This window comes from Pseudochaenichthys georgianus, chromosome 17, assembly GCF_902827115.2.
Source record: "Pseudochaenichthys georgianus chromosome 17, fPseGeo1.2, whole genome shotgun sequence".
In the NCBI taxonomy this organism is placed as follows: domain Eukaryota; kingdom Metazoa; phylum Chordata; class Actinopteri; order Perciformes; family Channichthyidae; genus Pseudochaenichthys; species Pseudochaenichthys georgianus.
In genome coordinates, this window is record NC_047519.1 from 12192379 (window position 1) to 12253638 (window position 61260).

General features: G+C 42.0%; 1 protein-coding gene across 2 annotated transcripts; it reads right to left on the reverse strand.

The window, feature by feature from the left end:
* Nucleotides 1-44039: 44039 nt before the first annotated feature.
* LOC117462296 (WW domain-containing adapter protein with coiled-coil-like) lies at nt 44040-58840 on the reverse strand. Of its 2 annotated transcripts, none has more exons than XM_034104459.2 (13): nt 58514-58840; nt 58032-58065; nt 57296-57485; nt 56672-56763; nt 54786-54901; nt 52934-53031; nt 52026-52310; nt 50997-51113; nt 48209-48357; nt 47980-48071; nt 47295-47481; nt 46020-46147; nt 44040-45934 (listed from the first exon to the last, which is right to left on the reverse strand). In XM_034104459.2, exons 1-13 carry the CDS (start codon nt 58552-58554, stop codon nt 45865-45867), a joined length of 1599 nt encoding a protein of 532 aa, XP_033960350.1. In that variant the 5' UTR covers nt 58555-58840; the 3' UTR covers nt 44040-45864. The 2 variants fall into 2 exon arrangements, with proteins under 2 accessions (XP_033960350.1, XP_033960349.1); XM_034104458.2 differs by having other exon boundaries at nt 47295-47484.
* Between the last annotated feature and the right edge of the window lie 2420 nt (nt 58841-61260).

The following is a 61260-nucleotide window of genomic DNA, read 5'->3' on the forward strand; positions in this document are numbered from 1 at the left end:
AAGAAGAAGAAGAAGAAGAAGAAGAAGAAGAAGAAGAAGAAGAAGAAGAAGAAGAAGAAGAAGAAGAAGAAGAAGAAGAAGAAGAAGAAGAAGAAGAAGAAGAAGAAGAAGAAGAAGAAGAAGAAGAAGAAGAAGAAGAACGGGTGGCTGCCCGTTGTGTTTGCATATCCATGATCCCTCTTTGGTTTCCACCACATCACCTCCATGATGCAAGCTGAGCTCATGCGGCACCAGCTGCCTAGGAAACAGATTAATAGGAATCTTCTTTCTGATTGAATTCCCCCATATGATCCATTTCCAAGAGCAAAACATCAATGTCCGTGTCACGGTGTAAATTACCCCGTAAATCTGGCCCTGAGCCGCCATTGACCGTCTATTTTTAAATCAGACGTGACACGAAAAATGTAATCAGTTGCTCAAAGTAAACCACTGAATGAATGTCCTCCTTAATCTCCTCTCTGGCTTTAGAGTGCAAACACGATACAAAACAAATGTTGTTACGTCGCGGCACTTACTCAAGACCCCATCATCTCCAGCATGTGGATGTTGAGTCTCCTTTGTGTGTTTATTTAATGGAAGTAACACTTGCAACAACAATTCAGGGGGCAACATAGATGCCTTACGTGTGCAAATACTATCCTTAATTATATACTCACGACCTTTTCCCTACAGTATTGTGTAATATAGTGGCAAACACACATGGTGAACACATAGGATTTATACAAAAGCGGGAACAAATACCTTTGTTTAAACAGCATATTTATGTCCAATCCTCAATACACTTTATTGTTTTTATCAGAGACCGCATAAAGAATATGGTTGCAGTACGATGTAGCACTGAATAAATAAAAAGGGCATTACGGTAAGGATTGATTTCCTCCGTCCACAACTCTTATCGTGTCCTCATTAAAACTAATCCTGCCAGAGGATGTAGACAATACTTGCTGCGCTCGGCTTAATTGCACTGAGGCCACTTCTGTGTCTTTTTGTCGTACATCAATATATTAAATGAATGCGGGTCCACATGGGAAACTTGCTTGTTGGGAGCGAAATGACTGAAAAGGGAATTAGAGCACTTGAATGCATACAATGATTCGATTTCTGAGGAAGGATTTAAAATGTCAGACCTAAATTACAACAACATAATTATTGAGCACCCAATAATAACTGTGGTGAACACTGATTAGGAAAAAACAAGATACCTGAGAATAATGAGGTTGAAACTCTGCAATTACGAGGCACTTATAAATAAATTATAGATTACAGCAGGGGTGTCAAACTCAAATACACAGTGGGCCAAAATAAAAAAATTGGTACTAGTCGAGGGCCGGACTGGTTCAATGTTTATTGCAAAAACGTATTGAAATTAACTTATTGCACATATTAAACCTGGAACTAACAAAGCTTAAATTATGGCCTATAAAAACAACATTAAACATTAAATAATGAGTTGCATTAATTTCTTATGGCTCTATCTGCAGATTTTCCGGAGTCATTTCTTATGATTACATTTTTCCACAGGCCAACAACAGCTTCAAAAAAACTATCCCTCAAAAACTATCCCTCAAAGAAAAAAACAAACATGCCCTGTTGTCTCAAGAAAGAAAGTGCAGAAGGAAACATCCATTGAAACTCAGTTTGCTGCTCTATGATGCTAGTTCAAGCCAGATACTTGGCATCTCATCTTGGGTGTAAGTTCATCAATGTTTGGGGTCAGGCTCTGAGCTGAGGAAATCCTCAGGATTGAGTGAAGGTGTGCGTGCAATATACCGGCGGGCCAGATCTAATAATAATTAGAAATTATCCTGTGGGCCGAAATTAAATCCACCACGGGCCAGATTTGGCCCCCGGGCGTTGAGTTTGACACATGTGGTTTACAGGACTGTAATACTAGCCTCAGTGACGCCTCATTACAGGCGTTTGCTCTGATATCTAGAGAGCTTGGGCGCCTGATGTCCACTCTCGTCCAGACTCGTCGCCTGGTTTGGCTGGCACAGTCACCCTTATCAGAGGGATGTAGGAGGACTCTCCGTGCTGTCCCAGTGGAGCCGGGGGAACTGTTCGGTTCAGCTGCCGTACAGGTGCTCGAACGGACTGTCCAAGCTAGTCAGACCAGGCAACAGTTCTCAGCTCTTCGCAGAGACATGCCCCCCCCCGGTAGGCCTAGAGGCTCCGCATCTGCCTCCCGAGGCCGCTCCTGTCCACCGGCTCACCCCAGTGCCCGCCAGGGGCCTCGGTATCCCACGAGGGGGCCGGCCCGCTACGGTCCTGTTAACTCGCCCCCCCCAGAGCCTCCAGAGGCCGGGGGGCAAGGTACTGAGGGTCTGGGGCCGGCTGTCGGTTATTTCTCCCAGCAGCAGCTCAACTACTGGGTAGCTCAAGCTGCAGACCCCTGGGTGGTTTCCACCTTAACCCATTACCTTAACAGGTACAAGCTTCAGTACCGACGCCGGCTCCCAGCCTTCAGCCGGGTCAAAATGACCACCATAAGCGATCCGGCAAAAGAAATCGCCCTAAACCAGGAGCTGTCAGTCCTCCTTGCCAAGTGTGCAGCCTGTGGACCCCATCTCAAAGCCCGGGGGCTTCTACTTGACCTACTTCCTGGTAAGGAAGAAAAGCGGTGGACTTCGCCCAATCCTCGATCTGAGGGGACTCAACAAGTTCCTAAAGATCTTACCTTTCCATATGCTGAGCACAGCGGACGTTCTTCGTACCGTTGCCAGGGGGGAATGGTTCACGTCAGTCGATTTAAAGGACGCTTATTTTCATGTGCCTATTGTGCCTCATCACAGGCAGTTTCTTCGCTTTGCCTTCAGAGGCCGTCATTTCCAGTTCAGGGTGCTCCCATTCGGACTCTTCCTCTCCCCAAGGGTGTTCACCAGGTGTGTTGCGGCAGCCATCTCACCCCTGCAGTCTCAGGGTATGAAGAATCTGCCATACTTAGACGACTGGCTAATCTGTGCACCATCCCGGTTGCAGTCGACCCAGGACACGGCTCTCCTTCTCTCTCATGTCGCCCGGCTAGGCCTCAAGGTGAACATGGAGAAAAGTTGTCTGAACAGGAAGGACCTCTTGTCTCAGCTGGAGGGTCGGATATGGCACCCAGACCCCTGCCGCCTCCAGCTGTGGGTCTGGCCACTGGAGGGCCCGACCCACTGCTGAGCGACTGCATAGAGCCTGTCAGGAGGACTATTCTCAATGCTAGGGCACCATCTACTCGTAAACAGTACGAAAACAGGTGGAAACTGTTCTCTGACTGGTGCCAAGGGCGAAATGAGGACCCAGTACATTGCTCGGTGCCTACTACCCAGGTGGAAGTCAGATGGCTCAGGTGTCACCTTATGGCCGAACACAGCGTTCCTCCCTAAGGTGCTGGCACGCTCTCATTTTAATCGGCCTATCCAGCTGGCACGGTTTGACCCCCCATCAGGAGAGGGGGAAGAGAGGTCAAGACTCCTATGCCCGGTGCCAACACACTCTCACTCCCTAAGCGTCCAATAGCGACGTTTGGTCAGTGTCCGTGGCGTCCAATTTTGACGCTCCTAGTCTCCTTCAGCGTCATAAAGGGACGCAAATAGCTTTCAACTGATTGCAATGTATTCCCATCTGCGTCGGGATTTGACGCTCATGGAAGCACGCCATTCGTTTATGCCGGCTGCCCTTAAAGGCAATGTGAGCATCCATTCCCATTGGATAACGGAGAATTTTACACCCGGAAGTAAGTACTCCTCTTACTGTCGATTGATTTTACAGTGATATCTGCACTACTCATCGACTAAAAAACACCAGATTATCCTTGTTAATTACACAACATTGATTGGTTTAAATTGTGTGCAATGCTTTTGTATTTTTCCCCTTCGATTCGGAGAAACAAATATGTTTTCTGAGTAAAGGATGGCAGAAGACACTACACTACCCAGAATCCCCAGCTATCGTTTGGCCTACACCATGTGCTCTGTTTGACAAACCCCGTTTTTTTCACCATTCATTCCGATGGCTGGCGTCTATGTCACGTGATCTTCAAATTTCTCCCTGCAGAAAAAGAAAACATGGCCGAAATTCGTTTTATTCTCGTGGAAAATGCCTAGTTTAAAATTAGTTTGGCCATTAAAATGCGTTTTGATGTCATTTGATGCGAGAAATATGAGTTGTTATTTCAGATTATGTGTGCAGTGGATGTACATGATCTTTAGTTTGCTAGTTATTACGAAGATTACTTCAGGAAATCGCGACGTTTTCATTGTTACCAAGGTGGTTGCTAGGGACGCTGCTATCGATATTATTTCTGTTATGTTGTGTAACTGTTTAATGGTGTTATCTTTATTGCTACCCCCTTCCCCGTCAATGTATAGTGTTGGTCCACAGCCTAAACATATTAGTTTAACAAAATCCGCATCTAAAGATAGCCTACGTTATTTCCCCCCTGTGCAATTCCAGTCTCACATCTCAGAGCACATCGTCATTAATAAATACCGGAAACAGACCAAAATAATAATAATACCTTATTCCGAGTGTGCTTGCTTTTCTCTTTGAAAGTCATCACATAACGGCATTGTAATACACGGTTCGGCTGCATTACATATTACATATCTGCCGTAGTTCTGTATTTATAGAGCCCTGATGAGAAGACAAACATGAGGAACTGAAAACGTGACGTGGATCATAAATATATCAGCCATTAAACAACATCTTACATTTCTTTTCACACAATACGTCTCCTTGCAGTCTCAACACTAATTCGGCTCACTTTTATATTTGATCCAATTGGTAGATAGGCTGTATTTACACCATAAATGTGCACAGCTGATATCAAGGGACACCTGGTGGTTAAAGCATGTTATTGAATTTCAATATTTTTATTATTAGATATTAATACGATCCCTATAAAGTATATTCATTACTCGTTATTCTCTACTAATTGTTAATTAAAGACTGTATGTAATGACTAGTTTGCACATCCCGTTCAAGATTTCATGATTTTCTAAGGTTTATTGACATATCATATAGGCCAACACAACTGTGGTGTAGTTCTGCACTGAATGAAAAACTTGGGTTGCAGGTTCCTCAACAGTGCATTACAAGACATCTATCAATATGTGTGCATACCTCCAGCAATGTTAACTATGTTGAAGCACTTATTTTAACTGATATTATACATAATGTATTACTCTTATAAGATGTATGTAGATATTTCATCTCCGGCCTTGTCAGGTATTGAACAATCAATAAATAAAGAACACAGAATTGTTGAATATAAAACACAGAATTTATGTGATTATACTAAATGATTTTCAAATAAACACAACTGCATATTTAACTGTTACACATGCTGATGTAACGCAAATGTTCCAACTTGGGATCAATAAAGTATATCTTATCTTAAGCTGATCGATGGCTACTGCCATATTTGCAAAATGTGCCTCTGAACCTTGACAAGTGCATGTTTCAGGCTTATCAATTAATGTAATGTAATGTTATCACAGGGGTCACACACATAAGACCAGCTGTTAAATAAAGCTCTTCTGACCTTAGCTGACATGTGGGTATATTAATACTGCCCATATTGGGCACAAGCAATTTTCACCCATTTATTAATTATATGTTTTAAATGTGAGTGTTTCCTGTCCCCTAAACCTCCAGGGATGTACACAGTTTAATACTGGCAACTTCTTATTATGGGAAATACGAAAACGTCTTTTAAAACTACAACTCCCAGTAGAGACGTGCCAGAGAGAACATGTTGCGAAACAGAATAGCCAGCATGTGTAGTTCTGGGGACGGGGTGGGGGAGGGGGGACGCGGTGGACCCGTTCAAATCCAGTTTTGGACAGTCTGCCGTGGTTCCATTCCATTTCAAGTGCTGTTCGAGAATCGGATTAACCCTCGGAGCACACTCTCCAATCACAGAGCTTGAGGACTATCACGGGGTTTGTCAAGAGCACATGGTGTAGTCCAAACGATAGCTGGGGATTCTGGGTAGTGTAGTGTCTTCTGCCATCCTTTACTCCTGGGAATGGACGCTCACATTACCTTTAAGGGCAGCCGACATAAACGAATGCCGTGCTTCCATGAGCGTCAAATCCCGCCGCAGATGGGAATACATTGCAATCAGTTGAAAGCTATTTGCGTCCCTTTATGACGCTGAAGGAGCCTAGGATCGTCACAATTGGACGCCACGGACACTGACCAAACGTCGCTATTGGACGCTTAGGGAGTGAGAGTGTGTTGTGATGATTGGTTGATTCATCAAAATGGTACTAAGTTTAAAATGGATGTGTATGGTAGGCTATATTACCTTAGCACAGTAGAGGATGAAAATACTGATGATGTTTGTAATGGTTGTCATGACATCCAGACATGGCATAGAATACTTGGTCATTGTAATTTTGAGGATGTGTCTAAACTTGAGAAAGTGGTTAAAGGTATGTCGATCAAAGGGAAACGTGACATTTCTAACCATAACTGTGAAACATGTACGCAGGGAAAATGTACTCAAAGCAGAAACAGGCAGGCAGATGCAAAAGCTAAGACGGCACTAGAGCTAGTACATACAGACCTATGCGGTCCAATAGAACCAGCAGATAAAGACGGGTACAGATATGCAATAGCATTTACTGATGATTATAGTGGGATGATTTTTCCCTACTTTATCAAAGCAAAGAGTGATACAGCAAAAGCTACTGAAAAATTCCTAGCGGATACTGCTCCATATGGACACATTAAGTGCATAAGATCTGACAACGGTACTGAATTCACTGGGCATGAGTTTCAAACTTTACTTAGGACGAAAGGGATAAGGCACGAGACAAGTGCCCCATACTCACCTCACCAGAACGGTACTGCTGAGAGAGGTTGGAGGACCTTATTTGAGATGTCACGATGCATGCTATTGGAGAGCAAACTCCCAAAGCAGTTATGGACATATGCTGTACAGACAGCAGCACAGATACGTAACAGGTGTTACTGTAAGCGTCTAGAGCAGACACCATACCGTGTTTTTACTGGCAAAACACCCAACTTGTCCAACATGAAAATATTTGGCTCAGAATGCTACGGGTATAAACAGGATAAGAAGAAGCTAGATTCTAGATGTGCAAAGGGTATTTTTGTAGGATACGACAAATATAGCCCAGCATTCCAAGTATTTTATCCTGAGACAGGGAAAGTCCTGAAACATAGGCTGGTAAAATGTATCACAAAGAGTAGTGCAGATAGTCAGACTCAGACAAATCATAATATGGATTTTGACCCTTATGGAGAAACTATTCCCACAACACCAGCCGGGACAAAAATGGTGAACCAGAATCAGAGAGAGCCTAATGTGGGTGTACAGTCCTATAGTGAGGAGAATATTGAGGCTAGTCAGATCCAGACAGATGGTACTCAAAGAGAACAGGGAGAGAGTGCACGACGCTATCCCACTAGACAAAGAAACGCTCCAGAATATTTAATGGAGTATCAGTGTAAGGCTGATTGTAAAGATGAAGGTGAAAATGTAGATTATTTCTACAGGGTTGCTTGTGACGTACCCAAAACATACATGCAGGCTGTAGGCTCTAGGAAATCAAAAATGTGGGCTGATGCAATGAAAGAGGAGATAAACTCTTTAACAGAGAATGAGACCTTCAGTCTGACCACACTGCCAAAGGGAAAGCAAGCAGTGGGAGGTCGTTGGGTATATGCAGTAAAGGAAAGCCCAGATGGATCTGAGATTTTTAAAGCCAGATATGTAGCTAAAGGCTATAGTCAAGTAGAGGGAATTGATTACAAGGAAACTTTTTCACCGACAGCAAATATGACTTCTGTACGTACATTGATGCAGGTGGCTATACAGGAGGATCTTATCCTACACCAAATGGATGTGAAGACAGCTTATCTCCATGCACCAATAGACTGCGAGTTATATATGGAACAGCCCGAAGGTTTTGAGGCAGAGTCCAAAACAGGGGAACACTTAGTGTGCAAACTTAACAAGTCATTGTATGGTTTAAAGCAGGGGTCTCCAACACGTCGATCGCGAGCTACCGGTAGCTCGCGGGCAGCTTTTCAGTAGCTCGTCGCTCGATTATCGATTATAGCGTAGTAACGTTGCTTCTTGATTTTTCGGCCACAGCCGGACAATAAAGTTTTTTTATTTTAGAATTCTTTCTGTCACACGAATATAAAATTGGTCGGTGACGCAGAGATCAAGGAACAGACGTGACAGCGGCTGGGCGACACCACACACGGAGCAGTATGCTTTCTCCAGCAGCACCAGTCAGAACCAACAGCAGAATGACCCGCTCTGAATCAGGCCGCGTCGCTGCGGCTCAGAGACATACAGGGAGGGATTTGTGTTTTTGAAAAACACTCGTTATCGTAATGTCAGGTTTTTGGTGGATTTAATCAAGTCTTGGATTGCAGAGTATGAATGTCCTCTTGCTATTTTCAGTTGATAAATACGCGTGGACAGTTTGTGAAGGCAGGAGGAAAGCTTCCGCGATCACCGTCTCCTCTCCGTTCCTCCAAGCCCCGCCCCCTCCTGAAAATAATGAGCGACAGGCTGACAGTGACCCGAAAGAAACTTTATTATTCACTTAATCACTGAAATATAATGAAGCTAACTTAATCTCATACATTCATGGGATTCATGTAACAGTAAGACAGAGAATGTAAGTGTGCACCCACATGCACTATTTTTGTTTTTATAATGCTGTTGTAAATACTCCTGTTGTGTTCAGACTCAAGTCATGTGTGTGATGCCACATTCAGGACATTCAGTGTCCTTTTTTTAACAGAAGACCGTTGCTAGAAGCTGCAGCTAGACTGCAGCTGTATTAGTTTTTTGTTTTTGAGGATGGAAAAATGTCACACACAGATATAGGGAGGCTAGACCTATACACTTGATTAATTATGGTTTATGGTCATGTCAACACGAAGAAGAAGAAAATATGGCTGCACTGTTCGGTGTCAATCCTGTGGAGATGGAGGTTATAAATCTCCAAAATCATGTTCAGCTTAAGTCTCAGCAAAACTCACAACATTTCTGGAGCCTTGTATACGCCCATAAAACTATAAGAACATTCACCAAGCAGCACTGAACATGTCTGCTTTATTTGGTTCTGTATACATCCCTTTGTGAAGCAGCTTTTTCTGGCATGAATGAAATCTAAATACAGAACAAGACCGACTGATGAACATGTAAATGACTCTATTTAGTGAACCTAAGTGGGTCCAGCATACACCTGTATGGTAGACTGACTCCATGCAGCGCCATTCATCTCACTGACTGTAAAAAAGGAGTGAATGCACTTATTTTACACACGTGCCATTGATGCTTGCAAGGTGGTGATTAAGGCGATGTATTTACTATGTGGGCCATAAGAAGAAGTGAAAACATTGTAATTTGCTCTTGGACATGTATGTGAATCTTCAGTGATGTACTTACTTTGTTGTCCATATTAATATGTTAGAAATTGTCGTTTTCTTGGACCTTGATGTGAAGTTAAGATTTTAGATAAGCTTTAGGTATTGCAATTTCACACAATAGTAGCTTAATTCAACTGATGAGTGCTATGTGAATAAATGTAAGCGATGCGATGCAAGTAGCTCTTGGGCACTTTCATTTTTTCAAAGTAGCTCTCAGGTGGAGAAAGTTGGAGACCCCTGGTTTAAAGCAATCCGGGCGAAACTGGAACAAGTTACTGCATGATCATCTTACAGAGAATGGGTTTGTGCAAAATGATGCTGATCATTGTGTCTACAGAAAAGAGTCTGAGAAAGAAAGAGTTATTCTGCTGATATGGGTAGATGACCTACTTATAGCGGCCAATAACAACGGCTCACTCAGTGATGTCAAAGAGATGTTGAAGAGGAAGTTTAAAATGAAAGATTTGGGTGAACTTAAACACTTCCTAGGTATCGACTTTACACAGAGTGAGGGGGAGATCAAAATGAGCCAAAAGAGACACATAGAAAAGATGCTAGAGAGGTTTGGCATGTCAGAGTGCAAACCAAGGTCAACTCCATGCGAGCAAAAGTTACATTTTGACACTGAGGGTGAAGTTATCGATTCAACAGGATACAGAGAGATAGTAGGTAGCTTAATATACATTATGACATGTACTAGACCTGATCTGAGCTGGATTGTGAGTAAACTATCACAACACCTAGCAGAACCAAAACAACAACATTGGGCTGCAGCAAAACAACTGTTGAGGTATCTAAAGGGTACAATAGACCAAGAGCTACATTACAAGAAAAGTGAGGAAAGCCTAAAGCTTGAGGGATACAGTGATGCTGATTGGGCAGCCGATCAAAATGATAGGAGAAGCACAACTGGATATTGTTTCAGCTTAACTGAAAATGGTCCAGTTATATCCTGGAAAAGCAGGAAGCAGCCAACAGTGGCGCTATCGACCTGTGAGGCCGAGTACATGGCATTAGCGGCTACTACTCAAAAGAGCATGTACCTTGTACAGCTATTAAAAGGGGTAGACCGTAATAGCCCACATGTACCAGTAAAGATATATGAGGACAACCAGGGAGCAATAGCTCTATCCAAAAACCCTGTATCCAGACAGAGAAGCAAGCATGTAGACATCAAATACCATTTTGTACGATCTGCACATGCTGAGGGGAAGATATCCATTACATATTGTCCTACTGCAGATATGGTAGCTGATGTCCTAACCAAGCCGTTGACAAAGGCACAATTTGACAAGTTCAAAGGGTATTTGTTTGGAGAGTAATGTAAATTGCAGGTATAAAAATTGAACACTGCTAGAGAAGCTTTTGTTTTGTTTATTTGGATTCTGTGTACCACTGTAGAGAGTTATCAACATGTCTTTGAGTGGGAGTGTTGAGCATATTTGTATAACAAAGTCATGTTTGAGTTCATGTGTATGACATCATCAGAATGTGCCTGAAACGTGGTGATGCTAATGAGCATGCGCAGTTACAATAAACGGCAGTACTCCAGGCCAAACTCTGAGCGATGTGGTCGTGTGTTTCCTCTGTCCGTTAGCATACTTACAAGCTACTTTGGTTGACTGCAAACGTGGAGACTTCTGCTGAATACAATGTCTCACGCAACAGCACGGAGGAATGTCAGTGGAAGATATTTGCACTGCTGCATCTTGGTCTTCCCCCTGTTGATGTATTCATTTTTATTTGTTCCTCTCTGACACACCCTGTACTGGGTGTCCTGTCGGAGTGAGTGACGTCAGGGAACCAGCTGTGCGCCTCTCTCCTGCCTCTCGGCACGAGATGGGTCTGGCCAGAGCCATAGAGAGATAAGTATCTCTAGGGCTCTGGGTCTGGCTCAAGCGGCAAACTGTGGGGTAGAGCCGTGAAGCCAATACGGAAGTGCCACACACTGCAGTTCATATATTGGCCGATAGGCGATGGCTGCAGAAAGGAGCAATTTCCATAGACCCCCATGTTAAAATGCCCAACTTTACAGCAGAAAAAAACATGTTTCTCTCCCTGGCTCCATACATTTTATTATCGATATAGTTAGATTCCACCTTCATGATTATGGATCTGAGAGTGAATTGTTTTCTAACGCGACCCTTTTATTTATATTAGGTCTTAAAGTGTGTGCATAAATTAGGGCGTGGTCACATTGAGTGACGGCTCTGTCAAGTGCCTGCCGCTGTTAGCTTCTCGTCTCTCTGCTAGCTGCTCCGTGAAGCTAGCTACAGGGACTCTGCCTGCTAAAGCTCATCCAGGAAACACAACTTGTAGCCGGCCGTGGTTGTTTGTTCTTCATGCTTATATATCGGACTATTGTGACTCGCTCTGCGGTTAAAACGGACGGTGCATGAATGCGGTAAGTGAAATTCGAGTGCTTTATTTATGTGTTAATGATTTTAATCAGCTACGTAATGAATGGTAAGGCTTGGGTTAGCATGTAAGCTAGTGGTAGCTACATCGGTGCTAACGATTGTAATCGTACCCTCCAAGTTAAAATCATAGACTGTATATATAAAGGTTAAACGAAATAGACAAGTGTTAAGTGGGATAATACTGTTGAACAAACGGCTTCTGTTTGAGGTTGATAAAATAAGGTTACATCCTTGTAACTTAGAGATATTTTATTATACATAGGAACTGTATGCATCGTTAATGTCGAAGTAGTTATGTGAAATCAACCTCACAATAAGATGTGTGTATATTACAATTATTAATGTCATATTTCAAGATGATTACTTAGATATTACAATATGGTTGATTGAGCTGGAGTTCATTATTGAGCTTACACGTTAACGTCACAGTCATCTGAAGAACAAACCCAAACCTTGTTGTTTTTATTAATTGCATTACCAAATGGGTATCACATAAACAGTAAGCATTGGTAACACAACTTCCAAAGTTACAGTAAAATAAAAAGGACCCTGACTCGGACAATACACAATCCAACATGTCCAACGGAAGAGAATCAGTTATATTGTTTGTACACATGGTACTTTACATATATATCTGTTTGTTTAAGGTGTCCAGGTGATGCAGACAGGCTGGACCAGAGAGTGAGAGACAGAACTGGACTCCTCACAGCAGTGAACTTCAGCACAGGTACAAATACTCTTTTTTTCTTACTGTACAAAGAATCAAGAAAGATATTGGTTTAAATGAATGAAGTATTGACTTGAATACACTGATATACATTCCAATAAACAATACTAAATACTAGATCACCTACACATCAGTTAAGTTGAGGGGTTTTTCCATGCAAAAAGTTACATTTAGATATTTAGCAATATGACTTTGTCAGCTTTCTAATGTAATGTATTGAAGGCAAAGATTTATCTCTCAATATTGTCTGTAAAAAACGTGGTAAAAGTGATTCTTTCAGTGAGACAACAGAGCAAGCTTCTACAGTTGCACTACGTTTTGATAACAGTTAAATATTATTTTGATAATAACATATATTTCAATGTTGATGAACTTCATACTGTTCATTCATAATCTGATTGTCTTTGTAGCTCACTGTTTAAATAAAAAAAACATTACAATTACAAAATAATGATATCTACAGCCCCTAAACACACAAACACACAAACACACCGCTTTCATAAATAACACACTTGTTCTGCAATAATATGTTTTATGTTTCCTGTCATTTTTGTTAGGAAAGGACATGCCTGAAAGACACGACATGTTCTCCTTCTCTGAGGGTCAAGAAGAACATCCAAGAGGATCATTAAAAGCTGGTGCTATGAGATGTTAAGACCAGTACAGGACATTCACTAAGAAACTACTTTTATTGTAAAAACAGTCAGCTGATCGAATGCAGCTATTTCCACATCTCCACTCCATCAGCTGATTATTTATATTTGCCTCACTTTATGAGCTTCACATCACTTGTGCCTTGTACCGCAGAGTTTGCAACGTCACAAATAAATGGGGCCAATCTTCAGTCAGATGTGAATGTGTAATCTAACATGTTCAGTAAGAATAATGGACGAAAGGAATGCAAATACAAATACAGTTTATTGAAATGTGAACCAAAAGTTAATCAAATGTTTTAAATAAAAAGCACATATGGACAGAAGGTGTAAACCTATTAAATGTATAAGTAAACACATTTAGTCAAATAAAGTGACAGACTAGGCCTGTGCAGTTGGTATCAGCTTTGCCCAGCATGGGCTCCTCCATCAGCCCTGGTCCTCCTCGCTGAGGAAAGACCCTCAGTCCTCTCCAAACCAACAGACAGGACGTCCATCACACGGAGGTTTCTCCCTGAAGTCTCTGCAGCCCTCTGGACACCATGCTGTCTCAATCCGTCCACACTGAATATGAGAGGGGGGAAATGAAAATAATAAATGCTTTAGACAATAAGAAACATAAAGTTGACTGTTGAGTTGCTCAGTTTTTTTAGATTGTCAATACTATTACTGTATAACTAATATATCAGGTTAAGAGGCACATTCAAATAAAGATTGGTCTTTAAATACATTTTGTCTTTTGAATTGTTTGTCTAAAGTCAAGGATCTAGAACTGGTACTTATTTTTAATGATACAGTCTGGTTATTATGCTGTTGGCCTCACAGGTAAGAGCACTAACTAGCTACCATCACATGTACCTTAGCTTGACTTAAATGTATTAAACGTATGGTTAAGTGATATCAAAATATAAATAACTAATGTCATGCAAACATATTAATATTTGCTTGATTCCAGAGTTGAATTTAGCACAATTGCATACAAACGTTAAGGGGTTTTAAGATTCTGAAGTATTATGCTAAAAACTCAATAACTTAGATTATTATTTATAGTTTTGCTGAATAGTTTCATGGCCGCTTACCTTAGAAACGTAAAATGTGACGGCAGTGTGCAGATGGGGAGCATGTTAGCTTAGCTTGGTAGCTTCAGCTAGCTCTGGAACTTCAGGTCCCGCCTCGGCTCCGCCTATTTGCCCTTATTTGGAGCAGGCTGGAGAAGGCGGGAGTTGAACTCTGACGTCACTGTTGAGCCGTTAGTGGCCGACTCCGCCTACTAAGGGCTTCACGGCAACTCTGCAGAATCCTATGGGTGACGTCACGGACCCTACGTCCATTTATATATACAGTCTATGGTCTGGCTGCAGACCGCAGCAAGGAGGCGTTTCCTATAGGGGCGTTTCCTAACTTTTTTTATCCAATAGCAACTTAAGGGATTCCAGCTGCTTTTATAAATCCTCGCAGAAGAAGTCATTGTTCTAGTGATGGGAATTCCGGCTCTTCTTGCTGAGCCGGATCATTTGGCTCACCAAGAAGAGCCGGCTCTTTCGGCTCCCAAAGGGCTCTTCAGTTTACCACATATTATACCTTTTAATTAAATCAAAAATAGCCCTGTTTTGACTAATGATGTATATGTGTATGTAAAGGAGGGGGGAGGGGTAATAATTTAAGGAGAGGGAAAGGGTTCTTTTAAATCAGGTGGAGAGCAAAACTGGGTAATCAAGGAGCCAACTACTAAGTTTAAAACACTATAATTTATTCAGTAGAACATAACATTTTTACTAAGACAACTATAATCAGAGCCGTCTAAAATGTAATCTCAGTAAAGAGATAGTCTAAAACTATGTTAAAATACAATTAAACGTAGTTAAAACAATACAAAGAATTCAAATGTTAAAAGGGTTAAAAGTCTTTTCTCAAAACCAGTCTTTCCAGGGCTGTAAAGGTGCTCCGTCGACTCTCTCTCGGACTGCCGTGTCTTTTAATCCCTTTGTTGCGTGTGCCTCTGCTACTGGTGCGTTCTGCTTCTGCTGTCTCCTTCAGTCTCGGTCCCAGTTTCCGTCTCTGCTCCTGGTGCGCTCTGCCTCTGCTGTTCCCTTCAGCCTCTCTCAGTTTCCGTCTCCCCTCCTGGTGCGCTCTCCTTCCCTTTATAGGCGTGTAAATTGGCTCCAGGTGTGGTCACTCATTGTCAATCAACATGGCAAGGCCAATCCAAACATTTCAAAATAAAAGCATGCAGCAGGAAGTTAAAACCAGTTAAAAAGGCAAACACATTTCAGAGTAAAATCACACAATAAAAAGGTATAAAACACACTACACTTAAAGCCATGCAATAATGAATAATTAAACTACATTGCCATGTGACATCCTCCCACTCTTTAATGTTGCCAGTCCCTGCAACCATTAGTCTCTGTAACGCACCGGTGGTTGACCAAGATTAGTCCGTGTGGAGCGTCGTGGGTCATTTGCTTGTTCTACTTCTGGAGGGAGTACAGCTACTGCAGCAGGTAGGAACCCATAGAACATCGGTTCTGGCAGTCTCTGAGACTCTGTGGCAGGTTCTTTGACAGGAGAGTGAACATCTGCTGGGGGAGCTGTACACACTTTTAGAGCATTTTTATGCAAGGTTTGTTCACGGCCCCCAGTCTCTGGCTGAACCCTATACACCACCCCAGTGTTTCCCACCTGTTCCAAAATCACATAAGGTTTAGAATCCCACCATGTACACAATTTACCTCTTCCCTTTCTGTTCCTGTCACGCACCCACACTCTCTCCGCTCTGCACTACCATTCCCTGCAGGGTGATAAGCTGTGGTGCGACTTTTGGCAATACCATAGGTCTCGCACAGCTGTTTCATTAGTGCCGACTCGAAATTTGGTCCACGATCTGAATGAAATCTGGCTGGACAACCAAATGGCTGAATTACATGCGTCCACAAAGCTTTAACAGTTGTGTGTGCGGTCTGGTCATGTGTGGGTATGGCCCAAGAGAACTTAGTGAAAAGGTCAGTTGCAACAAGGATGTTTTGGTATGTGTCTGTGGGTCGACTAAGGGTCAAAAAATCTAAACCTATGACCTCTAGGGGGTAGGATACAGCAATAGGTTTTAGTGGGGCCTTTGGTTCTACCCTTACCTTTTGCAGACTGCAGGTGACACAACCCTGATGGAACCAACGTACTTCCCCCTCCATGTTGGGCCAGTAGAAGTGCTGACGCATCCTGGCGAGGGTCCTGTCCACACCAGCATGGGCAGCAGCTTCGTGAAATTTCTCCCAGACTTCCTGGTACCTGGAGCTTGGACACACAATCTGGTAGTATACTTCATGGGTGTGCTGGTCAATCACCTTACGACAGTTTATTTTCCTTTACTTGCAATTTCTTCCATTGTTGCAATATTTTCTGTGTTTTGCAGGACAAGGCTTGGCGTTCAGGTCCTTTGGGTGCCAGCCGGTTTTCCACATACCTCCTAACTGTCTGGATGTCGGGGTCATTACTTTGTGCCTCCTCCCAGTCACTGCTGGCGAACTCATCCTGTCCTCCAGGTGTTAACTCAATGGCTGCTGTGGTTGCAGCTGGTCCTATAACACCCTCTTCGTCTGGAGCCCTAGAAGACAAGGAGGCAACTGGGCATCTTGATAATGCGTCTGCATTAGCGTTGCTCTTACCCGAGCGAAACTTTATCTCGTAGTTGAAAGAGGCAAGTTGTGAAACCCAGCGCTGTTCTACGGCACCCAGACGAGCCGTCTGTAGATGAGCAACAGGGTTATTGTCAGTAAAAACAGTGATTTGCGCCCCAGTTAGGTAGTCCTTGAATTTCTCTGTCACTGCCCACTTCAGGGCCAACAGTTCAAGCTTGAATGAGCTGTAGTTGGCATCGTTCCGTTCAGTAGGGTGTAGGCTGCGGCTGGCATAGGCTATCACTCGCTCTTGCCCCTCTTGCACTTGGGACAGAACTGCTCCTAAGCCTTGGTTGCTGGCATCTGTGTAGACTATAAATGGCAAGGAATAGTCTGCATATGCCAAAAGAGGTGCTTGCGTCAGTGCAGTCTTTAATGCATCAAATGCTGTTTGACACTCAGAGGACCACTGTACTTTACGTGTCTGTGATTTCTTATCAGCTGGGATGCCCGTCAGTAGAGTGTTCAAGGGGCGGGCAATTTTAGCAAAACCAGCAATAAAGCGTCTGTAATAACCAGCAAGTCCTAAAAAGGCTCTTACTTGCCTTACGGTGGAGGGTGCTGGCCAGTCGAGTACAGCTGTTACTTTGTCAGGGACAGGTCTTACCCCATCCTTGTCCACCAAATGGCCCAAAAACGTCACCTCGTGTTGGAGGAGCTTACATTTGTCCAGCCGTAGTTTCAATCCATACTGCCACAGCCTTTGGAAAGCCTCATCCAAATGCTGCAGGTGAGAGGAGAAATCAGGTGAGTAAATGATAATGTCATCCAAGTACACTAAAAGGGACTGTGCCAATGGACCATTTAAACACTGTTGCATCAACCGTTGGAATGTTGCAGGCGCATTACAAAGTCCAAAGGGCATTCGCTCAAACTCAAACAGGCCAAGTGGGGTGGAAAAAGCAGTTTTCTCCCGGTCTTGGGGGTCCATCTCAACCTGCCAGTAGCCGCTGGCCAGATCAAGAGTTGTGAACCACTCTGCTCGGGTCAGGTTAGTGAGAGTCTCTTCAATCCTGGGCAGAGAGAAGGCATCTTTATGGGTTACAGCATTCAATTTTCTGTAATCAACACAAAATCTCCAACTACCATCTTTTTTCTTTACCAACACTATAGGTGCTGCCCAGGGACTACAGCTCTCCTTAATCACTCCTTTTTCTAGCATTCCGGCAAGTAGAGTCTTCATTTCCTTGTACATCATAGGAGGAAGGGGTCGGTACCTCTCTGACAGGTGCTGCACTGCCAGTATGGATACGGTGCTGTACCAGGTCCGTCCGCCCAAAATCCTCCCCATGTGTGGCGAAAACTCTCTCCCATTTGCGCAGCAGGGTGCTTAGCTCTTCCTGTTGCGGTTCGGACAGATCAGGTCTGTTGGCTAAGTCTCTCACCTCCTTTGGTAATGCCTGTTTTCCATCTGTAGTTGCGGCATCCACCAAGGTCACTTCCACGACACAGTCGTCATCAAGGGACAGGTTCAGGTCACGGGGTCCATGGACATCAGCCTCGTCTACATGGTACAGCTTTCCAAGCTTCTGGTACCGACCTATAGACAAGCTGTAGGGGTGTGGGTTGTAAACACGTACAGGGACTCTGCCATTTCTCACCACTGCCAGTGTCCTCGCCACTCCCACATCGCTAGCATCTGGCAGTGCTTCCACCAAGGCACAGTAGTCTGCTCCTTTCGGGCCCATCCGAGCACGACCCCACACCAGCAGCTCACTCTTTGGAGGGACTACAATGTTGTGTCGGCCAGCCGGCCGCACATATCCAAGAAGCCCGTCCTCTGCCATGATGGCCTCGACACGTCGACAGCTGGCAAAGGCATCTCTCCAAACTCTGTTGTTCAACTGTGGTGGGGGGAAAGCAGACTTTCCGGGCCATTTGAAGAGGGCATTCCAACAGGCAGTTACAACATTCATACCAATGATGAGCGGGTGTGTGCAGTGTTCATCCTTTACTATCACAACCCCCCGCCCTGGTATCTTAACACCCTCCACTTCCATATCCAACACAGCATAGCTAGTGTAAGGAATCTCAAGGCCATTGGCAGCTCTCAATTTAAAAACTACAGGGGTCTTCCCAAGCTTAGCCTGGTTGAAATGCTTCTCAAACAAACTCTGTTGCATTATTGTTACTTGAGACCCCGTATCTAGTAGTCCTTGTAGCTTTACCTCTTCAATGGATACAACAATTGTTGGACATTGCCCAATAAATGTGTCAGTGGCCCTTGATTCTTCTGGTGGATTAGCAAGCCCTGCCCCTCGGACCTCAGCAGCAGGGAATGCTAGTTTAAAACTGACTGGGGGGCAGCTGGCATCCTACAAAACCTTGCAATGTGCCCGGACTGTTTGCATTGACAGCAGATAGGCCTACCTTGCTCATCCCAGTTGTTAGATTGTGATGTTGGTTGTCGTCGCTCTCGCCAAGGCTGAGTTGGTGGTGGGGGTACAGCAGTGACTGGTTGAAGAAGTGGTTTGATTTCCTTCATCAGCTCCTGTGCGAGTCCTTGCATCTGGGATTTCACATCATCCATGATCTCTCTCTTCAGTGTTTCTTTCCAGCCTTCAGCCTGCGGTTGGTTAGGGGGGACTTGTGAGCCACTAACCAAATGGCATGTTCCCTCTGGTTGAGATCTGCCATATTCAGCCTCGAGCAGTAGCGCTTCCTGGCGTATTGCAGCAAAGCCCTCATCAGGGTTTCGCCGGGCGTATACCTTCAGGGCCTGGGCTAGAGGGCCTTCACACAGCCCGAGCAAGAGCTGGTCCCGCAGGGCGTCATCGGAGGGGGCGTCACGTGGGTTATGCCACCGCAGCCTGCAACATAGTTCTCTCAACCTTAGAATAAAGGATGGCACTGTCTCATTTGGTTTCTGTGAAGAGCTAAAGAATTGTGACCTCAACACTGGGGTAGGGGTTCTATCGCCATAAAGGGAATCTAAATAACAAAATATCTGGCGGACCTCATTCTTCTCATTGTCCTCAAGGACACTCACCTGGCGTTTAGCTTCCCCAGCAAGCGCTCCCAACACAATACCAACTTTATTAGCTTCAGCTAATTCTTGTGAGCCCAACAAACCTTGCATTTGTGCCTTCCAATCTTGGTATTTTAAGTCATCACCTGACCCATTGAATTTAGGGAGCCAAGGGGCACCGGGATACACAGGCATCATCATGGTTAAAAACTCAAATGTGCTTAAAAGCTATGCTAAAAATGGTGCTAAAACTATGATACAAGCTAGGCTCCTGATTACCACAGCTGCTCTCAAACCCAATCCTGCCGACAACGCCACTTTATGTAAAGGAGGGGGAGGGGTAATAATTTAAGGAGAGGGAAAGGGTTCTTTTAAATCAGGTGGAGAGCAAAACTGGGTAATCAAGGAGCCAACTACTAAGTTTAAAACACTAATTTATTCAGTAGAACATAACATTTTTACTAAGAAAACTATAATCAGAGCTGTCTAAAATATAATCTCAGTAAAGAGATAGTCTAAAACTATGTTAAAATACAATTAAACGTAGTTAAAACAATACAAAGAATTCAAATGTTAAAAGAGTTAAAAGTCTTTTCTCAAAACCAGTCTTTCCAGGGCTGTAAAAGGTGCTCCGTCGACTCTCTCTCGGACTGCCGTGTCTTTTAATCCCTTTGTTGCGTGTGCCTCTGCTCCTGGTGCGTTCTGCTTCTGCAGTCTCCTTCAGTCTCGGTCCCAGTTTCCGTCTCTGCTCCTGGTGCGCTCTGCTCCTGGTGCTCTCTGCTCCTGGTGCTCTCTGCTCCTGGTGCGCTCTGCCTCTGCTGTTCCCTTCAGCCTCTCTCAGTTTCCGTCTCTGCTTCTGGTGCTCTCTGCTCCTGGTGCGCTCTGCCTCTGCTGTTCCCTTCAGCCTCTCTCAGTTTCCGTCTCTGCTTCTGGTGCTCTCTGCTCCTGGTGCGCTCTGCCTCTGCTGTTCCCTTCAGCCTCTCTCAGTTTCCGTCTTCCCTCCTGGTGCGCTCTCCTTCCCTTTATAGGCGTGTAAATTGGCTCCAGGTGTGGTCACTCATTGTCAATCAACATGGCAAGGCCAATCCAAACATTTCAAAATAAAAGCATGCAGCAGGAAGTTAAAACCCGTTAAAAAGGCAAACACATTTCAGAGTAAAATCACACAATAAAAATGTATAAAACACACTACACTTAAAGCCATGCAATAATGAATAATTAAAATACATTGCCATGTGACATGTACACATATATCACTTAAATTATTCAAGACATCCTTTGTACTAAAGTATTCAAAAGTAAAAATGTCATGTTTAATATAAATTATTTGCTGTGGCCAATTGTTTTCATTGCATTTACAGACCCGTGTAACTCTCTGATACCACCCAATTAATGCATTGACTTGCTTGTAGAACCACGCTACACAAAACAAATGGCAACACCTATAAAACTATTTAAAAAAAGGGGCTACTGTATCAACCTTTATAAAGTATATAAATATAGTTTTTCTCCCTGCAGGAGAGGAGAGCGTGCTTTGAGATCAGCTGCTAGGCTGCAGCGGGGAGAAGAGCGGGACAAAAAGAGATCGCCGTCCTCCGTGTTTTATTCTTATAGAAGTAAGAAGAGAAGTAATGGGTCAGAAACCCTCCTTTTTACGCAGCGGTCCAGACATAGACATCATAGCTACGGCGACATATATTCAGTTGCCAGTTACTTTTGGCATTAGGGCAGGGATATCTTTCAAGGTTTGACATAATGAATTGTGCTACTTTTAAAGCAAGCAACGATGTTTTCAAATCTGTAATCAAAAAGCTCCTCAAAAACACTATTGAAGCAGTTCCTGCCGTTGTTACGTTAGTTCAAACAGGAACAACAGACTACTTTTCTTAGCGGATGCATGTCAATTTAAATCAATACATAAAACTATTTTTTAAATCAATAAAATATTTTTCTAAATCCATAAAAGCATTTCAATTATTATTGGGAGTCATGTCGTTACTTTGTTGAGAATGTGGCCATGTGTAATAAGCGGGATAATGTCCACATTGCACATTGCATAATGTGCCTTCATGCCGATCTAGATCCCTCCGCAAAAACAAAACAAAAAACGGCTCGTTCGCGGGCGAGGGCCGGCTCCCGTCGTTCACTATAGGAAACGCCCCTATAGGAAACGCCCCTATAGGAAACGCCTCCTTGCTGCGGTCTGCAGCCAGACTCTATTGCTCGGCACGCGGAGAGCGGCCCTTTTCCCCTCGTATGAGAGGGATGTTCCTTTTACTCTGACACACTTCGTACGGAGTGCCTGATCAGAGTGAGTGACGTCAGGGATCCAGCTGAGTGACCTGTCTGACACGCAGAGAGCAGCTGTTCCCCCTCTATGATCACAGGATACGGTGGGACCTTCGTCTCTACTTTCTCACAGCGGCCGGTATGTATTGTTCCCAGCCTTCACCCCGTCGGGAAGATAGGCATGTTTTACTATGTTCCAGGGATGGTGATGCGCCATTACGCATGGCACAACAGGCAGAGGGTGTTATTGAGCAGGTGTGTCTGTGCTTCTAGTGCCGGGCGGACCCAGTGGGGCGCAGACTACATCATGCTTCGCCCTTAACCCAATAGCGATAGCCTTAGAGGGCGAAGCCATATACTAAATAGAACTGAGGTTACCTACTGTAACCCAGCTTCTATGAGTAATGGCGCAGCCCTCTAAGCACTGGGCCCCACTGGCTCTACGAATAGCTGAAGAAAAGTTATATTGTATGGGAGCAGATTGCCGGGCCACCTTCCTATTTATACCGGAAGGAGGCCCGAGGGTGGGGCCCACCTAGCGGGTGGGCGTGGACTACAAGTGTTTCAGTGCTGTGGGGGCGCAGAGGGATAAACCAATAGCGATAGCCTTAGAGGGCTGCGCCATTACTCATAGAAGCTGGGTTACAGTAGGTAACCTCAGTTTTCTAAGTATTGCATTAGTAAAGCATTATACGTTGAAATTATAAAAACTTCCGCATTTGTGCATTAGGTGTTTTCCAGAGCTACAATGATTTTTCCAAACGTTTTAATTGTGGGGTTTTATACAAGTAATGACAATAGATAACAATAATATAGTAAAACATATGTGACGACCCCTCCCCCCTTCTGCCTGTCTGTGCTCCCTGCCTTGCTGTCCTCTGGCAGGTACTGGGAGTGTCGTCCTGTTTGTGCCCGCCCATCTAGAGGCGGAGCCTCAAGAAGGCATAAAGGCTTGCCCAGCTGGAAGGTTCACTCTCTTGCCCCTTTCACACCAGCGCCTTTTCAGCTCCGGCTCGGAGCTAGAGCCTGAAAAGCGCCGGGTTTTCCAGTTCACACCGGAGCTGCGCCGGCTCTTAGCTCCGGAATCCGCTTCATTTCCAGCTCCAAAAAATTGTCGGTCCAGAGGCAAGAGCTTTGGAGCTAAGAGGTGACGTTGAGGCGTGCAGGAAACTAAACCCACCTCCCATGGGTCGACTGTTATGCCTGCCTACAAGCAGTAGTGCCTATAAACACACTTTATAAAGTCAGGCAACACTAACCAGGCTTCGTGTGATTCTGTTTATTTGTGCCTTACTTTGACCATCCGTTCACTGTTATCGATCATTGTGGAGAGAGGCAGACGTGTTGTTTTGTATTATTGCAGCTATCGGATGCAAGTAGTCAGTTTAGCTTCGGTTGCTATGCTAACATCACCCGTTTTATACCAGAGAAACTTTCATAACAGCGTTGTGATACCAAACAGCGTCAATTCAGACTGACACACATTCACTTAGGCTAAGGGAACTGGGGATATGCATCAGCTGCTTGTGTGAGTCGGACAGTGAATACTTTAGAGCGGCCGCTGCAGTGTGAGCTAACCGGGAGCTAACGGGAGAATAAACTCCTGTGGAAGAGCAGCCAGCACTGCAGCGGTCGGTAAATGCTGCAGAAACACATTAATAAACAATGAACCACGGCACTCTGGAGAAAAGTATAAGGTTGGAGAAGTCGTTATTCAATTTATTCTGGCTTCGTGTGATTAAAAGCAACACGATCATCGACCCGACGCAGTTGTTGTTGTTGTTGTGAGCTGCCGTAATGGCTGCCGTTGGGTGGCAAATCAGCGATGTAAATGGTGACGTCATGACGCAGCAAGGGCAGCTCTGGGGCGCCAGTGGGCGGTGTGCACAGAGCGGGAGCTGAAAAGGGAAACCGGAGCTGAACCAGAAAAGCTCCCGCTCGGAGCTAGAAACTGAAAAGCGCTGGTGTGAAAGCCGCATCTGATTCTGATTTAGGTGCTGCATGTGGTGAATCCGAGGCAAGACAGCAAACAGTAGCATAAAACAAGCTACTGTAACATAGGCTAAAAGCTATAGAGTTATACCCTTGTAATTTGGCTATTCTAAGGTCGAGAGAATTATTAATTCATCCCATTAAAACAATTTGGTACCACTTTACAATAAGACTACCCTTATAAAGGATTCATAAAGGGTTTATAATTAGGTTATGAATTAGGTTGTAAACACTTTATTAATCAATAAGAACCATTTATAAACCAGTGCTAACATAGTTTTCATACATCAACACAAGCTCACTATTTGACAAGATGACTAAGCCTTATATTGGCACTAGCTTACTTTGTCTTCTTCATCAGCCAACATCCTTGGTATCTGTTGTTCACTGAGTTGATTCTCCCCCTTCCATCTTTATGACCATTTATTTATGAGTTACTAACATTTATAACTGCCAAAAGGGAGCCTTGCAAAGTGTTAAACAAATCACCATGTATTAATGAGTTACTACCATTTATAATGTATTTAAGTTATATTAAAGGTGGGGTAGGTAATTTTGGAGAAACCAGCTCGAATGCGCTAGAATTTGAAAATACACAGCCGGAAAAAATCTGCCACTTCCTTACAGAGCCCCTCCTCCAACACACACGAACGCGCACATGACCAATAGGCGCGTTCACACCGGAGTACTTTTCCCCGTACTTTTCCCCGTACTTTTCCCGTTTAGTTCCGTTAGTACCCCTTATGTTGCGTTCACACCAAAAAGAGTACTTAGTGCCGGGAACTTTTACCCCCATTTATAGTGCCTGCTAGAGAGGTGGTACCAAAAAAGTACCAATTTCTATTGGTGCCACTGGCTGGGCGAATTGCAAACCACGCCCCGTAAAACTCTGAAAAGTTTTGTGAAGCCGCCATTGTAGTTGTGGCATTAGCATTATTAGCATTAGCCCGGTGCACCAACGGGGAGAGAATAGCTTATGGCAACACAAAAAAAAACATGGGAGGGGTGGAGGGGTGGAGATGAGGAGGTGTCGGCGTTCTGGTGATTTACTCGGAAGGCTTCAGTAGAAGCTGCTTAGTCCCCAACTCCGGGGACTTCCGGCCGGGGACTTCGGGTGGCAGTATACGCCGTGAAGTTGTTTGCGGCCTGCCAGTAAACCCAAAGCAGAAGAAGACGAAGTGACGTCAGCGGCTCAGTTGCGTAATCTTCCCTCAGGGAACTTATTCCGGTGTGAACGCGATCTGTACTTAGTACCCTGGGGTACTAAGTGCCGGGGCATACGATTGGTAGGACCCCTGGCAGAGGAGTAGTCGACGGGGCCTCCAACGGGACAGGACATGGAGTTGGCAGGACCCCCAGCGGAAACTCCAACGGACCAGGACATTGGGTAGGGACTTGAGACGTGACTCGAGAGGGGACTCGAGAGGAGACTCGAGAGGGGAACCAAGGGGGAACTCGAGAGGGGACTCGAGAGGAGACTCGAGAGGAGACTCGAGAGGGGAACTAGAGAGGGGAACTAGAGAGGGGACTCGAGGAGGGACTAGAGGAGGGACTAGAGAAGGGAACTCGAGAGGGGACTTGAGAGGGGAACTAGAGAGGGGACTCGAGGAGAAACTTGAGATGGGACTGTGGCAGCTGGGGCCAGAGCTGGGTCTGGAAACATAGCTGCGGGGGCCGGAATTGAAGCCAGAATCATGGCTGTAAGGTCCGGTTCTGGAGCTGGAAACATGGCTGTAAGGTCCGGTTCTGGAGCCGGAAACATGGCTGTAAGCTCCGGTTCTGGAGCCGGAAACATGGCTGTAAGGTCCGGTTCTGGAGCCGGAAACATGGCTGAATGGGCCGGCTCTGGAGCCGGAATTGAAGCCATAATCATGGCTGCAAGGTCCGGTTCTGGAGACGGAAACATGGCTGTAAGGTCCGGTTCTGGAGCCGGAAACATGGCTGAATGGGCCGGCTCTGGAGCCGGAATTGAAGCCAGAATCATGGCTGTAAGGTCCGGTTCTGAAGCCGGAAACATGGCTGTAAGTTCCGGTTCTGAAGCCGGAAACATGGCTGCTGGGGCACGGGCTGGAATCCTGGCCCTGCGTCTCCTACAGGCCCCTTGGAGACACCGTGGACCTCTACCAGTACAGAAGTCAGATCCCAGGAAAGGGTTAGAGGCTTGAGAAAAGTTTCCAGGACTACTGGTAAAAAGTTGTAGCCACTCAGGCAACAAACTCCTGAGCCAGGGCTTGCGAGCAACCTCCTGGCGTGCCTCCTTCAAAGCAGCCACTCTACCCCGTATAGATGAGGCGTATAAAAAATGTACTCCAGAGAGCACCCAAGACGGTCCGCCTGAAGCATCAAAAAAGCTGAATTCGCTGGGTCCATATTTGGTCGGTTCGTAATGTTACGGTGTGCAGGAACCAAATGCAGACCAGAGTAAAAATAATTCCTTTATATACACACAAAGACAGAACAGGACACTCACCGAAGACCACGTCAATACTTTTTTTTTTTTTTTTTTATTAGAAAAATATAAACTTATTTACATTTTAACACATAATCTCCCACCTTACTGATCCCCAAAAAGAAAGGACCCCAAGGCTTTCACCCAAATCAATAACAACAAACTCTCAGTTTATATCAAGCATTCTCAAATATAGCAGACACTTATTCAACCCATCATGCACTTTTGTCATACATCACACCCATCAATTACTTTTCATCCCATGTCCCACTTTCCACATCTCTCCTCATCTCAGCTATCGCCCATGCCCTTCTCTTTTTTAACAACCAAATGTAAGTGCTTAAAAAAAAAAACCTACGATACACACATTCCAACATTACACAGAGCAGCATGTATAATAAATCCTGTGTAAACATGAAAACGGTTCATTATAACTTGCTGACACAACATTTTTTTTTCATTATGTATACGACAGTCACAATTATTTTGTAACTAAATACTAGATGCATTCCTTTTGATACTGCCTTATGGCATGTTCCAATCATACATGATCGATGGTGGCATGCTATTCAAAATGTGTATGCATATGTATAGCATGACTTGCACACCAATATGGACCAAACCAAAATAACAATATTTTATTAGCCCGACCAAAATGCGAATTCCTTTTCTATGTCCATTTTGTATTTATGTATTGTGCACATGTATGATATTTGTGTACATTTTATACCAACTGTAAGCTACAAACAATCCAATCGTTTTTGTTAATGTTTCATAATAAAGGAAATTAACCGACCCGATTTATGATTTCTAAAGTATACAGTTTTACAGTGCACATAATCATTTCAGTGAGAAATACCAAATGTAAACAGGAGTGTGTTGTTTACAATAAAAGCTTTACAGGACATCTTCGACTCCCATGAGTACTTTGCCAACAGATGTGTAATCAATGTGAATAGAGGTTTTAGCTAACAGCTTTAGGGGAATCCTGGTAAAATGTGAATGCTCATCCTTCTCCCAAATGTAAGTACCTGAGTCTTTCCTTTATGTGTTTCTTGCAGACATATTATACTGGCCCCACATAGAATTATCGCCCGTTCTCTTTAACATCGTTACCTTAAGCTGTTTTCTTTCTCGAGCTCCCCCTCTGTTGAGCTCGCTCTCCTTATCTCCATCTCCCTCTCCTTGTCCACTTTGCGTCTAGCACTCCACCCGGCGTTCTCCGCTGAGGTCTTCTTCTCATCCCCACGTTCTTTTCTCCTCTCGTGCCGCGGCCCCTCTGCTTATCCTTAAGGTTCCCGAAGACCATGTCGCCCACAGGGCCCTCCTCCAGCACTGCCTCCTCCATCACTGATGCCTCCGAGATGTCCTCCACCAGTCCAGGACTCCAACACTTCTTTCCCCCGCCGCTGCTCCCTTCGGCGCCTCCGCCGCTCTGCCTTGCACTTTTCTTAGCTCCATCCTCACCTCCCGCCGCTCCCCCCCCACTCAGGCCTTCATCCTCCTCGCTGACCTCCTCAAAGGGTCTTTTCTTCGCTCCTTCCTCGTCGTCCTCCTCCTCGTTTTCCTCCTCCTCATCTTGCTCCTCGTCTTCCTCCTTGTCCTCCTTCTCTTCCTCCTCTTTCTCCTCTCTCTCCGCCCTGAACCTGCACTCCCTGGCATAATGTCCTGTCTGGCCACACTTGTGGCATTTAAACTCCGGGCACTCCCTAAAGAAGTGACTGGGCTGGATGCACAGCCGGCAGACAGGAACCTGGCGATTGTGCAACACTCTGAAGTACTCCACCCCCCTCACTGTGTCTAACTTTGTGGAATAGGGGAGGGTGCTAACCTTGTGATTGAAACTTACTCTCAGGAATCTGGTGCCATCTGTGATTTCTGTGCCCGGCCACACTCTTTTTTTGATTGCCGAGATGGGCTCGACCCCCCACCCTTCCAGTCTCTTGAGTATCATCCTATCAGGTACATATACCGGCAGATTTAGGAACGAGACAGTCAGATCTTTGTTCAAGAGGTCCTGTGCGTGCACCATGACCCCGTTCACCCTCAGCCCCTCCATTATTTTCATTTTCCCCAGACAGGTCCGCATGGTGACTTCATATAGCCGCTCCCCTCTCACTCTGCACCCGTCCACAACCCCACACTTTTTTTGTATTCCCTTTAGTAAGTCCATCATTGTTACTGCGGCTCCTCCATCCACAGTTACCTCCACAGTTAGTTCTACACTGTACCTCTCACTCCCCTTCTCCTTTCTTGTTTCCTCCTCTCCCATTTTCTTGTTTTGTCCTTGCTCTTCGTCGGTATCCTCCTTTCCGTCCGTTTTTCCCCCCTCTTTCTCGTTGTCCATGATCCACGTTGCCGTGGTCTTGCCCATTCCTGGCTCAGTTGCCATTGAATCAGGGGAAGAACCCCCAGGGGGGCGTTCAAAGAAACCCCACACCCGTTCACCAAAGCAACGAATATGTAGGCTCTGTGAAGAAAACCTCACAAACGCTTTAAATCGTACTCTGTACACCACTTCTCCGTTCTCTACCACTCGTCAGCTGTTGGATCGCAGACCAAGCCAAATCACAAGACGAACCGACAAAGACAGACAGAAAAACCAGAACTTAAATACACACAAGACTAATCACACAAACAAGACACAGGTGAGGAGGGAGGAGAAAACACAGGGGCCACAGGTGAACACAATCGGGTAATCAGACACACCAGGGAAACTAACGACAGGGAACCACAGACAGATCTAAACAAGACAAAACACAATGCAGACAGAAAACCACAGACAGATCTAGACAAGACAAAACACCAACACAGACAGATCTTAACACCCATGAGCTTTACAAAAGTTGCATTACTTTTTCAAACATTAACAGTTTTGCCATGCAATTATCTCCCAGCTAATTGGCCATTGTTCTCGTGAGGCCAATTTGTCCGGTCTAATGGTGCTCCAAACTGTCTGAGGATTTTTCCGTTGTTAATAGTTATAAAGCATTAACATTATAGTCCAGCTGTGTCTGGCATATTCTGTCCGCATAATGCACCTCTGCTGAATAGTGTCAGCTCAGAGCTTTTTTGAAAATGTCTTCAACCTATTCTCTTTGCCTCAGGAGGAATGAGTCTATTGATCCCAGTTGGATTTTAAATGGGAAAATGGTTATTAAAGACAGGGCAGTACACTTTATCTGATGCTTGAATTCAAATACCTAATTGGCTACACAGATTTCATAGGTCAATACAGGCCAGGTAACTAGTGCAGAAGCCAGTTGAGGACAAGCAAGAGAAAATGAGTTAGAACACATCAAACCGCGTGCAAGCTGGGAGAGCAAGACTGCAGTTCATTTCCTCATATTCCAAACGAGAAATTACGGTATCAAATCACCCGGTTCTTTCCGACCAGAACTATTTACCGGGATACAAACCGGAGGAACCAGGCATGGAGGGAGGTGGCAGAGACAGTGGGTGAAACTGGTAGGTTTTCGCCTGTTTGGGGAGTTTATATCCAGTTTACTTCGTTTTAACATAGCTATTGCTTTGTATGTCGGGAGCGGGAGATTCATGTGATTGGTTGTTGGTCGCGTTGCTTGCAAAAAATCGCCAAGCTTCAGACACGCCCAGCATCAAGATTTGTTGATGCCTGTAGTGTAGACGGGCCGTTAGACCTCAAGTAAATGCCTGATTCACTGAGTTTATTATGGATGAATAAGGACAACTGGGAAAAGCGTTGTTGCGTTTTCCTCAAGCCGCAGGGTCACAGCTGGTCTCGGCTCAGTCAAATGAATGGAGGGAAAATTACCCTGGATTTTGCTTTAAGCGCATTTCAGTTTGTTGATTAAAACCATAGACTGTAGGCTATATATAAATGGACGTAGTGTCCGTGACGTCACCCATAGGATTCTGCAGAGTTTCCGTGAAGCCCTTAGTAGGCGGAGTCGGCCACTAACGGCTCGACTGTGACGTCAGAGTCTAATCCCGCCTGCTCCAAATAAGGGCAAAGAGGCGGAGCCGAGGCGGAACCTGCTGCCTCCGAACTGGAAGTAAACAGAGCTATCTCAGGCTAAGAAGCTAAGCTAAAATGAAATACATGCATACCAAGTTACTGCCAACAGTGTCGTTCCCCTATATAAACGTTACATTCATAATCAAATGAGACAATCTGCAAGAGAATTAGCTATATTTTGTTACTCTTAATGTTTGTCATTTACACTTTGAGAAAAGACGGACTCCACCGCCCGACCTAACGGAGCCGCAGTGGGCTAGCTCTGGGACGCCGGTTGGAGCTAGCCCCCTGCGGCTCCGTTAGGTCCGGCGGCCACCACTGGGATAATTGGGTCCCCTATTAACATTTGCTCCCGTTTAGCATTATGGGCGTCATAGCCATAGACTATAAAAGTCTTACCCAAGGCAGAATCATAAACTAAAATGTATATGTATGCATAAAGGGTTACGTCCTTAGCTGGCTAATAAGTAACAAGCTAAGCTACCAAGCACACAAACACCTGCGAACGGGGTTAACATGTATAATATTATCATTTTAGACTTCTTGGAAGTTCTGTTAGTACATTCAAGCGCACAGCACGAAATTGTAATTGTCTGGTATTTGTAACAATATTCCCTAAAAGGCGCTATCACCACGAACACGGCTAAAGCTAAAGGGTCAAGTACAGTACTATGATTAACTAACGTTGTAGCCTCTATGGTTGTAGCCTAGCAGAGTGGACAAGTTGCTGTTAGCTGACAGTGAGGCATGTACGTGTCCATCAACGTGACCACGCCCTAATTTATGCAAAAACTTTAAGACATAATATAAATAAAAGGGTCGTGTTAGAAAACAATTCACTCAGATTCATTATCATGAAGGTGGAATCTAACTATATCGATAATAATATGTATTGCATCCATGGGTAGAAACATGTTTTTTTCTGCTGTAAAGTTGGGCATTTTAACATGGGGGTCTATGGAAATTGCTCCTTTCTGCAGCCAGTCCCTAGCGGCCCATGTATGAACTGCAGTGTGTGGCACTTCCGTATTGGCTTCCCGGCTGTTCCCCAGAGTTTGCCACTTGATTAAAACGCGTCTTTTTAAGGTTCTTTCACTGCTTTCCGTTCTACAGCCTTCCAACGGCAGGAGGGTTTCATCTATGCATTGCTCTGGTCTTCACTTTCTAGTACATGCTACTAGAATGCTTTTCAGCCATAAACCTTGAACAATTACATTCAATGATTCTCTCTTCTAAACCATCAACGTGCATGTTAGACCCAATTCCAACTAAGCTGTTGAAGGACGTTTTTCCATTAATTAGCACTTCTTTATTAAATATTATGAATATGTCTTTATTATCAGGCTATGTTCCACAATTATTCAAAGTAGCAGTGATAACACCACTTCTTAAAAAGCACAACCTCGATCCAGAGGTTTTAGCCAACTATAGACCTATTTCTAATCTTCCGTTCCTCTCAAAAATTCTTGAGAAAGCGGTCGCAAAACAGCTGTGTGATTACTTAAAAAACAATGATTTATTTGAAGATTTTCAGTCTGGCTTTAGAACACATCATAGCACAGAGACAGCTCTGGTTAAAGTCACAAATGACATTCTAATAGCCTCAGACAAGGGACTTGTCTCTATTCTTGTTTTGCTCGATCTCAGTGCTGCATTTGATACTATCGACCATGATATCCTATTGCAAAGACTAGAGCACTTAGTTGGCATACAGGGAACTGCTTTAGGCTGGTTTAGGTCCTATCTATCTGAACGCTCTCAGTTTGTACGTGTTAACGATGAATCTTCCACGCAAACCAAAGTTAGTCATGGAGTGCCACAGGGCTCAGTGCTCGGACCTATTTTGTTCACATTATATATGCTTCCGTTAGGCAATATTATAAGGAATCATTCTGTAAACTTTCATTGTTATGCGGATGATACTCAACTATATTTATCAATCAAGCCTGATGAAATTAATCATCTAAATAAAATTCAAGACTGCCTTAAGGACTTAAAAACGTGGATGACCTTAAACTTTTTGATGTTAAACACGACCAAAACTGAAGTTATTGTACTTGGCCCAAAGAATCTACGAAACAAATTATCTAAAGATATACTAACTATAGATGGCATTAATTTGGCCTCCAGTGAGACTGTAAGGAATCTTGGTGTTATATTTGATCAGGATTTATCCTTTAACGCCCACATAAAATCAATTTCAAGGACCGCCTACTTCCATCTACGTAACATTGCAAAAATCAGGCAAATCTTGCCTCAAAACGATGCAGAGAAACTAGTCCATGCATTTGTTACTTCTAGGCTGGATTATTGTAACTCTTTATTATCAGGGAGTACCAAGAAGTCAGTCAAGTCGCTTCAGCTGATTCAAAATGCTGCAGCTCGTGTACTAACCAGAGTTAGGAAAAGGGACCACATTACTCCTGTTCTGGCTGCCTTACACTGGCTCCCTATAGAACACAGGATAGAATTTAAAATTCTTCTTCTCGCCTACAAAGTCCTTAATGGGCAGGCGACATCTTACCTTAAAGAACTCATTATACCCTACTGTCCTACTAGGGCATTGCGTTCCAAGAATGCAGGGTTGTTGGTTGTTCCTAGAATCTCTAAAAGTACAATGGGAGCCAGAGCCTTTTCTTATCAAGCTCCACATTTGTGGAATCAGCTTCCAGTTTGTGTTCGGGCGGCAGACACCCTATCCGTTTTTAAGAGTGCGCTTAAGACCTTCCTTTTTGATAAAGCTTATAGTTAGGGCTGATTAGATTCAGCCCCTAGTTTTGCTGATATAGGCTTAGTTTGTCAGGGGACATCTTACTTCTTCCTTCTCTCTGTCTATACCTGTGTACTCTCATGTTCCGATTAACCCAGCTTCCCCAAATGTCTTTCTTTTTGGTGTCTATATACGCTGGGATCCGGAGTCATGGATGATCCTGCGGTCCTGTGTCCTGGATCGCGAGCCCTGGATCGCGAGTCGTGGCTGTGGTCCTGGATCATCGGTCCTGGATGGATATCCTCGTGGATTCATCTTCCTATTATACACACATGCATTTCCAAACACTTGGACTACCTATGTTGCAAATGTATTATCTTTTCAATTTACACACGGCATCTATTGCATGTCTGTCCGTCATGGGAGAGGGATCCCTCCTCTGTTGCTCTCCCTGAGGTTTCTCCCATTTTTCCCTTTAAACTGTGGGTTTTCTTCTGAAGTTTTTCCTTGTACGATGTGAGGGTCTAAGGACAGAGGGTGTCGTATTGTCATACTGATATTCTGTACACACTGTGAAGACCACTGAGACAAATGTAACATTTGTGATATTGGGCTATATAAATAAACATTGATTGATTGATTGATTGATTGATTGATTGATTGATTGATTGATTGATTGATTGATTGATTGATTGATTGATTGATTGACTTCACTGATTGCTTTCATATACTTTTGAGCTTAATTAATGGCTATGCCAAACCAGGGGCTCATTATCTAAAGAAAAAATGAATGAACTTTTTTACAGATAACAAAAGTGGTGAATAAAGCTTTGTTTTAAACAACTGAAACGCATGACAGAAACAGGCATACCAAAAACAGGCATTCCAAAAAAACATGACGCAATAGTGCCTTTTTATGGCAATTTTGGCCTTACATAGTTACGCAATTGCACGTACAGGCTTGCTATTTTGTGATTTTTGGTGTTATTAAGTGGCCTCTTTTGTTGATTATGAAGCCTTATATTTGCACTTTCATGGTTAAGCGCAGGTGCTAGCTAAAGTCTGGTCTACCCAACAGCTGATCCAAATACCATCACGTCTGGGACTGCACTCCCCCGGGTCCTCAGCAACAAACACGCCAAGTATGAAGTAGCTTGGTCTAAGGGTTGGCGAGATAATCTAGACTCTGATACACACACATATACAAACAATGCTCTAACCCAGGGGTGCCCAACCAGTCGATCGGTCGATCGCGGGGAGATTCCCAGTCGATCGCGAGATGTGTCTAAAAATAGAACAACAATATTCTGTTTTATCGTTAATGTCCTATAACATAATCTTCCTGTGCCAGAATAATGCACTTGAACGCATCAACGCTTTGTAATTGGCCGGCGTGACCCCATGTGTCGGGGTGTGGCTTTATGGCAGAAGCAAAAAAGCCCAAAATATATAATTTTCACTCCAAGTGGGAGGATGATTATTTTTGTATCTATTCCAATTGAAAGTCCATCTGTCTCGTCTGCAATGCGAGCGTGGCTTTATCGAAGAAGGGTAATTTAGGAGCGGCATTTCAAAACAGTGCACAAACGCTACGAGACGGAATTCCCTCCTAATTCTGCCCTACGCTCCCAAAGGGGGAGGGGCCTGAAAGGACCGCTAAATGCACAGCAGTCCATTTTCACCAGGCCCAACAACAAGAGCAAGGCTGCTACCAGAGCATCTTAACGTGTCAGTCACGTTCTTGCGAAACACATGAAGCCTTTCAAAGATGGCGAAGTTGTGAAAGAAGCTTTCCTGGAGGCTGCTGATGCGCTTTTTGGGGACAGTAAAAATAACAGTAGCATTTCAACAGGTTTTTGATATAATAAAAACTCAAGTTAGATACCGTTATTAATCAGCTGTAAGTTTTAGTTTGTTTGAACTTATTCATTATAATTATTGTACAAAATGGTATAAGAATGCAAACTTAAATTGATTATAGTCTATCATCAATTCAGGTTAAGAAACTAGTGTTGCTAGCATCCTATTTTAAAGGCATTTCTTTTTATACTGTACTAAAATGCAACAAAAAAAGGGTTTGATTCTATTAATTTTATCTTTTTTATTGCACTTTGGCAGCAGATTCCTGAGTATCTTCAGATCTCAGTTGTCTTATTAGTAAGCCTAATTTATACTTTTGTAGCAACACTATTTGTATATAATGGCAAAGGAAGGGTTCCGTGTCTTTTCTTTTTTTCCTGTGTCATATGTGGCAGCACTGTTCACCTGTATCAACAACACTGTTGTGTAACTTCAGTTAAATACTTGTATGTGTGTAGATTAGAAAGAGGTAAGATAAAGGATCTGCAGTATTTTATGAAGTATTCATCGTACAAAGGTCAGTTTTATACAAGTAGAAGTGTGTATTTACCTGGTAGGCTGTCAGTAATGGCTACGCCTCTCTATTTGGACTGGTAGATCTCGGCAGACTGGCAACTTTAAAAGTAGCTCTCGGTTCAAAAAAGGTTGGGCACCCCTGCTCTAACCTATTTCTATCCACTGTAATTTCCCTATAGCCAAACTCTAAAGAACAAAACCGGTATGATTCTCTGATGAACGCCTAATTAGTTCCATCTTCATTCTCAGTTTTATAATATGTTTAAGCACTAACTAGCTCTCTGGTTGCACGGCAGGTGGTTATTTGCTCACGGGTGTGTGTTAGACTCTCAGTAGGAATACTCATGAGGAGCTTGCTTGCTTGCTGTGAAGCTTCATCAGGCCTGACCACTGACTAAAAGCACTCCCCTGTGGTGAGTCTGTATTGTTACAGTTTCTGACAGTCCTAATGAGACTGTCAAAACCAATATCCTGCCCAGTCAGAGGATGTATGAGGGATATAGCCTTCATCCATTTATATATGCGCCTATGTGGAATTGTGATTTGTCTATCTTGCACACAACCAGGAGGTTCATGTTTAAATAAGCAGCTTCACGTCAGTTCAAATGTATCTGACTGACAAGTAAAGCAATCCACTGCTACTCTAAATTGCCCACCAGCTCTGGGTTCTAGCAGATCTAACTTATTACCATAACACGTCATTTTTGTAAATACATTTAGCCTCTTGTCATTTTGCTAGGAAATTCTCCAGCATAATTCTCTGCAAAATGGGGAATAAGGAATCAACTTATTAAAAACAATCCTGGATGAATTATGGCTTCTGTGTGCAAAGCTTAAAGAGACAAGCCATTATGTTTCAACAGACAGATTTCAGAAGTCTCCAGGGTTATAAACAGTAATTAATCTTGGAAGTAAATTAACACATGAATGATGCAAACAGGCACTTGCAGCACATCACCCCCACTCTCTTCAACCTCCACTGGCTCCCGGTCAAGTCCCGCATCCAGTGGCGCCAGCAGGGGGGGGCCATGGCCACCCTGATATATTTGTTGGCCCCCCCACCACACACACCGCCTCGCCAGTCACGTATGCGTAGTAGTTTATCTGATATTTAACAACAAATACACAGCCATCGAGTCGCTTGATTTGAGCTTCCAACGCTCATACTGCAGCCCCTCCCTCTCCCACTGCTACCATGTACCATGTATTACCATGTAATGGTAACACTCTGATACTCAGCGCACCACTCTGATACTCATGCATCACTCTGAGATTCGCACAGACAGCAGCAGGTTGCAGCAAAACGTTTCTTTCTACTGACTTTTCTACTGACTTGACAAAAATCCACCAGACTTCTAGAAGGTAAGTCGTATACGTTCGTTGCCTGTTAAGCCCCACAACACTTTAGGCTTTAGTGTGTTAGCTATAGGTAGCAAAACACGGAGATATGCTTACCTTTAGCTGTTATTCTGATCAAAATGTGTGTTCAATGGCATTATTGTTTAACTGATACTGTGTAAAGGAAATACTGTTGTTAAAAATCACCTTATTTGTTAGTTAAACCAAACGTTTTTGCACTTTTGTTCATATAGCAGTACTTTTAAAATAAAAGTGTGCAATACACTACTTTTGAATTCATTATTACATTTTGCGCATAACAGTACAAACAATTTAACATCCAGCATGCAGAGGGAACCATTACAATTAATTTGTGTTTTGTGTCGAGGCACCCAAATAAGTAGAAGCCTCCAAAAGTCCTGAGGAAAATTCCTGGCTCTTTAATTGTTAAATGCTCTGCTATGATAACTTAATATTCATTAACTTCCACTCATCTGCTGATTAGTGCTGCACGAAGTGTAGTTGGTTATCAAAGCTAGTTCTCTGAAAAAGCTGCCTGTCAAGAATACTGATGTGAACACAAGTGAGCCTATACTGTATAATCAAAACAAAGACCCTAAAAAAGTCCTTTGAGATGGATACAAACTATAGTAAGAAGATAATTATGCTAAATCCTTATTGATGGAAAGAAATATACAACTGTTATTAAAGAGAGTTTGCACCAGAGCCCAGCACACTTAAACCCAGCGAGAACACCACAAAAAGGAAGCCTTTAATATTCTAGTATTCATAATAAACAACACCATGAGACATATGTGAACTCAGACATTCTTTCATAAGAGGATTTCCTGTACTATGCATCACAGCCAAAGTGCCCCCTTGGTTGAGATATTCAATCACAAGATATGATTTATAGCTCACAAACACATTTCCAATAAGAATGCCTATCTCCACCTGCTACCTCGAATCCACAAGTGTGAATATTCTTGTGTAGAGATGACAATAAAATATACAGTGTGTAGAACATCTTTACGGCATATAGGCACAGTGTAGTATCGGCATCTTACATCTCACTAACAGTCTGCAGGACGTGAGCTTTAAAAAGACAGCAGCCACCAGCTCTGTCATCCATCAAAAGTTTTACAAAGTCAACCAAAGTGTACCCCCCTTCGACTCGAAGTTCACTTAGAGGGGAGATCGTCACTTTAATGCCAGCCCCCAGGCAGTGACGAGCGGAGAGGAGTTAGTCGATGGTGTCGGGGGTTGGAAACGGTCAGTGGAAGGGTGGGGAAGAATGACAAGGACATAGCGAAAGGATGATAGAAAAACAAGGTTGAGATGAGAAGGACAAAACACGAGGGAGAGATAAGAAGAGAGGCGGAGAAAAGTCAGATGGAGAGGGAAAATGTGTAATCAGAAGAGGAGGGGAAGTGAATACAAAACGGAACTAATGGCCAAGTCCACAGCTGGTTCGCTTGGATTATTGGGTACCCATAAATAAACCAACCCTGTCTCCTAAAAATTACGTTCCCACAGAACTAAACTGCATTCTCAATTACGTTTAGCTAGAAACGTATTTACTCCCACGTTACGTTTGTTATGAACGTATCTCAAATACGTGTATTTTCTACATATCTTCTAGAAACATGTTTTCTCCCAGGTTACGTTCCTTATGAACGTATCTGAAATACGTTTATTTTCTACATATCTTTGCCATTTATTGTCTTGCTTATAATAATGATAATAGTCATTTATAAATATCATTTTAGAGCACACCTTTGAAATCGACAATCGGGCTCGATATATGGTTACATTAAAATCAGTAGGCGAGGCTGTAATTTCGCCAGCTGTTACTCTCATGAGCGAGGCAGAACATAATAGTTTTAACATGCCAAAAAGCTGCTGTGTCGTTTATTGCACCTCAAACATTAAAACAAATCCAGAGTTACGTGTTTCTGTACTTCCTCTAAGAAGAAAGGACAGTAACAGAAGAGCTCTGTGGCTTCAGGCTTGATCGCCGTTCAAATGACAGCGTTGGTTTCCCCAAAAGTGGGCGGGGCTGTAAAGTGAAGTAGATTTTACTGTCATCTATTATTCAAAACCATTCTATTTATTCTAACGTATTACATGCCAGTGTTTCATCTTTTTATTTATTTGTTTTTATTTTAAATCGTATAATGTCGGACTTTTTTTGTCGTCTTTGAGGAAAAGAAATGGGGTTTAGAGATTCAAAATACTGAAATCTCTATTTTTTTAAATCTCTTCCTTCTAATTTGTTATTCTTTTCTAAATAACACACTGTTATTTACTCAACAATAGCACACAATTATCCTTGTTTTTATTTATTCGTTTAATTCTATAATCTTGGGCATTTTAGCATGCTTTTTAGCCGTAAATAAAGTCACCAGAAACAGACGGGACATTTCGAGATTTAGGATGGCCCAAGACACTACACTACCCATAATCCCCAGCTATCGTTTGGGACTACAGTCCCGTTGACAAACCCCGTGATGTTGCGCCAAGGTTACGCCGAGCGTCAAGCTCTTTGAAATGGAACGAAACCACGGCAGACTATTCAAAACTGGACTCGAACGCCCCACCAGAACTACACATGCTGGCTATTGTGTTTCGCAACATGTTCTCTATGGCACGTCTCTACTGGGAATTGTAGTTTTAAAAGACGTTTTTCCCAAATGTAGAAGTTGACAGTATTAAACTGTGTACAGCCCTGGAGGTTTAGGCGATAGGAAACACATTGGTGTGTACACATTTAAAACATCTAATTACTAAATGGGTGAAAATCGCTTGTATCCATAATGGGCAGCATTAATATATACCCACACGACAGCTCATTGTTACTTTGTTATTCTACTCCACTACAATTCAGAGGTTAACCTGGTATTTTTACTCCACTACATTTAGTTTAGCTACTTTGCAGATTCTGATTAATGATGTGGAATATAAACAACCCTTAAAGCAGACTTTAGTTACACCTGAATACAATTCAGGGAAGGTGATTGTCAAGTGCCAACAATCAGGAGAGATATTTGATAGTTGGTGCTTGAGAAGACTAAACATTTATCTGCAGATAAAGTATATTCATTACTCGTTATTCTCTACTAATAGTTAATTAAAAACTGTATAATGGCTATTTTGCACATCCCTTTCAAGATTTCAAGATTTTCTAAAGTGTATTGATCTTATACACAACTTGGGTCGCAGGTTCCTCAACAGACATCTATCAATATGTGTGTACTGTATACCTCCACCAGTAAACTGTCATATTCTGCACATTTCTTATTCTATCTACATACATAAGAGTATAATTAATGTGTATAATATCATTTAAAATAAGTGTTTCAACATAGTTAACATTGCAGGAAAGCAATATTTTAGACGTTAAGTACTTTGTCAGGCTTAATATTCATCTGTAGATAGATACCCCCAGAGCTTTTTTCTTGTTTAAAAGAAGACCTTAACCTAAAGTATTTTTTAATGTGTTAATAAAGGTTAATTCGTTTTTCTGTTTTGCACATCCTCCTATTAATATCTTTGTACATCCAGCACTAAACTGTTTTATTGTAGAGATCACTTAGTATCTTCTTGACTTTTTATATTCTATATTTCTATCATTGACCTTCTACTTTCCCCCTATGAAAGTATGTACTCTTAATATTGTTTTAATCATATAAGATTATTCAACAAAAATAATTCAATAACATGCTTTAACCACTAGGCGGTGCACACAAGGTACACACAGCATACTAATAATAACTTTGTATTATTAGTGTAGACACTTATGTATAACCTCTGAAGATGTGTAATTGTATTCATGTTTTTACATAATTGTACAGGATATTGCTATACTATTTATCTTGTTTTACTTCTTCACATTAATATCTGATTTGTAAAACATCACAGACAGAAAGGCATAGGCTATCCTTCATTTAATAGTAAGCTATTGAAATTGTGATTCCATAGATGTGTCTCCCATCACCCAAATCCCCTGACTATTCTCTCAACTCAGTATTTAGATTCTTATATTCAAAGAAAATCAGTAATATCTTTAAAAACTACAAGTCCTTTTCGATCAGCTATGCACCGTTATGGTGTAAATATAACCTATATACCAATTGGATCAAATATAAAAGTCAGCCGAATTACTATTGATACTGCAAGGAGATGTATTTTGTGAAAAGAAATTGAAGATGTTGTTTAATTGTTGATATATTTATGATCCACATCAAGTATTCAGTTTTGGCAGCAGTTCTCCTGTTTGTCTCTCTCTATAAATAAAGAATTACGGCAGATGTGTAATATTTAATGCAGCCGAACCGTGTATTACAATGCCGTTATGTGATGACTTCCAAAGAGAAAAGCAAGCACACTCTGAATTAGGTATTATTTTATTTTTCGTTGTCGGATATCATATCTCCTTATCATATCAACACCATATCCCAGCGTGCATTGCGGTTAAAACATCCAATCAACAAGCTTCAAGCTGAGGATCTTGGGTAATCAGTTTAGTGGGTTTGTGGTGTGTATCGCTCAAAATGTCCCGTCTGTTTCCGGTGACTTTATTTACGGCTAAAAAGCCCAAGATTATAGAATTAAATGAATAAATAAAAACAAGGATAATTGTGTGTTATTGTTGAGTAAATAACAGTGTGTTATTTAGAAAGGAATAATAAATTAGAAGGAAAAGATTTTAAAAAATACAGATTTCAGTATTTTGAGGCTCTGAGCCCCATTTCTTTTCCTCACAGACGGAAAAAAAGTCCGACATTATACGATTTAAAATAAAAACAAATAAATAAAAGATAAAACACTGGCATGTAATTTACGTTAGAATAAATAGAATGGTTTTGAATAATAGATGAGAGTAAATCTACTTCACTTTACAGCCCCGCCCACTTTTGGGGAAACCAGCGCTGTCATTTGAACGGCGATCAAGCCTGAAGCCACAGAGCTCTTCTGTTACTGTCCTTTCTTCTTAGAGGAAGTACAGAAACACGTAACTCTGGATTTGATTTAATGTTTGAGGTGCAATAAACGACACAGCAGCTTTTTGGCATGTTAAAACTATTATGTTCTGCCTCGCTCATGAGAGTAACAGCTGGCGAAATTACAGCCTCGCCTACTGATTTTAATTTAACCATATATCGAGCCCGATTGTCGATTTCAAAGGTGTGCTCTAAAATGATATTTATAAATAACTAATTATCATTATTATAAGCAAGACAATAAATGGCAAAGATATGTAGAAAATAAACGTATTTAAGTTACATTCATAACTAACGTAACGTGGAAGAAAATATGCTTCTAGAAGATATGTAGAAAATAAACGTATTTGAGATACGTTCATAACTAACGTAACGTGGGAGAAAATACGTTTCTAGCTAAACGTAATTGAGAATGCAGTTTAGTTCTGTGGGAACGTAATTTTTAGGAGACAGGGTTGAAATAAACGCAATAAATATAGTTTGACAGGTCATCAGCACAGTTAACCATGTCCCCCAAGGACACCTTTGGCGAAAGAGGTTATAGGACATGGGGGCTGCAGTTGTTCACACAGTGACTGATGAGCTGCTGATTAAAATCCCCAGAGAACAAACTGAACTCAGAGAAAATGAAAATGACCTTAAACCGCCGTGCAGCAAACACTGAGGGATCGAAACGCAGCGATATATTCACTTCACCTGGAGATATATTGCTTGTAATGCTATAAGGTGACATTGATCAAGCCTATCAGGGTTTTAAGAAATTATAGAAGGTGCAATCATTCTGAGCCGCCTCGTGGGAAAAAAGGGCATTATCTTGTTCAGAGTGTTGAAGTCTAACAAAGAAAGAGGAAAGAGTTCAGGAAAAGTTCAGCCCGTAAAAGTTCAGTCAGGAAAAGACCAGGAAAAGACTGAAAATAATAAGTTAAATGCCAATGTACTTGCAATTTCTATGTTGATAATACGGCAGAATAAATCATGATTTGTAAAAGGTTTTGCAAATATGAAAAAAGACAGGGACTAACGGAGAGTGAAATTGACTCCTTTAAAGGGGGATTCAAGTCAAAAACCTGACTTGACTAAACTTTAAAAACTTGTCAAGGCTAAAATGTGAAAGCCAATTTAAGTTAGAACATCTGAATAATTCGATCGGTATTTGCCGATGACCGATGTATTGAAAATGTAAGTAACACATTCAACGCATGTCGGTTAACAATTACATATTCTAAGTAACATGGACACTTTGCTCATGCTCATTCTTACAGCTCATTTAAATTGAAGAGATCAAATACACATCTAAACATAACATGCAAATTAAACATATTAAACATAAATCTAACCATCAAAGCTGGTCAAACTCACAACAAGAATTCTCAAGTGCAGCATTTAGTTCATTTGAAGAGTCAAAACCAACTCTGCTGAAGGACATGATAGAGTGTATAGGTAATTTTAAGCGTTACATTGGCACCAGAGCATATGCTGGTCTGTAGGGTAAATGTTTAAGTTTCTATATGATGTGAAAAGCTTTTGTTCAAAGGGTCTTTGTTAGGCAAGGCAAGGCAAGGAAAACTATGAGAATGAAGAGAGGTGATTGAAGATGAGAAATTATTGTATATGTATGTATACATGTAAATGTAAGTAGGAATAACTTGCATAATGATTTAAAGGACAATCATTGATCATGTAAGGGTGGGAATTAATAAGCATTTGCTTCCTCCTGCTCCCTTTCGGACACATATGTATCTAATGTACGATGTCCTTTATTGTTTTATGTTTCATGTGGAACCTATATGCAGCAGGTCTCCCTTGAAAAAGAGATCTATGATCTCAAGGGACCAATCTGATTAAATAAAGGTTTGAAATTAAATGAAATATGATTAATTATTAATATGAAGACTTTTTTTTGTGTTGAATATATAAATATTATCATGAATGTGGATAAATACTATTTGTAACAATATGGTATTCTGTTTTTCACATTTATTATTTTTTTAATCTGTTCGAAATAAAGATTGAAATGAAATGAACTCCAGCACATATGAAATCTTGCACATGGCATTTAATGTTTCATGCAAACTTACTTAAATGATTGTCTCAGAGCTGGCCAAGAATATGGACATGGGTCATCTGATATTATCCAGCTTTCTGCTTTAGCTCAATTTCAATGACGAGATGTTTAGTTATAGCTCATTTAATTTGAAAGTGCAGAGAAAGAAAAAGCAAAACCAAATGTGAAGATTGTTCGCCATCTCGTGGCCATACATGGAACTGCATGGTAAACATTCTGATCCCATCTTACTTACATTTTCCCAAAGCAGTCAGCTTTACTATTCTCATAAAACATTCCACACTTTAATTTAGAAAAATTACAAAATGCATTATTAATAAAGATATGTATTCACCAAAAACACATTTACTCCCGTAATTAAAGTCTACAACAGCTGAACTGTGAGTACAAAGTCAAACAGGAGTTGTGGTATAATATTTTATTCTCATACTTTATGGAATACAAATCCCCGATCCCTTCCCCCCCCCCCCCCCCAAAACAAAACAAAAAAAGTGTGCACATCAGATCTGGTGGAAACTAGTCAAGGACGAGGAAAAGAGGACAAAAAGGGGAAGTTGCTTTATGGGGTTTGGAAGTGTACGACTGAAAATTCATGTTCGTAAAAAAAAAGTAAACCCTCATGATGAATGAGCCCTTAAAAAAAAAAAGGTCTTGCTTGAGTCTGTTGATAAAAGGGCTCCAAACAATGATAACAAATAAAATGTCTTTCCATCGACCTTTGTATAAACCATTATGACTAGAAGGGCGTAATCAATCGTGTGCAACAATAATTTAGCTTTACATTACTGCGAATTCAGTCGCTTTACTATTCTTTTACACAATCTCTTGCTAAGCTGCAAAATAGGAATGAAATAATTCTCCCAATTTGACTTGGGAGAGAAACGAAAATACTAACAATTATAAAAAAAGAAAAAAGAATTAGCAGAAGAAACTAGCTAGCAGGTCTACAAACGACCCCAAATATGTTCTAGCAGCCAAACTAGGTCCAATAATGTGGGCTTTTCCTCAAAAATGGCTCTGAAACATCTGGAGTGTGTTTGACAAAGCTAGCCTTAGAGTCCCAGCAAAATCTGCACCACTGGGACAAAGCAACTGAAGCACATTTAAAGTATTTATTTTCGAAAATCTGGCCAAAAGTGGTCTTCGCTAATTTCATGATGTGTAAAAGCAACCAGCTTCGAAGACACACTGGGTATGGCAAAAAAATCACGGACAAGTATAGTGAATTAAAAATAACATTAGTAACATCACTGCCATTGAATCCATACATTTCAATGCAATTTCTAGAAGATCGGGGAGCATGATCAACCCCCCCCCACCCCTCCGGGACTGTGCCACACTGATTATTATGAGATGGTTTGCTTTTTTTTTTTTTAGTTCATTTTCCAAAGAATGTAATCTTTTCCTGACCACTACACATCAAAAACACACCAGAAAACAAGTTAACCCGATACAATACACACAATCCAAGGTTCACGGTCCCGAAAGGTGCTGTTTTTTAAAAGAAAAAAATGAAAAAAAGGAGCCTCAGGTCCTCCGTGTCCACTCTGTTAAAGTGTCCGACGCGCCGAACCGGTACTTTCAGCGAGAGCAACTTGTGTGGTGGACGTTGGAAAAAGATTTTTTTTTTTTTTTTTTTAAAGAAAAGAAAAAGACTTGTTCAGGATGGAGGTTCTTTAACAGCTTCTCTGCTAGGGAGAATTAACAGGCTGCAGCAGCTTGCTGTCCGTGTCTATTCCTCTTTTCCGATCATTATTTCAATCCATCCATCCCGGTTCTTTCTCCTCAGGTAAGGTCCTCACACCATGTACGAGTTCTGGTTCTTCAGCTTGTCCAGCTCTTTGCTCTGCTGCCTCAGAAACAGGATTCTGTAGTTGAGGAGGAAATAAGTAAATGTAAGGATATGAGTGTTTACTTTAGCTAATGTGGATGCTAATGTCACATTGACCTCACCTCTGTTCCCTCAGTGTGGCCTGAATTTCACACACTCTGACCAGGGAGCGCAGGTTTTTCATCTCCGTGCAGATCTCAGACATGTACAAGCTGCCCATGTTGTGGATGTCCTCGCGCAACCGAGCCGCCTGAGGGATAGGGATGAAGCGCATTGTCAATGTTGCACACTGGGATGCAAAAGGACCTTCGAGGCATGCATTGGTTTTAAAAAAATGTGATTGAAATACAGAAACATCGGGCCATTGGGCGGCTATGGCTCAAGGGGTATTACACTGATCGACCAATCAGAGCATCAGTGGTATGCCCCCTCCCTCTGCATTCAGCACATCGGAGTTACCTTGGACAAGATACCTAACTCTAAAAAATGCTCCCATAGTCATGGCTTCAGTATTGAAGTTTATGCAAGTCGCTTTGGATAAAAGCGTCAGTTAAATAACACGTCATGTGCCGTCTGCGAGGTCTAGTGAGTGGGGCATCCATAAACATGTACACTATAAGACTTGCATATAACATAACACGATCAAAACGTTTGCTTGCAACCTGCTGAACACACCGACTGATATTCAGCACAACTTATTAGCAACAGGTGGTTACACTACTGGCATACGTCATTAGCATTAACAACATCACAGAGTTTGCAACACTAACATGTTCATTATATCTGTGTACAGATTACAGGTAATGAAATAAAACATAATCATCCAATTACAGCACTTTTAAGAACTTCTCAAACATAAGACCCAACAGGGCTTTATGCTACTGGGGTATCTACGCGTTTCTTTCACACCTGTGCTAGATTTCATTCCTTTTCATAATTGTTCCTTTAGGACTGAAACTAATTATTCCAAAATAGTTTCAGAATGCCGCTTTAAATGTCTAGTCCCATTTTGGTCATCAACTTTAAATAGGTGTTTGTACTGTTATTGTAGTGGTAGGGATCGAATTCAAGAGTGCCGTCAGATTACTGCAGTTTTGTCACAACAGTGAGAAGGTTTTTCAACATTTATTTGAAAATATTTCACATTTTTTATTAAATAACATATTTTAAATAAACGTTCAATGACCCAGGTATACTGTATTTGGTTTTTCCCCAAAACCCCGAGTTCCCCTCACGTCAAAATCACAAACTTCCAAGGATTCAAAAGGACCATGCATAGTTTTTTTGTACTTAAGTAATTTTATTCTAATGCTATGGCTATAAACAAACGCAACAAAGAGGTTACAATTGCTCTGTGTGAAAGTGTGTGTGTAAGTGTGTGTGGGGGGGGGCAGTACCTGTTTCTCAGTGTTCTCTGAAGGCCATCCTTGGATATGTCTGATGAGGCTCTCGTCAAAATGAGTTGCCAGGCTGGGGGTGAAGGTGCCGGGGTTGTCGGGCTGGGTCAGGCTGCTGCTGCCGCCGGGGGGGGCGTGGGGCAAGGCAGCGCCGGGTGCGTTTGATCCAGAGCACAGGAGCTCCTGGCTGCTGGGGCGAGACAACGAGTGGGGGGGTTCAGATGCATTTTGGCTTTGGATCATGTCAACTTTCATTTATCCATGTGTAGCATTTACTTCTCCGTAATACAACGTTATAATAACTCAAACACTGCTCCGTTATTACATGTGTGTGAATAAACATCCTCAATGTTGTATTTACCACTTTCACTGCCATGAGAAATTCAAGTGAGATGAATGATTGCTGGACAAAAGAACTACAGAATGATCATGTAATGGTATGCCTCCATACTGGACTAAAAGTAACTACGTCTTTCCAGAAAATAAAACACCTTTGAAAACTATTTCTACGAAACAAATAGTCCCTTTGTAAACTGTTGATGTTGCTGTTGAGGTCTGTCAAATATGTTTTCGGAATCCAGGTGTTCTTTTACTTTACTTTCTTCTGGTTGTTTTAAGCGTTGACCTTACCTCCAGGCAATTTTTTAGCACAAAAATAAAAATGTCATCTTGAAGTGATTCCTACCTTCTCTGCTGGATAATTCTGGGGTCCTCGGGACGCTTCTCTGCGGTCTGAGGCACAGGGACTGGTCCTTGTTTCGCTGAAGACATGCTGCCCTGTGGAGGGGAGAAGAGACGGCAAGAGATGAAGAAATAGGAGTGAAAACAAAAGGGTGTTTTGTCACGGGAGAAAGTGGGGTTGAGTCATGAGCAAGGGGAAGTACTCCTCGTCTACTTTAGGTCCTGCGACTCACCCTTGTTTGTGAGGATGTGACGCCGCCAGGGTGCATGCCCAGGGGGGGCTTCTGGGAGCTCTGCGGCGTGCCGTTCCGTGGCGAGACGTACGGCCGCGGTGATGAGGCGTCCGACGTGAGGGAGACCGGGGACTGACTGGAGTGCTGGGCTGAAGGAGGGAACACTCACACTCATCAGCTGTGACCATGCATCAACCCTGGCGTTGTACAGTATCAACCCAAAGCCTGCAGTCCATTCCCCGTAAAAGTTATTTATTTCTGATTGTTTTGTAAAAAAACAAAAAACAAACAAATTAACAAGACAAACATGTCGCTGATGACGATGACCTAATGTTTTATTTATAAGAAAAATATATGCTAGAGGGGGTAGGACCAGCTTCTTCTTGCCCCTGTTGAACATGACAGAGACTATCTGAGCATTTTTATTGTTTTTTTTGTTATTATTTGTTTTTTGTACTTTGTTATAATTATCAATTTGAGTGAGAAAAAAAAAAAGGGAAAAAAAAGAGAATATATATATATATTATTGTTGTATGTTTTTGTTTCTGACATGTTCAATAAACTGACTAAAAAAAAGAAATGAAGTATTGTACACATGAAGAATTGATTTAGCAGCAAACTACAACTAGCTCACTAAAAAGGCTAGTCATACAAGTAGGGCTGCACAATGTATAGAAACTTTGTCTAAAGCGCAATGTGGACTAGTGCAATATCCAAATTGCTGTAGGCACAATACTGGTTAGCATCACATAAGATCCCTTGACAAAAAGCAATGCAATTTTCCTATTGAACAGAAAATAAGCCGTCTCACATTCATGATACTTACCACGTTTCCTTTAGCAGGATATCCAATATAGTATCACCACTTTGTGATTTTTTTAAGTGTAAATGCAATTGGCAAAAATAAAAAGCTAACGTCACGCTATAAACAAACTACATCATGGTTGCCGGACTCGTGTCGACCTGATGGCGTTTTGTAGTTTATTCGGCCCCTTTTAGCATGCGTCGTTTTTAATGACACATAGAAGCATCGGACGTATTTTATGTCTAAGTGTTTATCTTATTTCATCAAACCAAAAATAAAACTGTTAACTCAAGAAAAGGGAACCTGAAGTGGTGAAATGGAAACTCCAGGTCTCATTCGTGAATCACTCTAAGGACTAATGCAATATAAAAAATCACAGAAAGCCCAATATTTAAAAATGTAAAACGTTATTCTGGATAAAGTATTGTGGTGCTGAGAGATATGGCTGCAGAATAACTTTATACAGACTTCATTAAAATACTTATTTCAGTTGAGTACAGAACTCCATCTATACCAGAACACCATGATTAGATTTCATTTCTTTTTAAAGGAAATTTTAATAATTATGCAATAATGACAACTTCCTCTAAGGCAATTTCAATATTAGTCAATTTGTAATATAATTTGCAATATGAACATTTTTCACGTTATTATTGAAATAAATAATAAAATGATCATGGTGTAATATTTTTAAGAGGATCTGTACAAACAAGGATTTCTCTCAAGTATATTTATTAAGGAATTCTCTGAAGTACCACCATTTTTCCTTCAAAATTATATTTCCACATATTTTGCAGAGACCAAATATTGCATTAACTGCCAACACCATTCCATATTGCAATTTCAATACAATTTAGAATAATTGTGCACCAATAGGACAATACAAAAATCTGAACAACCCTTAAACGATCCACGATGTTACCTTGCATTAAAGAAATGCAGAATTTAATTAACTGAAGGTCAAAAACTAATTGTGTCTTAAAGGTCCCATGTCATGCTTTTCCGGTTATTGCCCGTCCCCTTGTGTGTTATGAAGGTTTGTATGCATGTAAACGGTGTGCAGAGTCAAAACCCTCAAAGTACACCATGTAGGGAGTAAAACTCTAACACAGAAAATACCTCCCCAAAACGCCTCGTTGGAGATGCGTCACTGTCCATTTGATTCTTCCGGGTACGCATGATGTCATGCGTTACCCGGAACCAAATGGACCAATCCGTGGAGCCGTTACGTTACGTCCGCGGAGCCGTTACGTCCACGGAGCCGTTACGTCCGCGGAGCCGTTACGTCCGCGGAGCCGTTGCGTCCGCGGAGCCGTTGCGTCCGCGGAGCCGTTGCGTCCGCGGAGCCGTTGCGTCCGCGGAGCCGTTACGTCCGCGGAGCCGTTACGTTAAGCCCCCGCTGATTGGTCCAAATTGACCAATCCACGGACTTCCTCACACACTCAGTGCAGGTCGCTCTGCTGATCTCTCCTCCCTGGCTGCAGGCTGATAACAGACAGTTGGGATCGCAGCGAAATTCTCTCTGCAGACCCATTCTCACAGCGTCTATCAACCTTTTTCTTACTCAATATCAAGCCACACCTATTGTTTTTACTTCGGCTGTGACTTTGTGTGTGCTCAGGGTGAGTTTGGCTGTGTATCGCTAAACAAGGAAATCACACCTCCACGGAGCTCAGCGCGATTCACAACGTCCCGACTGGTCCCGACCAATCGGAGCACACTGGGCTCACAGGGAGGGGGGGCAAGAGCTGCAACGAGCCATTTAGTGGAGAGAGTGAATACACATACTTAACAGAGATGCTGTATGAGAAACCAATGTGAGTTTGGAAAATTGCACAATATAAATCTATTCTAGTAGACCTCAACAATGGAATTATGATCAGTGGAAATGGCCATGACATGGGACCTTTAAAGAAAAACGGACAGGTCACTTCAAAAAGTAAAATATGAAATAAGGACATAAGTATGGGTGGAACAGCATACCTTGGTTGGAGTGCTGAGCGGCGGACAGCAGAGCAGTGATGTTGAAAGCAGGTCCAGCTGTGAGGAGCTTATGAAGCACAGACCGCAAGGAAGCTTGGGTAACGGCAGCTGCCAAGACTGGAGGGAGGAAAGAGTGGACACACACAAACACACAGGTGAGTGAGCTAGGACGTGCAACAGGTGTGTGCAAAAACACGCACAGTAATCAGAAAAAAGTAGTTCCTGATTCTTTTTCAGCATATGATTGTTGATGATGTTTATAGAATAAAGTAAAACACATTTTCATTTTACTCAAACCCATACCTATAAATAGTAAAACCAGAGAGATCTGGTAATGGGGAACTTATGCCTTATCCTTCCGTAAACCAGGAAGGTAATGGCAGCAAGAAAACCTGGTTTTAAAGCACCAAGACGCTGGGATCAGAGAATATCTCTCCTACCTTTTTTGTCTTTCCACCATTTTCTCCTATGCTTTGGAAACTCTTAAGCCTCTTAAATATCCTCCTCCCCTCTCCTAAAATGTTTGATCTTTAGAGCTTTATTTAGTGCTTAGACACTGTGTGAATAAATGTTATCTTTACCAGGAGATAGTCTTAACTTTAACGGGACAATTCTCAGAAAACTATCTTTTTTTAAATCTGACATTTGTTAGGAGGAGCAACTTTTCTAACACGGTAGATTTAAATCCTAAACAATGTAGCTACTCAGTGGCCACAACAATTGATGAAAGGTTGCTAAATGCATCTACCATGTATATATTCTTTTAATAATTGTATATACAAAGCAAAGGGGAATTTCTCTGAATGCGTGTGCTCTTAGGATAGGCTGGGCTAACGTAAGACTAAATAAAAAAAACAGACATCAGTCTGTGTAGGCGCAGGTGTTGTGAACAGGCTGGTATTCTAATATAATACAACCTCAACATTTCCAATTACAATCAAAACAAGTCTTAAATATGGTCCAGGAACATTTCACCCTATGGAAGACATCCATGTGAAAGTGACATGTTGTGTTTCTGTTGCGCCTCACCCTCGTTGAGTTTGGCCATGTCCATGTTGCCATTGTTCATCTGCAGAGTGGCCTGCAGCGCGGGCAGCAGCTGGTGGAGGAGGGCGGGGTCCTGCAGCAGCGCCGGGGAGGGGGACTGGACAGACGGAGGCGCCTGGCCCGAGGAGGAGGAAGAGGAGGTGGAGGAGGACATGGTGGAGGGGGTGGAGCCTAAAGCACCAGGAGCAGAGTTCAGGCTCTGAGAAGAAGAGGAAGAGGAGGAATGGCCGGAGTTGGATGCTGTGGACTGGTCCCCTGATGTGGCCTCTGTGAGGGAGAGCGGAGGAATACTTAACACGAGATTTGACGAGGTAAACCGAGACGATGTGTGGACCAGAGAAGTAAATGAAAAAAAATTAAGATATGTCTCTTTTATTTCACCTTTATTGTACATTTAGTGCTATGTGTGTGTGTATATATATATTTCTATTATACACTTTTTTTTAAAGTGTATAATAGCCAAAACCCAATTTCATAAAATGTCATAATTATTTCCACTGAGATTTTTGATTTTTAAATGATCACCGACTCAGTGGTTCAAGACAACAAAAACAAATACAAAAATTGTCATTATTTTTAGAAAAATGTAAAAGACAACACTTTTACAATATCAAAAATCAAACATGAAAAATCTCATATCATGATATTAATTCAATATGAATATAATAAACATCCCTATTTTGCCTATAAACTTATTAAAGTTCAATAAACGCATATTTATAAAGTGATAGTTAAAATGTTCTTCCTTTTGTCAGATGAGGACCAGCAACAGAAATTCTAAAGCAAACTCTGAACTACCTACAATGTTGATGTTGATGATGATGATGTTGATGATGATGATGACCATGTGAAAAACAGATAGCTTAGTTTTATGTATCTGTTTAACTTACTTGTTGAGGCTTTGTCCTGCAAGGCCTCTTGTCTGTAGTCCATGTCCCGGGGGAAACTGTTCGCCGGCATCTTGACTGGGTCTTTCTGCCGTTGTTCCCTGAAGCAGATTAAGCAGAAAGTGACCATTTGCAGGCTGCAGTTAGACTCTGAACCCTAAGCTAATGATATCCTGAGAAGACTTGTGTGCTGCGTGATCTGTGAGGGAGTCACTAATGACATGTAAATGCATGACGTAATAAAGAAAGCATCTTATCCAGTAAAGTTCATCAGGAAAATATGTACTTAAATGTTTCTTATTAAAAGCTTGAAAGTCTAAAATAAGAGTTGTTTAGGGACTTATGTAAAATAATTGCCAATAATACCCAGGGCAGTTTATAGTTATATTACCCATCAGAAGGGAGTTACATTTTTCCTTTACTTATTTCAAAGTTTGAAGTTGGTGATCTATATGCGTGTGATTTGTTTTGTTGGCTGTGCATTATGATATCTAAAATTCAAGATATAATGAAGAATATTTCCTAAAAGTAGACGGTACTGTTTTACTAGTTCAGCTTTATAGAGTAGTGCAGGAATGAGTGCTTAGCCTGAAAATGGGTTTGCATTTTAGCACTTCTGGGCTCCCATTTAAAAGCTACTACACGTTTTAGCTGGAAGGTAAAATAAAACAAAGTCTGTGGGTAATACAAGCTTGCGATATTTCAAGTTTGTATAACGACATAAAATGCGTCAATAAACATCACACCTGTGAACTTTGAAGCTTTCACACATCTTGAAAAATGGCAGTTGCTAACAAGTGACTAAATAAGACTACTAAACTTCATCACGCCGAAGATTAGCTACCTTTAGCTTACAGTGTTGACGCATAGTCATGTGACCATTATGTAGTTTGTTTATAGCCTTAATATTAGCCTGTTATTCCACCGATTGCATTTACGCTTCAACTATTATAAAAGTGCCGTAAATATGTAGACTCTATCATAAACGTGTTTGCCACAGATCTTTATTTTCTACAATGGAAAAATCCAGTTGCTATTTCCAAGTCAGCCTACAGCTAAATCACTTACTCCATTTTAAGTTTAACTAGCCATTTATAACCCATTACATTTCTAAAGTGACCTGCCTAACGCTGCATGACTTGGCCTTAGAATGAGATTCTTGATTATTACCAATTCATGTCAACGATCTTGAGAAAGTCATCCACGCCTTTATATCGTCCGTCTTGACCACTGCAACTCCCTATATACTGGGACCTGTCAGTCATCCCTGTCCCGCCTTCAACTGGTCCAGAACCCCGCAGCCCGGCTCCTCACAGGTACCCGGAAGAGGGACCATACAACCCCCATTCTGTCCTCTCTCCACTGGCTGCCAGTGCGCTTCAGAATTGATTTTAAACTAGTCCTATTTGGGTATAAAGCCCTAAATGGGCGGGAACCCTCCCATGTTGCAGACCTCCCAATCCTGTGTTCTAGCTCCAGGCCCTCAGGTGGGCTAACCTGGGGCTCCTGGATGTCCCACACTCCAAATGTAACCTCAGGGTCAACCATGTGTTTTCTATTGCAGCCCTGACTGTGGAACAGCATCCCCCTCCCTATCAGATTAGCCCCCTCCATTGACTGCTTTAAAACATTGTTATTCTCTAGCGTTTGACTCCTTATGTGGCTGATAGTGTCTATGCGCTGTTTGTATTAATGTTTACGTCGGTGTTTCTTTTATTTATTTTATGAAAGGTTGTGTTACTACCTATTCTGTTCTCGACAGCACTTTGGTCAATGTGGGTTGTTTTTGAATGAGCCGATTGATTGACGTTTAAAATTGTACGCATTGTTACATTTCAATTTAAAAAGGACTTGCCTCTCCAGCAGGTCCTTGGGCTTCTCCCACTGGGAGACCTCGGTTCTACAGTTGTAGTAGTACTTCTTCCCAGAGGAGCTGATGTGTTCTGTCCAGTCATCTGATGGCTCCTGGTGCTGAGAACACAACACATGAGACGTTAATAGGGGTTATTGTGAGAAGTTAAAGAGCACTACAGAAAACCTCAACATTTAAGTAGTAAATAAATAATGACATTTCCAAGACGTATATAATCATAATACAAGGAAGCTAATGGCCTTTAGCAGCAACACTGATAGGAACACTATGCTCCCCTAAAGATAGTAGCATTTAAAAAAAAAAAAGAGAAGATTACAACGGGGAGAAAACTGTCCTTGCGTATGACTGTTCATCCGACTGTAAAGACTCCCAAGTTTCTGTTAAAAAAATAAATAAAAAATCATCCATGTACTCCGGCAGGCATCTCTTGCTTTTCACCCTCAATATCGATTAGCTTTTAAGTATGGATAGCAGCTAGTAATATAAATAATCATGGTCATGTTTACGCAAACAATTCCAGTCACGTGACAATTCAAGGGAGAGAATAGACTTAGCATCATCCTGTTTAAAGGATTTTTAAACCATTTAAATTGCATCAAATTCAAAACTGACTAATTTTTGTAGAGGAGGCTTGAGCCACTACAATACATTATTTAAAAAAACAAAAGGGGTTAGCTGACCTAAACTAAGATAAACATGCACATTGAGAATTACTCTAGATTATAGCGGTAATGGTATTATTACAGGATGTCATTTGACACTTACTACTGCAACAAAAAACAGCTTTAAAATGCTATAATTTGCAGAAAATAAATAATAATAAAGAACTAATGTATGTTCTGGGCCTGGCAATCTCAGCACAGAAAGTGCGCATATATTAGCAAAACATAATCTATAATAATTTATTCTAGCTAAATCTAAGCTGAAAAGCACCTTTGTCTCTTCCTGTGTGGATTTCCTTTCGTCTCATCTGTCTGTCTCATGACTGAAGCAGCATAAAGGTGAACACATGAGGAAAAGCTAGCCTTTTTGCAACACATTTGTCACTTAGTTGTAGAAGTCATGCTGTGTATACATATGCACCACTCCCTCCTGTCTACTTCAAAATGACAACAAATAACAGTGAACACAACTATTGGTTTTTCAGATTAGCCATCCAACAGCATGAAGATTCTATGTCACATTATCCCTGTCGAACTGGTTTGCGATATTATCCCGTTAATCATCAAACTATGATTCCTAAAATGGCACTTGAACCTAATTGTATTTAAGAATCAAATTGTTTTTGCATCACAGATAGGATTCATCTTTTTAAGTGAACAGCGTTTGTAGTGAAAAACAAAGACTTGACCTATTTTAATGACCCTAAAGAATAGTCCACCTACATAAATAAAAGTAATTCAAAACTAAATCAATATTGTGAGTCTGTTCTTACATGATTACTCCTACTATGCATTTTTTCGAGATTAAGGCTCTTTCTTCACTTATCCAGCATGATAGTGAGCTTTTTAAATAATATTCATGATTATCCTTGTCACCTACATTTTTATTGCCATCTGCAAAATAAATCCTACATCATCTTATCTCTATCCTAGGAAACGTCAAATATTTAGTATCCGGTCTTACTGCTCAGTAAAAACCAGTGACGAAGTAAGATGTATGATGAGATTTCCTAAATATCTTAACAAAAACAAGCCTGTAACATGAATATAAAGTTCCAATCATGCATTGTTTTGGAGAGAGAACTGTCAGCACAGAAAGATGCCTCTATATAATGTCCCGCATACCATGTTGCCCAGTGGCGTGACAGTTATTTCTACAGGAAATGCTGAGGGTATATCATCAGATAACAGCGGACAACGTCTTACCCTGTCCGCAGGCTTGCTCTGAGTCGCATGCGAGTCGGAGGCATGGTGGGAGCTGTTGTTGTGAGAGTTCTCCTGAGGAGAGCCGCTGGTCCCTGCAACAGAGACATTCATCAAGTCACAGAAAATACACAGTGTTCTGCAGAGGACTGAGACTTAGTGCAGCTGAGTGAAACGCTTTGTAAGGTTGTGTTTGTAGTGTTCACATTGAGCAGCGATAGCTGTATTGTGATCTGAATAAGCGGTTTACCAATCAGAGCAGACTGGGCTCTGGTTTCAGACAGAGGGTGAAAAGAGGTGCAGCGGCACATTTGACACAATTGAGCATAATATGTAGTCTTTAAACAAAACATTGGCCGAAAATGTCACATTCAATGCATCCGAGCATATACGAGCATATACAAGTCAACAATGTAAGTATAAAAAAAAAAGTTTAAATTAACAATGCAAAAGCTAATACTCATCAAAAAACCCTACGTAAAATGAACTACAATAAGATAAGTGCTACAACAATCTGATATATTCCATTTGCCGTGCAATAGCTGAAGCAAATTGTTCCCGTTTTGTCTAGAAACCTTTATACATCATACATATATCCACGTGTAAGACTAAAATATCCATGCTTACCATTTTTTCCTCTAACCGTGTGAGAGGTTTTTGCCTTGCCATGCCCCGCGCCGTCTCCATGTCTGCTGACAGGACTTTCGTCAGAGCGTCGCAGCATCTTATAAGGGGGCGTGGGGTCTGATGAGCCATCGCGCACCTTGTCATAGCGGTGAAGGCTGCTGGACTGGCTCTTTGGCTGAGATTTATGGGTCTGGATTGAATAAAGCATGAGAGAAAGACTTGTTGGGATGTGGATGTGTCATTAGATTGTTAAATACATTTCCAATGTGTGAAATCCACGTCTCTAATAAATATTACAATTTTAGTCTACAGGAGATGTTCTCTGCCTTCAAGCATTTATTGAACGCTACAGGAAGCCAGTATTAGGAAGGTATGTTCAAGGAATACTATGGTGTCAACATGTGTCCTAACTGGACAAGCCTGATGCCATATCAACACAATTTAGAGAGAGAAAACTCTCCTAAGCTTTACAAAAACATTACACAAACTACCACAGCACGACTTCCTATGGAGCGTTTTGTAAGAGCCATGTATGTGAATGTAAATACAATCTTAAGTGGTTTATTTTGTTCAAAAGTATTATTAAGTTACATTATAATTGGGAGTTTAACTGGAGTGGTAATTGAGACCCGACTACATGGATATTCATTTACTTTAATGGAAATACTGCACTTTGATTAGTCATGTTAGAGGAACATGATGACAGTTGACTGTTAACAGATGTCATATGTCATACCTGATAGGATTGTGAATCCCTTCTGTCGTTGCACCTGGGAAAACACACAGAACAAATTTTTTTTAAATGTTAGCATTTTAACGGTGTGGTTCGTTTTCTCAATTAGCAACACACTTTCTGGAACATATTAAACGTTAGCTACCAGCTATTGATAGCCGTTAGCAAAGTTAGCTTGATTCGCTACCTTGGAAACAACAGGTTTTTTTTGTCAATAGCGGAATTTAACCGATCATTTTTTTAATGTATTATACATAATGTAGACTATATACGAGAAGTGTATCTTTATCATGTTAGTTAGCTAACATTACGTTTACGATAAGCTTTAAGAAATAACCGGAACCCAAAGCTAATTGCATAAACTGTTAGCTTGTAGCACTGAAAGCTAAAGGCTACAGCCAAAGATAAATAACCGGCTAACAAATGAAATATATGGTAAACCAAAGGACTAACTTTAACTATGTTACAGTGTGTGCTTAAATTACCCATCGCTGACTCTTGCTGGTTTCCTTGCATACATCACCATCAAGGCCGTGGTGATGTGTGTGTGTGTGAGAGGGGGAACCGTGGCCTCCTGTATGTCTGCTCTCACAGTTGTCTTTGCTTCAGCTTCCTGATATCTGGATTCTCTATAACCTACTAAACAGATACCTACAAGCTGTGCATCGGGCACAAGCACTGCATAGCGGGTGGTCTTTATCACAAACCACCCTCAGTGCATCGTCTGGCATATAGTTACGGTATACGCTTAGTTCGGCCGATGTAGTTCAGCGAAAAGCAGCCGAGTCAGGAGGAAACGGAGAAGACGGACTCCTCGGTAATGTTTAGCTAGAGAAAAAGAAGTTCCGCTTCTATATTTCAAAATAAAAGAACTGGCAAATATGCTATTTAAGGAAGGAAAAAAGATAGAGATGAAGAATACATTGTTAACTTCTTCAAGTGTCATTAAATTCGGCATTTAAAAGCAAAACAACCCAACATATTAATGGTATCAATAAATTGTAAACAATGACGGCTGAAACAGTGCAGAACACAAGTTATTTATATTCCTAGTGTACTTATGACAGAACATTTTCTCAATGTGACGTACAGTGTGTACACAAACATATAATAAGTAAAACTGTACATCCCATTGAGAAATAATGTCATGTTTTTTTATCAAACAGGGAAATGCAGAATTGGCTACCAGAACAAATATGTATTTTTAATGTTTTTGTTGATACATTGAAAACGAAACCCTGTTATTATTCTTGTCAAAGAAAATCGACCTCGTTAACCAAACATTTAACATGTTCTTTCTTAATTATTTCTTGCTTTGACCATTTAAAGTTTACGCTCTTGTTTTGACGTAAGTAACTCCATTTCCGGTATTAGCCTAGCTGTCTCTGGCTAACGTGACGCAGCTAAACGGAGCTAGTTGTTGCTGTGGACTCCTCCTACCAGTTCACATCTCGTTTGCTGGACATTTTCTGGGACACACCCACGGTCTGTGCTAGTCTGCTCTGTTGTCTCCATCCTCTTGGAGATACATGAACACTTGACTACCATACGCTGTAGGCTATGTCTAATACTGTGTTCTCCTCCTTGCACTCAGTTGGTGTGGTGTGGATAATGAGGCAGTACATCATATACTGAATGAATCTCTGGTCAGTGCACAGATGAGTGAAGATGTCACGATTTCGTCCCTTCAAACGTGACAGCTACATGGTATTGTTAACCCATGTTAACCAGTGGAGAAATAACCGGAAATACCAAGCAAATGCTACCCCGACGTAATGATTTATTTTTTAATAGCCACACTCGATTACGCCGATTTTCTTGTTGCCCCAGCTGGTCGACACCTCTTTTAGCAGAAACAAAGGCCACATTAATGTATTAAATCGATGTTAAGCAGAAACAAAGGCTACATTAATGTATTACATCGATGTTAATCCGTGCGTGTGGATGTGGAATTAACAGACGTGACGTTGTGCGATTGAGTTGCCAAGCAACAGCTTCGGTTCATGTTAATTTACAAACTATTCAACTACAACCGTAGTTATATTTAAAAACATGTTAGAAGGCCTCACGAAATACTTTAATGCAAATTAAAATGTAAATATGAAGGAATGTGTGTATAACAAAATACATCGATCATAAACGAAACCGGAAACAGACGTAGGCAAGATCCTCAGCTCGATGATTGAATGGTTATCCGCAATGCATGCTGGGATTTGGTGTTTGTGTGATGTGAAATCTGAAAACGTTTTTTAAAAATACAATAATACTTTATTCCGAGTGTGCTTGCTTTTCTCTTTGAAAGTCATCATATAACGGCATTGTAATACACGGTTCGGCTGCATTAAATATGCCATATCTGCCGTAATTCTCTATTGATAGAACACTGCTGAGAAGACTTCTGGACAAACAGGAGAACTGCCGCCAAAACTATAGGTTACTTACGTAACCCCAGTTCTCAGAGTAACATGAAGTGAGATGTCTCACTATGGGATGCGCCTCATCGCGGAGCAAACAGAAGCATCAATCTCATTACGCCAATCCTGATTTGCTGGTGATCTTGACGTCAGCGTCAGGGAATTCACCCCCTATAAGTAGCTTGCGCCACGACACATGCGTCATTCAAAATAAGCACCTCTTCTCGCTTCACCATAGCAAGGAGGGCCGTCTGGTGAGACATCTCACTTCATGTTACTCTGAGTACTGGGGTTACGTAAGTAACCTATAGTTCTCATTCATAACACTCCGTTCGATGTCTCACTATGGGAAATTGTAGCTCCCGTATTGCCAGACGAGCTTATCTCGAAAATCACCAAACCAACACCAGAACTTTAACAGGTAGAGTTCTGACTCAACCAGGTGCCCAGCACTGCTTGAGTCACACTGGGAGTAGAACGTCCAGACTGTTAAGAGGCGGACAAAAGTGAGCGACGAGGACCCGCTCGCCGCTTGCACCAATGTCTTGGATGGGAGACATCCTGGACAGAGCCCAGGATGCAGCCAGACCCTGAGTCAAAAGAGCTCGTGGACCCGAGGGTGCCTGCGAAGTCTGACTCGTATGGGCCCCAAAGCAATTGCTTCCACAAACCAGTGGGAGAGCCGTTGCCTAGTAACAGGCTTGCCCTTATAAGGGTTAGCCCAGGACACAAGGGGTTTGGTCATTATGACGAAGCACCCTTGATCTGTCCCTGTACGTGCGTAAAGCACGGGCTGGACACGGCAAATCCGGCCGCTG

What these genes read in the sequence shown, in the direction of transcription:
- LOC117462296 (XM_034104458.2), bottom strand. Translation starts at nt 58,554, where the DNA reads ATGGTGATGTATGCAAGGAAACCAGCAAGAGTCAGCGATGG. An exon ending in CATGGCCAAACTCAACGAGG is followed by an intron (nt 51,114 to 52,025) that starts GTGAGGCGCAAC and finishes TCCTCCCTCCAG; the next exon opens with TCTTGGCAGCTGCCGTTACC. An exon ending in CGCTCAGCACTCCAACCAAG is followed by an intron (nt 48,358 to 50,996) that starts GTATGCTGTTCC and finishes TCCCTCCTTCAG; the next exon opens with CCCAGCACTCCAGTCAGTCC.